Below are 72,089 nucleotides of genomic sequence, written 5' to 3'. Positions count from 1 at the left end.
GCTGTTGTCAGAAATTAAAAGTGAGAAGAAGAACATAATGTTAATTGTAAACAGTCAATAACTTTGCTAATTTAACAGTTTGCTACAAACATTTACTGAATTTAGAATTTTCCTAACCTAGCTTTTGTTTGTAAATGAACGTTACTGTTAGAAGATGAGTGAAATGGATAATGATTAATATTGTTCGTAACCTCCTTTATATTGTCGGGTCAGGTAAAATCTTGTACGTTACACGTTACGCAAGAGCGTGTTTATACATCACTTAGGTAAATTATGCAACTCGCTTCCGCTCGTTGCACAACCTTTACCTGCGTGATGTAAAAACGCTCTTACTACACTTGTAAAGTAAATAGCTATTAAAAACTGAATAGTATATTTCGTACCTAGGGCCAAAAATGAGGTTTTGCCGGCTCGAGATAGTTTTTAAGTTCGAGACGAAGTCGAGAGTAAATCGATCGAGAGCTGCAAAACCATTTCGGTCCGTGGTACGAACGCTATTTTTCACCACACTTTACCCTATTACCTCTATTCACCACTATAATAATGCACACTGATAGTCAACACAACTACAACTACAAGGTTATGTGAAGAAATAATTTGAGGAATCAGCAAAAATAAAAATAAATAGTTGCTAGGCAACGGTGACAATAACACAATTCTATTGCAATGCTATGGATTTTGATTGTGTATTTAAAATGCATTCATGTTTTAAGTAAGTAAGCGGACAGCTGATTTTGCGGCCCCGGCCTGTAAAAACCTGCTCGGTCCCCAAATTACGATGACAGCTGGCATGGCCAGCAAAACGTAACTTTCAGCCACCAATTAACGTATCTAATACCATAGACAAAAAGAATGAAATATACAGCCAAAAACATCATAGTGTGGTGAAAAATAACATTGCAAATACTTCTTTTGGACAGTTCAGTAACTCCTAATAACTGTGTGTTGTTTAAAATACAATTTAAAAATTAACAGCTGTTTCATTAAAAAGTATTATCCACATGACCAAAATGTAAACAAATCTGTGGAGGGATCTTTAAAGGCTTCTGGGGCAGAGCCCTAAGGGAAATACTTAGTTTTTCTTTTGATAACTCATCTACAGACCAAGACCTTTATTTGGACACCTCTACCAAGTTTCTACGCCCAGCCGTTCTCTCGAATTAGTGGACACAAAGTTTCCAATTAAATATTTAGATTCCTCCATGTTAATCTTATGGGAGAAAACCTAACTTTGATGGATAATCCTGCCCAAACTAATAAAGATTTCAAAAATTTAAAAACACTTTGCAAAACTACAGATTAGGACAATTTTTTTTACACTTTAATCATTAAAATCGGTCCAAAAATGAGGGAGGAGTTCTGTTTACAAAAATCGGCTTAGCGTATTAGATGAGTGAACGAAGTGAACGAATCTATGTATCGATAGCGGAGTCGGAGAAAAGTTGTCCGCTTGTCTGTGAGTGAGTGTGTTCGCACCTAAAACTCAAGAACCGTTGCACTTATAGCGTTCAAATTTTGCACAGTTAGTTATGACACCAGTGTAAAGACACCATTAAAATTCTAGACGATTCCGCTCAGTAGTAATTATAAAATACTTAAAAAACATTTTTAAATTTGTCCCATAAGAATAACATTAGGAGCTACCTTCTTCTTCTTTTTATTTGTTTACGTTTTGCGACCAACAATTTTGTTGTCTACTTAAGACAAAGAGAACGACTTTTACTCTAAGCTCTTTCATTCATGGAGTAAACAGTTTGGCGTCTATGAATATATATCATTATAATTTCACAGCTTTCAGAATAATGTTATTTAAGCTAATTAAATTTCACAACTTTCAGAATAATAAATTGAACTTAACAATATTAGTCGGCAGTTATATACCGTTTGTGTTTAGCATTACAATTCACCTTTAAATTAAAAGTATATAGGTATGTATGTATTTAGAACAAAGCAGCTTTTTACATTATTCAATTTAATGTTGGCATTGAATATTAAATACTCAAAGATGTTGGTATATTTTTATACTAAAATGCTATGCGAAGGGGGGGGGGAACAGGTCCCCGACGTAGAGAGTGGTAAAGGAAGCGGAAAGGTGAGCAGTGAAAAGAAAGGAGTACGGAAACCCTTTATGACTGTTAAATTAACGTATCTATAATACTTAAATGCTATGGAAAGATAGGGAAACAGGTCATAGTGATGGAAATAGTGAAGGAAGTAGTAAAGGCGAGCGCTGCGGAGTGTGGGGGGCCTTTATGACAGTTAGAATAATGTATCTGCAATTCTAAAAATGTTATGGGAAGGGAGAGAAACAGGTCCACGATGTAGGAAGCGGTGATGGAAGTAGTCAAGGCGAGCAGTCCGGAGTGTAGAAACCCTTTGTGACAGTTAGATTAATATACCTGCAATACTAATATGCTATGGGAAGGGAGGGAAACAGGTCCACGACGTAGGAAGTGGTAATGGAAGTAGTCGATGCGAGCATTCTGGAGTGTAGAAACCCTTTGTGACAGTTAGATTAGTATAACTGCAATTCTAAAAGCTATGGGAAGGGAGGGAAACAGGTCCACGACGTAGGAAGTGGTAATGGAAGTAGTAGAGACGAGCATTCTGGAGTGCAGAAATCCTTTGTGACAGTTAGATTAGTGTACAGTAACTGCAATTCTAAAATGCTATGGGAAGGGAGGGAAACAGGTCCACGACGTAGGAAGCGGTGAAGGATGTAGTCAAGGTGAACAGTCCGGAGTGTGGGAACCCTTTGTGAAAGTTAAATTAATCTATTTGAAATTCTAAAATGTTATAGGAAGGGAGGGAAACAGGTCTACGACATAGGAAGTTATGAAGGACGTAGTCGAGGCGAGAATTCCGGAGTGTAGAAACCCTTTGTGATAATTAGAGTAATGTACAGTATCTGCAATTATAAAAATGCTACGGGAAGGGAGGGATACAGGTCCACGACGTAGGAAGTGGTAATGGAAGTAGTCGAGGCGAGCATTCTGGAGTGTAGAAACCATTTGTTACAGTTAGATTAATGTAACTACAATTCTAAAATGCTATGGGAAGGGAGGGAAACAGGTCCACGACGTAGGAAGTGGTAATGGAAGTAGTAGAGACGAGCATTCTGGAGTGCAGAAATCCTTTGTGACAGTTAGATTAGTGTACAGTAACTGCAATTCTAAAATGCTATGGGAAGGGAGGGAAACAGGTCCACGACGTAGGAAGCGGTGAAGGATGTAGTCAAGGTGACCAGTCCGGAGTGTGGGAACCCTTTGTGAAAGTTAAATCAATCTATTTGAAATTCTAAAATGCTACAGTAAGGGAGGGAAATAGGTCCACGACGTAGGAAGCGGTGAAGGATGTAGTCAAGGTGAACAGTCCGGAGTGTGGGAACCCTTTGTGAAAGTTAAATTAATCTATTTGACATTCTAAAATGCTATAGGAAGGGAGGGAAACAGGTCTACGACGTAGGAAGTGATGAAGGACGTAGTCGAGGCGAGAATTCCGGAGTGTAGAAACCCTTTGTGATAATTAGAATAATGTACAGTATCTGCAATTATAAAAATGCTACGGGAAGGGAGGGAAACAGGTCCACGACGTAGGAAGTGGTGAAGGGAGTAGTCGAGGCGAGGAGTCCGGAGTGTGGGAACCCTTTGTGACAGTTAGATTAATGTATCTGCAATAATAAAATGCTATGAGAAGAGAGGGAAACAGGTCCACGACGTAGGAAGTTGTGAAGGAAGTAGTCAAGGTGAACAGTCCAGAGTGTGCGAACTCTTTGTGACAGTTAGATTAATGTATCTGCAATAATAAAATGCTATGAGAAGAGAGGGAAACAGGAAATACATTACGTATATTACCAATGACTTTGGTTAATTAATGGACGAGAAGTTAGGATGGTTGTTGACTGAGATTTGGTTTTTTTTTAAGAGGTTGGCAGCCTCTTTTAACCTTGCATTTGCCCGTCCACATAGACTAAGCGCCCGTGCGTGGATCGTTTACAGCAAAGTAAGGGGTGAGCCGGTACAGTACAAAGGTGAACTGCACTGATAAAATTAGTGGCAGTGACCAGGATCCGAACCCACGACATCGCGCTGCCTTGGGCCCGAAGTCCGTGACGCTACCGACTGAGCCACCGACTCACCATTATTTGCCCCGACTCATGGGTTGATTTGCCCATACAAATAACATTATTGTGTTCACCAGTGACACTGGTAGGTATGCTAGGTGTGGGTGGACACTTTTATTATTGCGCTCATGTTCACTCATCCCGTTACGTGCAGAATAAGCGTACTTCTAGTATATATAGACGAGAGCACGCCCCGTGGTCGAAAAATCGACCAAAAGTATGTTTTGTGCAATCTTCTCTATTTTCACCCCACATTGTAAATAAAACATGTGATTGGAATGTCTTCCATTTGTTTTGATTTTCTGTTTATATTTTGTTGTTATTTCGTCATCACCATAGCAACCCATAAGACCCATGTTAATTTTTTTAAATTTCAAGTTCATTTTTTGTGCTTATTTTTGAGCCTATTTTAATTTATAAAGGGATTCTGCACACCTACAGGAAAATAGCTTTCTAACGGTATGCGTAGATTTTCCCTACGATACACACGAGCTGAGAAAAAAGGTTTTAAAGAAACATGCTTGCCTATTAATATATAGATAGATGATGATGATGATGTTTTGTTCTGCATCATCTGATGTTTTGCAATATAACGATCAATTACGAAATCTTTGGAAAATCTGAATACTACAATAACTCTTAAAATGATTTCTTATCGAATTATCTTATATCTATTGTACGTGTTGGTACAATAGATATAATTGTACTGAGATATAATTACCAGGATTACTATATATTTAGCTAAGTAAATTCCCTCACCTCATCACATCAGTAAGCCTCTCTATGAGTGATTTTGATCTTTTTAAACCATGGATCTTTCATATAACGTAACACACTAAAGAAATTTACACAGTTAGTTCTTGAGGGTGTAAAACTCTCTAGCCTCTACTCCTCTGTAGAGGTAAAAGAAACTTACGAAAACCTTGACCAAACAAAATTTACTTCAAAGGGGGGGAATGTAACTAGGGTAGAGTACTCACTAGGTGGAGGACCTCTAGGATCATAGAATAAGTGAACACCAGTTCCAGTATAATAATTATGATTTAATAAAAATAACTAAATGTGCAGACATAAAATAAGTACATAAAATGAAGATAATTGTTATACAGTGATATTATAATAATTTAGAATAGAAAAATTATAAATAAAATTGAAATAATATAAATGACTATTTACACCCTATTTTGTTTTTATACTCTGTTTCTTATATAAGGATATTTAAAGAAAATTTCCCTTAACACTGAAATTGAATTTAAAATTTCTTTATACAAATGATAAGAAATAACATATTTCCCTTGACACTTAAATGTTATTAGTTATATGAATCGTAAACACTTAAAACATTCTAAGCTAAATTAAACCCAATATTTACATACAAGTTAGTTCATCCCTCTGATAATATATATTAACTAAACATTCATTTAAAATACGTGCTTACGTGGTTAACACCCTAATTTTCAATTATTTACTCATATTTGAAATTGTCTCTATTATTATATACACGTCTATATTAATAGTCTAACTAACAGGTTTATTTATTTGGATTCGTTTTGAATCCTGTTTTATTCAAACTTCAAAATTGCTCTTGTTTAGGTTGACCCCTTTTAGTTTAATTGAGGGTTGATGTTTATATGAATTTTAAAGTAACTCTACTTCTTCTGCCCTATTTTTATATATTTACTTTATCTTTCTTATAGTTGATTTATTTCATCCTACTAATCTATATATTAATTTGAAACTGTTTTTCTTTGTGACAGCTATTTTGAGAGAACGGCTGGGCTTAGAAACTTGGTAGAGGTGTCTAAAGAAATAGGTCCTGGTCTGTAGATGAGCCATCAAAAGAGAAACATGGAGAATTCCCTCGGGGCTCTGCCCCAGTGGCCTTTAAATTCCCATCCCATGTTATTCTTATGGAGGAAAGCGAGGTTTTTGTCACAGCTAATTTGAGAGAACGGCTGGGCGTAGAAACTTGGTAGGGGTGTCTAAAGACAGGTATTGGTCTGTAGGTGAGCCCTCAAAAGAGAAACGAGGTAAATTTTCTTGGGGCTCTGTCCCAGAGGCCTTTAAAGTTGCCTCTTCAGATTTGTTTACATTACGACCATATTCATAATTCTACACTACTTTTTAATGATACAGCTGTTAATATTTAAATTGTGATTTATTGAATTTTTCAAAATGAAGTACAGTATTTGCAATGGGTTTTTCTGATTTTAAAATCGATTTATTCTGCATCGTGTCATGTTTTGCAATATAATGTTGTGTAATAAGTAGAAAATCCTAACATCACAGTAACTCTTAAAATTATTTATTTTGGAGTTAACTTATATCTATTGTATGGGTTGGATTCTGCCTTTTTTACCACTTCTTGGAGATTGTACGTAGGTGATATTCTTTGGCATATTGCATCTGTAGACGAAACTTGGGTTGGGGTAATTATTACAATGGAAAAGAGCGAGAAATCTTGGACAATTTGATATAGGCTAAAAATAAAACTGAATTAACACTGTGGCTACATTTCTTGAGCAATCATTTAAATAACCGATTTGCATACAATGGAAACATAGAAAAAGTCATAGAACACAACCAAGTAAAAGAAATAGAAATAATGTTTTTTTTACACTAAAAACACTAAAAAACAAGATCAACTTTTTGAAAAAAGATAAGATATTTACAAAAGATTTTGATTATATCTAACTGTTGTGTAGATCGTGAGTATTTCCATAATCTTTGAGTCGCCTGTAATGCTTCGCAATTGCTCGAATTCGAGCAACAGGTACACTAGTCATTATTAATTTTCATCCTCAGTAAATCATAATTGTTAGCACTGCATACTAAAGATGTATCATCAGCAAAAGCATATATCTTCGATTTTAAATCCATTGATAACATGTCATTAATATAAATTGTAAATAAAATTGTGCCAAGCACTCCCCCTTGAGGGACGCCAAGCCTTTGAGAACATACATCTGAGTAAACGTTTTTTATTTTAACCATCTGTTTTCTTTCATTTAAAAAAGTCTCAAACCACTTAAAACTATTGCCCTGAATTCCATATAACTTTAGTTTATGTAATAATATGTCTTGATTAACTAAGTCAAATGCATTAGTAAAGTCAAGATAAACTCCTATTGTTGGTTTACGCTCATCAACATGATTAACTATCTCGCTTATATGTATTTCAACTGCTAGGTCAGTATTTTTACCTTTCATGAACCCAAATTGATTATTTGAAAATAAATTGTTATCTGAAAAATATTTAACTAATTGGCTTTTCACACAAGTTTCTGACAGCTTAGCAAAGGTATTTAAAAGTGAAATAGGTCGGTAATTATTAATTTGCAATGGATCAGCTGCCTTATATACTGGAACAATGAGTGCTATTTTTAGACTAGAAGGAAAGTAACCCAGCTTTATAGATAAATTAAAAATGTGACGTAATATTGGGACAAAAATCTTAACATTTTCTTTTATAGTATTTATGGAAATACCACCAAAGCCAACAGACTGTTTATTTGGTTTGCTTAAGATTAAACTTTCTTATTCTACCTCAGTAATTTCAGATAAACGTAACCTTGAGCTGCACGCTAGACCGATATCCGGCATGGCGGGGAATCCCGGCCCATACAATTCTCTAATCAGCTTATCCGGCATACCAGTAAAATAGTTATTAAATGAGTCAGCAACTATTTTTTCTTTACCCTCAACCTGTACAATTTTATCATCTATATTAATCGATGTTAGTTCATTTTTTTACTTTCTCATAATCGATTTGCATATATTCCAATAAGACTTTGAGTCACCCTTTACTGCTTCAATTTTAGATGAGTAATAATTAATTTTTTTCCCGTCTTTTCAAATTAGAACATTCTCTAGAGAGTTCTTTATATCTATTAAACAAATGTATGTCATAGTGTTTTTTCAATCGAGAGTGAAGTCTGTTTTTTTTAATTTATCTTTTTAATTAGTGTGTCCGATATCCATGGAGTTCGATGCCTATTTTTACTGTTAATAGGCCTTAAAAAACTTGATTGCTCAATACATTTATTATAAATATCGTAAAAAACTGTTAGAGATTTATCAACATCCTCACAATCAAACACTGGCATCCAGCTCACTTCAGCCAACCTTCTTTTTAAAATTGAATGATCTACAGCCTTGACAAACTCCTCTTTCAAAGCACTATCACAACTTGTTACGCAATTTACATTAGCTCCAGCATGATCAGTAAAGTCATAGTTTTCTAAATTACTAAAAAATTTAATTAGTCTTACTTCTGATGAATACATGGTCTAAACACTTTACCCAATTTTCTCTCCCCCAAGTTGGCTCATTTATAAACGACTCAAAACCAAATGAGTTCATTATACTTAAATAATCAATGACACTGTTATTTTGTTCTAAAATGCATAAATTTATATCTCCTAACATAATAGCTGTGTTTTTACAATTACTCAAAATACGTTGCAAATCATTGCGGAATAAAATAAAAATCATATTTATAGTTTCTATACAAAGCTATTAAGTCAATTACAAAAGGTTTATCATTTATGGTAAAAACTAATGTCAGTTTAATTAATTCAACTTCACGTGACTGAAAGCGTTTATAATTTTATTAAAAGTTAAATGATTAGAAATATAAATTACCACTCCACCAGTCTATGTGTATAAGTTGAGACACGTTTGTAGAAAACCCTAAAAAGGCAATCTTCTAAACAATTTTAAAATATTTACAGCTTTAATTATATAGAAATGTTCATAACACAGTAAGTAATTACATTAGTTGCATAAGCTTTTACGTGAGTCTTTTTAATTTATTGAAAATTAAGTCTGTAATAACTCTTAAAATAGCTCCTGTAATACCGGTACTTGATAATTGCTTGATTTCTAGCAACGAGTACACAAGTTAAAAATTCAACAATGCATTAACATAACAAGCTCTCTTTCACGCTGCAAGACTAGTAAACGGCAGAAGTAAGGCAGAACGGCAGAACTGCGGTATTGGTTTACCATACACGCCTGCAACGATGCGCTGCAAACCGCGCGACGAGTAGCTAAATGAACCGTAGAGTAAGTGAGCCTTCTAATATTTGTAGAGGGTTCACTTACTCTACAGATCATTGTGCCAATGAACTGTAGAGTAAGTGAGCCGTCTTCTATTTGTGTAATAGTTATCATGAAATAGGCTCGTATAGTATACGAGCCTAATCCTGAAATTTATTTAAATTCAGTATTTTGGCTCGTATACTATACGAGCTTATTCCTGAATTATTCAAGAATTCATACGCTTGGCTCATAGGCACTATGATCTGTAGAGTAAGTGAACCCTCTTCATTTATTTGATATTTTTGATTGGCTCGTATAGTATACGAGCCTGTAGTGCAAGTGAACCTTCAATATTATTTACGAAGCTCGTATAGACTATGATTTGTAGAGTAAGTGAGCCATGTGTTTTAAGAATTACATATTTGGAGGCTCATTGTGTCAATGATTCGTAGAGTAAGTGAACCCTAACCGACTATACGAGCTTTGTAAATAATATTGAAGGTTCACTTGCACTACAGGCTCGTATACTATACGAGCCTATCGAAAATAAAAAATAAATGAAGAGGGTTCACTTACTCTACAAATCATTGTGCCTATGAGCCTCGTGTATTATATTTAAAAATACAGTAGGTAGGTTCGCTTACTCTACAGATCATAGTGACTATGAGCCAAGCTTACGAAGTATTTGATAATTCAGGAATCGGCTCGTATAGTATACGAGCCAAAATAATGAATAATATAAATTATAGGAATAGGCTCGTATACTATACGAGCCTGCAGAAAAATATTAGATGGCTCACTTACTCTACAGTTCATTGGCACTATGATCCGTAGAGTAAGTGAACCCTCTTCAAAATATTAGATGGCTCACTTACTCTACGGCTCATTTAGCTACTCGTTGCGCGGTTTGCGTTCGTGAAACTCTAGGCGCTATGCCCGGCTTCGACTGCTGCGACTGCCTACATAAGTGTATTGCATCACCTCAATTATTTATTAAAACGAAATAAATATGTATGCACAAGTAAATTTATTACATTTTTGGACTGAATACTTTAAAAATGGAGGGAGCATGACTTTTATGTTTAATTAAATTAAACGTTATAGAATAAAACATATTTTAACTAATATCAGGTTATATAATACACACTTGTATGATCCAGATACAGAGCTACAGACAAAACCTGTGGTCCCATTTAGATTAAATTTGGTATCTGGCTTTATCCACGAGTCACTAGTTTTTTAAGCACGGGTTGAGAAATAATGGCAAACATTTATAAAAAACAATTCACCCGTTTAAAATATTTCTCAGTTACTGTGAGCTGCAAAATAAATTGTATACAAAAGCATTTGTGTACACAGAAAATATAGAGGACTAGATGTATACAGAAGATATATAAAAAATACAATACGCACACAACTATCAACGTTTACTTATGTAAAATTAATGAATTTGTTGTATTGAGTATTTTTTACATTATGACGAAGCCTTAACAAAAAATATTTTTTTATGTTACTCTAAGGAGTTCTAGTGTGTTTAAAATTATATTGTATTTATCTTTTGTGGAAAATTCTGTCCACGATTTATGATTGCTAACAATTTAATACAAACATTTAAGTATCTGTACGTGAAGACTAAAAACACGAAACAAACTTTAAAGTGATAGAAAAGATTTGCTCAGGAGCTTGGCGTTTGATACTTTTTGGGGATAAATATAGCCTCTACTTCAAAGGTCTACAAGTTGGTTTCATGCACATATGAAATCTATATAATTAATACGCGAACACGAAGTTTGTCGGTTGAATCCTCCGCCATTTCTTAACCAATTTTATCCATTGACGTCTCATTGGAAAGAGCGTGTTGCGTAGATTTGCTAACTGGCCTAACATTTTTTTTAAAGTCCCTTGGCCTCTGCCCTAGTGGTTTTTTAAGTTCCCATGTTATCCTTAAGAAGAACATAATATTGTTTACATCAGCTGTATAATTTAATTGTGTTATTTGTTTTTCAATTCAACGAAACGCATTGGTTACATTTACTGATTTTGTGGAAATTAAATATTTATCCATATAAAGCCCAAAGTACCCATGAACTTTTGAGAAAACTACAAGTCACACCCCTATAAACTATATATTTAAAATGTTCGTCATGACGAGAAAACTAGTGCAAAACTATCCATTATTTCATAAATTGCCCGTAAAGGTCGTAATTGCTTTCCAAGGTGAAATTTCCATATACCTAAATGATAATAATTTATAAATAAAAAACTTTGTAAACAAAACGTTTTTAAACGCCCTAAAAAGTAGAAAATAATTTACAAATAATTTATAAATATGTTGAGAGAGTATAAATACTTGTACGATTTAAAACGAAAAACGTTGGGTGCATGCAAAAGATAGTTTACAATTACCTTCACCTACTGAACTAATGTATTATTATCAATTAATTGCATGCACCCAACGTTTTTCGTTTTAAATCGTACAGGTATTTATACTCTCTCAACATATTTATAAATTATTTGTAAATTATTTTCTACTTTTAGGGCGTTTAAAAACGTTTTGTTTAAAAAGTTTTTTATTCATAAATTATTTCATACTTTTTAGTTTTAATGTGTGTGCATGTTAAATCTATTTCTACAGTATTATAATATGAGTTATCATGCAATATTCACAGATAATTGATATTATTACATGTTTACAGTTCGTTAATCCGAAAACTCACAATATATAATAATTTAACTATAGTTTGTTATGGAATTTCTCTGCAATGCATTCACTCGAAATATTTATTGTTTACTTTATAGAATACTAAATAAACAAAAATTGACATTATTTACAAACACCTTGATACATGCAATCAGATTGTTTATCTTTATTTTGAAATGTTTGTTTGTATAAAGAATCTCTTAAGAGCATAACCTGTAACTCTTAACCTCTGCTCTTCGAACTGTCAAATTTAAGTATTTACAGCTGACTTAAATTAGTTGATATATTTACATCCTTTCAAAATGTAAACATGAAAAATTTGGAAGCCCATGGGGCGTAGCCCAAGGGAAATATGAAAATTAAATGATATAATATTGCATTGTCATGCATTTGTGAGCTATGTTTCAAATTTCAAGTCTCTCGCTTATCGGGAACATCGTTTAAAATTGATATCAAAATTTGTAGGAAAGCGAGCTAATAAAAACAAGCCCATGGGGCATAGCCCGAAAGGAAATATGAAAATTAAATGATATAATACTGCAATGTCATCCATTTGTGAGCTATGTTTCAAATTTCAAGTCTCTAGCTCATCGGGAAGTATCAAAATTTGCAAGAAATCGATTTAATAAAAACAAGCCCATGTTGCGTAGCCCAAGGGAAATATGAAAATTAAATTGTATAATATTGCATTGTCTTCCATTTGTGAGATATGTTTCAAGTTTCAAGTCCCTAGCTCATCGGGAAGTTAGTATAAAATCGGTTGCAAAATTTGTAGCAGACAAGAAAGCGACCTAATAAAAACGTTTTAAAAACGTTTTAAAAAGAACTCAACTGTACTTATTTGTACATTAAATCAGGTGTGATTATTTGTTTGTACTAATGTATTCTGTTTTGTTCATTTCAGCTTAACTTAATCAATCAAATATTTATGAAGTCAAACTGGTTGAATCCCGTGGGTAACAGCTAGTTATTTTAATTTACATTCGTACATATTACGAGTACAATATAAAAAATCGAGAAAGCCTGGACAATTTGATTTATTTTACCAAATAGTAATAATTAATTGACAGGGTACCGTAATTCTTGAGCAATAATTGAAGAACCGATTCGTTAACCATGGAAACATAGGAAAGTCATAGAACGCCACCAAGTAGCAGAAATCGAGATTTTTAAAAAATACAATACGCACACAACTATCAACGTTTACTTATGTAAAATTAATGAATTTGTTGTATTGAGTATTTTTTACATTATGACGAAGCCTTAACAAAAAATATTTTTTTATGTTACTCTAAGGAGTTCTAGTGTGTTTAAAATTATATTGTATTTATCTTTTGTGGAAAATTCTGTCCACGATTTATGATTGCTAACAATTTAATACAAACATTTAAGTATCTGTACGTGAAGACTAAAAACACGAAACAAACTTTAAAGTGATAGAAAAGATTTGCTCAGGAGCTTGGCGTTTGATACTTTTTGGGGATAAATATAGCCTCTACTTCAAAGGTCTACAAGTTGGTTTCATGCACATATGAAATCTATATAATTAATACGCGAACACGAAGTTTGTCGGTTGAATCCTCCGCCATTTCTTAACCAATTTTATCCATTGACGTCTCATTGGAAAGAGCGTGTTGCGTAGATTTGCTAACTGGCCTAACATTTTTTTTAAAGTCCCTTGGCCTCTGCCCTAGTGGTTTTTTAAGTTCCCATGTTATCCTTAAGAAGAACATAATATTGTTTACATCAGCTGTATAATTTAATTGTGTTATTTGTTTTTCAATTCAACGAAACGCATTGGTTACATTTACTGATTTTGTGGAAATTAAATATTTATCCATATAAAGCCCAAAGTACCCATGAACTTTTGAGAAAACTACAAGTCACACCCCTATAAACTATATATTTAAAATGTTCGTCATGACGAGAAAACTAGTGCAAAACTATCCATTATTTCATAAATTGCCCGTAAAGGTCGTAATTGCTTTCCAAGGTGAAATTTCCATATACCTAAATGATAATAATTTATAAATAAAAAACTTTGTAAACAAAACGTTTTTAAACGCCCTAAAAAGTAGAAAATAATTTACAAATAATTTATAAATATGTTGAGAGAGTATAAATACTTGTACGATTTAAAACGAAAAACGTTGGGTGCATGCAAAAGATAGTTTACAATTACCTTCACCTACTGAACTAATGTATTATTATCAATTAATTGCATGCACCCAACGTTTTTCGTTTTAAATCGTACAGGTATTTATACTCTCTCAACATATTTATAAATTATTTGTAAATTATTTTCTACTTTTAGGGCGTTTAAAAACGTTTTGTTTAAAAAGTTTTTTATTCATAAATTATTTCATACTTTTTAGTTTTAATGTGTGTGCATGTTAAATCTATTTCTACAGTATTATAATATGAGTTATCATGCAATATTCACAGATAATTGATATTATTACATGTTTACAGTTCGTTAATCCGAAAACTCACAATATATAATAATTTAACTATAGTTTGTTATGGAATTTCTCTGCAATGCATTCACTCGAAATATTTATTGTTTACTTTATAGAATACTAAATAAACAAAAATTGACATTATTTACAAACACCTTGATACATGCAATCAGATTGTTTATCTTTATTTTGAAATGTTTGTTTGTATAAAGAATCTCTTAAGAGCATAACCTGTAACTCTTAACCTCTGCTCTTCGAACTGTCAAATTTAAGTATTTACAGCTGACTTAAATTAGTTGATATATTTACATCCTTTCAAAATGTAAACATGAAAAATTTGGAAGCCCATGGGGCGTAGCCCAAGGGAAATATGAAAATTAAATGATATAATATTGCATTGTCATGCATTTGTGAGCTATGTTTCAAATTTCAAGTCTCTCGCTTATCGGGAACATCGTTTAAAATTGATATCAAAATTTGTAGGAAAGCGAGCTAATAAAAACAAGCCCATGGGGCATAGCCCGAAAGGAAATATGAAAATTAAATGATATAATACTGCAATGTCATCCATTTGTGAGCTATGTTTCAAATTTCAAGTCTCTAGCTCATCGGGAAGTATCAAAATTTGCAAGAAATCGATTTAATAAAAACAAGCCCATGGGGCGTAGCCCAAGGGAAATATGAAAATTAAATTGTATAATATTGCATTGTCTTCCATTTGTGAGATATGTTTCAAGTTTCAAGTCCCTAGCTCATCGGGAAGTTAGTATAAAATCGGTTGCAAAATTTGTAGCAGACAAGAAAGCGACCTAATAAAAACGTTTTAAAAACGTTTTAAAAAGAACTCAACTGTACTTATTTGTACATTAAATCAGGTGTGATTATTTGTTTGTACTAATGTATTCTGTTTTGTTCATTTCAGCTTAACTTAATCAATCAAATATTTATGAAGTCAAACTGGTTGAATCCCGTGGGTAACAGCTAGTTATTTTAATTTACATTCGTACATATTACGAGTACAATATAAAAAATCGAGAAAGCCTGGACAATTTGATTTATTTTACCAAATAGTAATAATTAATTGACAGGGTACCGTAATTCTTGAGCAATAATTGAAGAACCGATTCGTTAACCATGGAAACATAGGAAAGTCATAGAACGCCACCAAGTAGCAGAAATCGAGATTTTTAAAAAATACTATCGTTATTATCTATACTATTATAAAGAAGAGGTGGTGTCTGTGTGTGTGTTTGTATGAGCTAATCTCAAAAACTACTGGTCGGATCGGGCTGAAATTTGGCATGATGATAGCTCACATTCCTGATTAACATATAGGCATATTTTTATCCCAAAAAATCCTTCGGGGCTCCGCCCCAGTGGCTCTGGAGTTGCCCATGTTAACCTTATGAGAAATGGAATTAATGAATCTTAACAGCTGTTTCAATTAAACAAGTTGGTTATGTTCTATGATGTTCAATAGCATTAAAAGTTACAAGGATTACCAACAGGGTGCAGCACTAGCACTATTATTTCTTTTACATTTATGACAACAGCAAAAGGTGAGTGAGCGTAGCGAACGAACTTCAACCTGGAGGCGAGTGAGCGTAGCGAACGAGCTAACCTGAAGGCAAGTGAGCGTAGCGAACGAGCTAACCTGAAGGAAAGTGAGCGCAGCGAACGAGCTCCAACCTAAAGGTGAGTGAGCGTAGCGAACGAACTTCAAAAAGAACCGAAATTTCTTAAACCATGTCCTCACTCATAACTGCTATAAGCATTTGATACTTATATGCCAACCCCGTACGAAGGACGGGTACTCTGCTAGTCCTATATAAAGAAGAACACCTACAATATGAAGATTCCCACAAACAATGAACAAGGATGTTATCGGAAGTGCTACTATTTTGTAGGAAACACGGACTTAACTTTATGATGATTTGCAAAGGAAACCCCTCTAAGGCGAAATTAAACTGGTACGGCAAGGACATTATATATGTTTTCATAAAAGTCAAGTGATTTTAAAAAAATATGACTACATCCAAGAAACCTTAATAAAACTTGCATTGTAGGATTCGCATTATTCACATTCAAGGGAAACAAAAACCCATCTGAACAACATTAGGCCTTACAATTCTGCATATTTTCAGGTAAATATAACTTACGTTATAACAGTAACTAGCCAAATTAATGCCAATTGAGGCAATTAAAATTGTGACAGAGAGGTTATGCAGAAAATCAGGCAGTTCTTAAGTACCTATTGTAAAAACAAAATTGTATCTCTATAAAAAATTACTGAAATTTGTAAACGTACTGGTGACCATGGGTAGTACCATGCTGACTACGTTATCATTGACGAAGATCAACATGGACTACCTAATCTGGCTATAAGTGGGAAAAACTTTTAGAATACACTAAAAACCAGATCAGCTTTTGAAAAATGGTAAAATATTTACAAGAAATGTTTAGGCTATTATATGGAAATGTTAGGTACGTCCCATCTATGAAATTAGTCTTTTAAACTCATCGGAAATTATGACTTTTATTCGTTTTTAAATAAGTTAATAATTGTTTTAGCGAATTTCCCTATAGGGAAGTAGCTATTACCGTAGGTCTCATGGTGAGACTTAGGCCCGGGACCGATTTACTTTTTCATTTTAATGTCCCCAGAGGCCAAAAACACCATTCGTTCAAAATTTTATATATATATATATATATATAAATATATATATATATGTCCGTGAACACGATAACTTGAGTAATTTTTATCCGATTTTGATGAAATTTGGTTTGAAGATGTAAGGCGGGATAAACTTTAATGAGTTCGCGATCCAGCATGATCGGACCATGGGAACAGGGTTTTATGGGGGGTTTTATGGGGTAAAAATTGGTTTTTCTCACTTTTTACCCTCAAAACACAAAATTGCCCAATTTTTCTCTAAACCTTCTTGAAGAGCTTAAAAAAAAACAATTCAGTATATCAAAGTGTTTTTGTTCGGTTATTGGTTACGGAGAAAACTAAAAAAATGGTAAATTTAAAATTCCCATATTATTCTTATGGAGAATATTGTAAAATGTTGTAGTTTGCTTGTTTATGGATATATTTTGATCAAACTTGGCAAATTTATTTATTTTATAGTAAGCTATCAATATTTTACTAAAAACACACTACTTTATTAGTTTCCTTGTAGCAGCAAACCTAGGTACTCGTTAAACCTAGTGTTATATAAATAGATCAATTGAAAATCAATTCGGCCAAATGGAAATTCGCTTAGACGGCAGGTTTGCTGCGGCGGGGGTATTTTAAATAACTACTTTACTTCTTTGCAATTGCTCGATTTAGAGCAACATGTACACTAGTCGTTAATTATACTAGCACATTTTTGACGTGAGATAATAGCACGTTTGAAAAACAATGATAATTACATCAATACACACAGTAGGAATTTATTCGATAAGAAAACTCCTTAAACGATCTATTTTTAGCCTTTAAATACTATGTTTAATCTATGATACTACCCTGTGTACGCCACTATCTGCCCTGTATTTTGCTAATTTTCTTTACGCTGACTCTACCCTTAATTCAACTGAACAAAGTAAAAATATGTATGTTATAACATTTTGGATCTATGGTATTGCGTTTTAAACCATAATAAAAGCTAAAATACAATTTAAGAGTGTGAGTCACGCGACCTGTAATTTTCTACCTTTTCTATCCCACCAACACATCTTACGCTAGTTCTAGCCCGTAACAGTAACTGTGTACAACTGTTGTACACAATATTTCAGGTAAGTCCTAGATCTTACTATGAAATAATGTACAGACACAACTCTAATAATTTTATTTATATAGAAGATGTCTCGTGTTCACATAAACTTTCAGTGAACTGATAATTTGTCACTTAGTAATGCTATCATACTTCATTTAAATATTGATATCAGTAAACAAAACTATGAACATCGGTTTTTATTGTAATTGTTTTGGCAGAGCTTTGCTACTGCTAAAAAATAAGTTTCCCTACTTCTATTTATTTCAAACTAATTAATAAAACAAATAATAAATAAACATGTCTTTATTTATCAAGCCGGTCTCTCAAATTAGTTGAGACAAAGTTTGACATTAAAAATTTCGAATCCTCCATGTTAAACTTGGTGTGTAATAATATCAAATGTTAATAAAAATATCTTATGGTACTCCTTATATATAATACGTGAAGGCGATTTCTACGAAACACTACTCCTCCGTTAATAATGCATGGATTTTTAAAAACGATGTGTCAAAATGAATCGACATCATTCAGTTAGTCTACATAATTTTAAGTACCCGGACTCCTTTTACCATCGGCACAGAAAACATACTGCTATCTGATTGGACCGTTAATACCCTCTAACATTGAACCAAAGTGCCCAACTTTATGTATACGACGTAAACACAGCTGTTACTTACAGAATGGGCCACAATCCGTGAAATGCGAACAACTGCAGATGCGTGATCTAAGTGAATCTATATATTAATATGCAAGCAGAAATCTATATATAAAGCCAAAAGTACCCATGAAATTTTGAGAAAACTACAAGTCACACTTCCATAAACCATATACTTAAAATGTTCGTCATGACGAGAAAAACCTTGCGCAAAACTATCCATTATTTCATAAATCGCCCTTTAAGGTCGTAATTGCTTTCCAAAGGGAACTTTCCTTATACATAATGTTAAAAAAAACCTCAGCTGTCCTTATTTGTATGTTATTCTTTCAATTTATTTTCTTATTAAAATCAGGTGTAATTATTTGTTTGTATTTCTGTATTCTGTTTTGTTTATTCAAGTTTAACTTAACCAATCAATAATTGTATTAATACTTATGAATTAAAACGGGGTGAAGCCCGTGGGTAACAGATAGTATGCTTTAAAACCTTTTTTCTCAGCTTATGTGCATCGCAGGGAAAATCTACGCATACTGTTAGAAAGATATGTGCAGAATGCCTTTATAAATTAAAATACATAGGCTCAAAAATAAGCACAAAATATGAATTTGAAAACTTCAAAAAATTAACATGGGTCTTATGTTAAAATTTACACCTAGGTGGCGTCCCCATCTCAAAAATTGATAATTAATTGATAATAATTTATGGGTTGCCATGATGGTAACGAAATAACAACGAAATATAAACAGAAAGTCCAAACAAATGTGAGAAATTCCAATCACATGTTTTATTTAAAGTGGGGAGTGAAAAATAGAGAAGTCTGTACCATGTCTGTACATAGTTCGATTTTTTAGCTAGAAGTGGGAAGGTGTGGTGGAATATCTTTGAAGACGAACCTCTTTAGTACAATCATGTGTTCATACGTGTCAAACTTTTAGGTTAAATCAAAACAAACAAACTGGCGTAAGTAGGGTGGTCTGCCACTTTAGACGCATAAATGAGCGAAGCATTATTTAAATTTCACGTCGAACTTTAAAATCGATATGGCCAAAGACGCCTTGACGTTGGACAATGATGACTTTTAAGTTTTCGGGCAGTGTAGGTAAGACAGATGCTATTTCATTAATATCTTGCTCAACATTAATGGATGTTACCTTTGTAGTGAAACTGGCCATCCTGACCATTTGCTTGTACTTTGTAAATGAGCATAGCGGGATGTACTCGTACAATCAACATTTGTTCTACAATCGTCAGGTCAGTTAATTCGTTCGGGACACTTGATACATCCATATTATTTAACGCCATGAATTTAGTTGCATTTGAACGACAACGCAAACAAATCGGTGATTGGTTTGAAGCTGTTAGTTGTTGGTGATGACAGTTACAGCAAGTGTAAAATTTTAGTGCATCTAATTCATGTTGGAATTGATTAGCTAACTGCATATCATTATCAGCTTCTTCCGCCACTGCTTCATCTGTTTCTTCTTGTTCACGACGCCACTCTCATACAATATTTGCATTATTGGTGTGACGACCAATATTACGACGTGGCCTTTGAGGCATGCTCAAAACAAATATAGCAACACTGTTACTTCCATTGATAAACTGTTACATTCCAACTTTAACCTAGGATGAAAGTAAACATTGAAATGTAAACAAAACAGTTACAAACAATTCACATATGTTTATCTTATTTAAATGAAACGAGATAAACCCATATGTCATAAACCCAATATAATTTTTCTTTCAACTTACATTAAAATAACAAGCGAAATTGCATGACCCGTAAAATAAAATCCAGAAGGAAATTTGCAAATATTTTTTCATAAACATTGTGCTCAGTATTCTTTAGCTGTTGGCCAAATTTCATATCAATTGGTCAAGCCATTACATTCTGATGCTCTTACAAAGAAGTTACAAAGTGAGGGAAAGTGAGCTTCGCTCAATAAATTCTTTTAATTGAAAATCTATATAAATAAAATTAATATAGTAATTTTAAAATAAATAATAAGTATTTTTGGTGTAGACTAAATGCATAAGAGTCGACGTATAAGTGCTTCGCTCAATAATATAAATGGAATATTTGCATTTTTGTGACGCTTAACAACACGCACACTGCGCCTCTGCGATGAAATCAAGCAGTAGTGAGTAGACACAGCAAAAAACCGCCAACCGGGCGCTCGAAGGCTTGTACAATAGGAAACAATGCCATTGTTTGCGCTTCCGTTGGTAACTCACATATTTAGAGCTCGATATACTAGGAGCAGCACACTACTACCTTGTAGCAGGGCTAGAGCCCTGCACTACTATTAGGCTTACTACTAGGCTCAAATATGCCCACGCTAAACTCGATATGGTTGCCTATCTCATTACATTACTTCATCTATGATTAGATTATACTAGGCGTAACCCGTCAAAATCGACCGTTACTTTCAAGGCTCAGGCTCAAGCTGAGCCTAATTGCGATAAATTGAGTTAAATTATACATATTTTGATCATTTAGCATTGTTTAAAGAGTAATAGTGTAAAAACAATAATGGTATTAATTGCGTTAGTTACCAAATATGGTTGATCATTCAATGAATAAAATATTTCCCAGTCCGTACGTCATCGGAGTTGTTATTAGTTTGTTAACTGGTATCTCTTCTTCTGGAGGAACCTTTAAAAAGTATTGAAATCGTATTGGTGGATCTTTTGCAGTTAAACACTTTACCTACTCTGGTTTAAAAAAAAATGCTAAATTTTATAACTTTTTAGTAGTGATTTCTATATGTCCGCTATTTTGCCAGTGTAAAGCAGATTAATCTATGATTTTATATAAGAAAAAATATCTGTTTGTTGAGAAGGCACGTTCTAACTTCAAAGGGATGTATATCCGTTTTTGATTTTCCCTTCGTCTTGTCGCGTCAGTTCATATCGTACTTCTGTGCCAATGAATAACCCTCTATCATAGTTTTGAGAAATTGGTTGTGGGGTACTGTTAAAGCTAAAACTCATTGATATGGGGGATGTCAGTTTGTTGTCTCAGCCTTATACATACATAAAGTTGTCAATTAATCTCTCTACGAAATGTTAGGGGCTTACTCGTTTATATGGTCATGTGGCTGCAACAAATGATGCAAACAAAATAGCAATGTGGCATTTCCAAAAAGCAAAATAAATACTGTAAATTGTCTGTTACGTAAATATTGATGTTTACATGCATTATTAATCAACGTAATTTATAAAGGCTGATGTGATATATTTTAAAAGGAATATGACCTTTAGGCGGGGACACACTTGTCATACACTCTTCCGATCCTACTACGATCCGATTTGCGGGATTCCAGAAGGATCGGTGCGGGATCGGAGGGGGTGAACACACATGTCATACACGATTCCGACCCATCTCAGATTTCCTCCACCGGTCGATCAACACTTGCCAGTCTGATTTGTAAACTACGTGCAACATGTTGTGGTGGTAAACATGTTCAAAAACTTTGGACTTCGGGATTCAGCCATGATGGTCGTTTGTCTAGATGAAGAGGAAGAAAGTCAGACATCTCTGAAGGGCAGTGGAAAACGAAGAAATTGGGTTCATTCTGTATGGAAAGAAATTTAGGTGGTCACAATTTATTCCCTTAATACAAACATATTGTTTACGATTTTTGAAATAGGAAGAAAACCAATTTAGTGTGTTATTTTTTGCACCTATTAATTCAAATTTTTGTAATAATTTGAATCTATTTACAGAATCAAATGCTTTTGCTAAGTCTAGGAAAGTTAAAATGATTTTATTTTTTCCATTGATTTTATCATTTACTAATTTGGTTAGGTCAAATAAAACATCGGAAGTATTTTTCCCTTTCCTAAATCCATATTGTGATTCAGATAAAATTTTATTTTATTTTATTTTATTTTATTTATTTGTATAGAGGTCTCAAATTGAAGGTATGCACGCACAGATTTCACATAAAGCATCGGCATACATTTATCTTAAACCATTATTCTTAAATGTTAAGAATAAAGGTGATTTTTAAGAAACAACCCATCCTGCATCCGACAAACGAATAGACTGCAGTGTCGGTCAAAATCGGAGTAGGATCGGAGTATGACGTGTACCAGTACCATTCCCCTCTCCGACAGTCGTACCGCAGTATGATCGGAGTCGGATCGGAAGGGTGTATGACAAGTGTGTCCCCGCCTTCAAGGGGCCAATGCCACGGTCCGTAATATAGGACACAACAAATAAATAATTTGTCAAGATAGGTACCATTTTAGGCAAGGATTCTGTGCTTGGATGTTATTAGACATGATAACTTCTTCACAGATGAATAATCTGTTTGGAGAAATATAAGCCGAATTATAAATGTCACAATGCCAGTTCGAGCATTTTGTAACTATTGTGGCAAGTTATAGTATGGTATTTTGTATGCTGCTGCTAAGTGCACTTTAAGAATATATTTTTTAGAGGTGAATTAAATGGGGTTTGTTGCTGAGTAGCTCTTGTAAACATGCACAACCCTTTTCGTTAGTCTAATAACATTCAAAGGCTCTCTAAGAGTTCAAGTTCTTATATTTGTATACATATCTATATTATGTTTTCATTAAGCTGAATTAAAACATCGAATTAACCTCTCTGAAAAGTCTGCAGTAAATTGCAGTTTTCCAGTTTAATGACTCTCTAAATGCACATATTTTTACACAAATATTGAAAAATGTTTTATCCAGTTGCTGTAAACTACTATAGATTAAACATACTCCCTAAGGGAGTGTGTATAATCTATGCTACTATTAAACAAATGTGGACACTGCTCATGGGCAACGTGCCCTTCTGCACTTGTATGATTTTGTATTGTATTACACAATCGAAGATTTTCCCAATGATTTAAATTACAGAATGCAATTCTTCATAGGAAAGGTGCAAAGAAAAATGTAAAATTCAAACAAATACATCCTTGGATGAATCATTATATTATTATATTTGTATGAAAACTAAAGTAAATACCCCCGCCGCAGCAAACCTGCCGACTAAGCGAATTTCCATTTGTCTGAATTGATTTTCAGTTAAATATATTTTAATAACATTAGGTTTAACGAGTACCTAGGTTTGCTGCTACAAGGAAACTAATAAAGTGTGTTTTTGAGTAAAATATTGATAGCTTAGTACAAAATTAATAAATTTGCCAAGTTTGATCAAAATATATCCATAAACAAGCAAACTACAACATTTGACAATATTCTCCATAAGAATAACATGGGAATTTTAAATTTACAATTTTTTAAATTTTCTCCGTTACTAATAATCGAACAAAAATTCTTTTATATACTAAATTATTTGTTTTTTTAAGCTCTTTAAAAAGGTCTAAAGAGAAATCGGGAAATTTTGTGTTTTGAGGGTCAAAAGTGAGAAAAACCAATTTTTACCCCATAAAACCCCCCGTAAAACCCCGTTCCCATGGTCCGATCGTGCTGGTTCGCGAACTCATTCAAGTTTATCCCTCTTTACACCTTTAAACCAAATTTCATCAAAATCGGACAAAAATTACTCAAGTTATCGCGTTCACGGACGTATATATATATATATATAAGTCTATATATATATACATATATAAAAATTTGAACGAATGGTGTTTTTGGCCTCTGGGGACATCAAAATGAAAAAGTAAATCGGTCCCGGGTCTAGGTCTTACCGTGCCACCTACGGTAATAGCTACTTCCCTATAGGGAAATTCGCTAAAAGTAAAATCTATGACACAGTTAGAAATAATCCTAATGATATTAAACTGAAACAATATTTTAAAACATTCAGAAATAAATTAGTTGTTGGAATCAGAAATTTAAAACAAGCATATTATGATGGTGTTTTAAAAAAATTTAATGGTGATTCCAAAAAATAATGGAGAACTGTAAATAGTGTTACTGGACAATCTCGCAATAAGACAGCAATGAAGAGTTTAAATATTAATGGTAACTAGTGTAAACGTTGCTCGAATTCGAGCAATTGCAAAGTATTACAGGAGTTATTTCAAAACGAATAACAGTCATATTTACTATGAGTTCAAAAGAGTCAACTCAAACATTACCGGTCGGTGTGTAACACAGACCATGTTTATCTTCGTTATTCATAAACCTAAAGCATTCCGGCCTGTTTTCTCCTTCTCAAAATGCCTCGCTGTACAGGCAACACAGGTCATTGATAGAGGGCCAATTGAGAACAAAAAGTCGTTTTGGGGTAGTGTTAGGGCGCATTTATAACTTAATAGTTGAGACTAGTGGAACCCCGTCGAAATCGACGGTTAATCTTGAGGTTTTATGTAAATTCAGCTAACTGCGTTGGATAGAGTGAAGTCATTAAAATCTTAGTTATATGAAGGGAGGATAAGCAATATAAGTATGACGATTGTGTTCCCTAAAAAACGTGATTGGTGAATTCGTTTAACACAATATTTCCTACCTTTCTTTTTATCGGCTTTAGGTTGCCCAAAAGGTTTTTTAGGAGTCTTATAATTGTTTGTTCATGAGTTTGTTTCATACCAAAGCCACTTTCACTATATGGGAGAATGAGTTCATATAATTAGTCTATCATGTTATGGAAAGAGTCAATATTTATTACTAACCACTAATTCCATCAGCTTTAGGAAAATCATTCAGATTGTATCCGGATTTATAAGTAAATCTTCATCTTTTTTTTATAAAAATATCTGATTCTCCAGAAAGCAGTAACATATTCTTACTTCGGTCTCAGCAATTTTAAATCCTTCTCTTGCCACATCGACCCATGTATTTAATCATCCTGTTCTTACTTGATAATTCATTAACTTATGGGGTAGTTTTGCCTTGGCCATATAGATCACATAAAGCTGTGCATGTATTTCGTGGATTGGAATGAACCATAATTGTAGGAAATTTTATAACAAATCTTGAACATTTGCGGAACCAAATCCATAACCTAGTCCAGCATTGGTAACAAATTATGCAAATGCGATGAGATGTGATGACACTGTTGTGTTTCCGAATGTTTTGTATGTAGTGAGGTTTTATATACGTTGTTCAACCTAGCTACATGTGTACATCAAAGTAAAAACTGTGTACACATTTTTTTAAATACCTGAATTGACATTAGTTCACCTACTTTACCAAAACCATAGACTCCGTAGTTAGTCTATTCCAAAACTTGAACACAGCTCTCATCCTCAACGTACTCATCTATGACACAATTTTCAACCCGATTATCAAAAACTGTTATACCAATAAATGAATCTCAGGTGTTCTTTCTTGAATGTAAAAATAAATGGTGATTGAAAGTAGGAAAAAAAAGGCAAGTGCCAACCTTACAATATGTATAAGCTAACCCGATAAGGAATAGTTATATGTTCCTTTGAAATTGATAAGTCACACTTATTTCATAATTTAAAATTTTCTAAGAGCAATAAAGCATAGATTTTTGAACAAAACATTTCAAATGTATCATAAATTCATAATTTAGTTGAAACTATAAAAGACTTGCCATGCAGTGGAGAATCCATTTAAAATCATAAATAATAATGTAAACATTTAATTTTGACAGTTTCAGTAGACCTTTGAATACAATTTTAATATTAACAGCTGGTTCATTAAAAGTAGTGTAAAATTATCCATATGGTCGAAATGTTAACAAAATTGCAGAGTGAACTTTAAAGGCCTCTGGGGCAGAGCCCCAAGGAAATTTACATCGTTTCTCTTTTGAGGGCTCACCTACAGACCAATACCTTTCTTTAGACACCCCTACCAAGTTTCTACGCCCAGCCGTTCTCTCATATTAGCTGTGACAAAAACCTCGTTTTCCTCCATAAGAATAACATGGGATGGGAATTTAAAGGCCACTGGGGCAGAGCCCCGAGGGAATTCTCCATGTTTCTCTTTTGATGGCTCATCTACAGACCAGGATCTTTCTTTAGACACCTCTACCGAGTTTCTACACCTAGTCGTTCTCTCAAAATAGCTGTTACAAAGAAAAACAGTTTCAAATTAATATAGAAGAGCTGGTGGCCCGTCCTACGTACGGGAATCGAGTTGCCAACTAAAACGGAATAATTCAGAACATCTAGTTTACACGCATAGACACAAATTCTGGCAGTTTTAATGGGGAAGATCACCTTATAAACAAATGGAACGTGACCACCTATTCATTCCATTCGAATATAGACTTAAAATATGGCAATATGAATTTTAAATCCGATAATTTTACCAATAATTGTGTCGATTTGAAAAATCTTGAAGTGAGATTGGCGACCGATTCACACTGGTTTTGAGTAGAGTAGCTACATGCCACCTCCTATTGCATACTGTACTACTGATGTACTTACCGTACCTTATCTTACCTCCGTGACCACTGAAACTTTTATGAGGATTCTCTTCTATCACCTGTCTCTTCAAAATTTAGATCCCAGTCTAAGGATACATTTCATAACTTGATATTTCCCGTCTATCGTGTGGTACTCCTTGGAATATACTTTTTAAAAGTTTATGCACAGCCTGTCCATCCAAGCTTTACTTACTTCTGGAAAGCATCCCTATATTTGGGTGTTAACACATTTCTCTTAGCTCTCTGTTCTTTTTTATTTCGACTTCCGGGCCATTATCTTGAAATGGTCTGTATATTTTCTCTGCACATTATTATCTAACCCAGCATTAAGGTTTTTCGGTTCTTTGGTCAGTGCCCAAGTTTCTGAATCATCAGTACTACGGGGATAGTTGGTATTGTATGAGTCGATGGTTTATGCTGCACCCTGCAGTTTATTTGACAGTTTTTTAGAGACCTACTACACCGATTGACGCTTTCATTACTAACCAAAATTTTAGTATGACGACATACTCACATTCAAACATACAGAAAAAGAAGTATCAACACGTTTAAACCACTTATATCTTAAACAATTAAGCGATAAACTGCTGAACAAATATTTCCCAAATATGAGTTGAAATTTGCAATGCATAAACTAAATACTTACACAGATTGCATTTACGACAAAACTTGAGTAAACGCAAGTGTTTGAGATGTTTAGTTCAAAATAACACATTTCCTGATAACGCAGATCCTTCACGGTAGGGGAAAACTACCTACATTTTAAAGTTTAACGAGCTGGTGGGCCCGTCCTACGTACGGGAATCGAGTTGTCAACTAAAATGGAATAATTCAGAACATCTAGTTTACACGCATAGACACAAATTCTGACAGTTTTAATGGGGAAGATCACCTTATAAACAATGTAACGTGACCACCTATTTATTCAATTTGAATATAGACCTTAAATATGGCGATATGCATTTTAAATCCGATAATTTTACCATAAAACAGCATTTGTGTCGATTTGAAAAATCTTGAAGTGAGATTGGCAACCGATTCACACTTGTTTTGAGTAGAGTAGCTACATGCCACCTTTAATTGCATACTGTACTACTTATGTACTTACCGTACCTCCGTGACCACTGAAACTTTTATGATAATTCTCTTCTATCACCTGCCTCTTCAATTTTAGATCCCAGTCTGAGGATGCATTTCATAACTTGATATTTCCCGTCTATCGTGTGGTAGCCTACTCCTTTGAATATACTTTTTATAAGTTTATGCACACCCTGTCCATCCAAGCTGTACCTACTTCTGGAAAGCATTCCTATATTTGGGTGTTAACACATTTCTCTTAGCTCTCTGTTCTTTTGTATTTCGACCTCCGGGTCGTTATCTTGAACTGGTCTGTATATTTTCTCTGCACTTTATTATCTAACCCAGCATTAAGGTTTTTTGGTTCTTTGGTCAGTGCCCAAGTTTCTTGAATAATCAATACTACGGGGATAGTGGGTATGGTATGAGTCGACTTTGGTTTCTGCTGCACCCTGCAGTTTATTTGACAGTTTTATAGAGACCTACTACACCGATTGACACTTTCATTACTAACCAAAATTTTAGTATGCCGACATACTCACAGAAGTAGGTACGTAAACCACTTATATCTTAAACAACTGCTGAAAAAATATTTCCCAAATATGAGTTGAAATTTTCAATGCATAAACTAAAAACTTACACAGATTGCATTTACGACAAAACTTGAGTAAATGCAAGTGTTTGAGATGTTTAGTTCAAAATAATACATTTCCTGATAACGCAGATCCTTCACGGTAGGGGAAAACTACCTAAATGTTTAAGGAAAATTGTATGTAGGCAAACGCCAACGAACAATATTTTTGTAAACAAACAACTCGTAACGTAAACATTTCAATGACAGTTATAAACCAGCTGTTAGTTAAACCAGCATTAAAAATACTTTAAATTGCTAGCGTCGGCTGCTAGACTTTTTAAAAATTAAAACTTAATTTCTAAAAAACTGAAACCCTAAACTAAAATTATGGCTTCGACATTCCCTAGTTCTCAAAATTGTCTTTCTTTCAACACAAAAATCATGAAAATCCGTCAAGTGGTTGATTCAGAATCGTGAAATAAAAAAACCCTGTTTCGTTTTAATATAATAGATTGTCCAGGGTCAGGTGCTGACTTCATGAGTTAAGCCTATTATGCGCCACTGTTCTGTAGCTACGGTCGTTATCACGATTACGCCTCCTGTCTATGTTTCGTTGTCGTCACGTCGTAGACATTTAAAAGAAAAAACAACAACTAAACACATTATATCTACACAAAACAACGATAAATGCACAAATTTGAGATACAACCATACTAACAAGATCCGTCTTGGGGGTTATGTTTACACAAACTCAAATACTGTAGTAAATAAATGTACTCAATGCGTTTCATTGAATTGAAAAATAAATAACAGCAATTAAATTATACAGCTGATCAAAATGTTAACAATTGTGTTCTCTATAAGGATAACATGGGAACTTTCAAAGCCAATGGGGCAGAGTCCAAGGGACTTTTTCAAAAATGTAAGGCCAGTTTGCAAATCTACGCGACACGCTCTTTCCAATGAGACGTCAATGGATAAATTCGGTTAAGAAATGGCGGAGGAGTTCAACCGACAAAGTTTCATGTAGCGTATTAATTATATAGATTTAGTAGATGGCGAGAAAATAATCTGTAATGAGTTTAATAATTATTTCTTATCAATTGTTCATAAATTAAATATAAATGCATCGAGACCAACTACTTTTGATCTATGTAATGAAAATAGATGTTTTAAGACAGACATATCATCTAAGTCAATATGTTTAGATTATGTAAATTCAGAAGATTTAATTGGTGTAGTTAAGTCTTTAAAAAACGGAACTTCTCCAGGATTAGGTGGTATTAAAGTTTAAGTTTGTTTTCTAAACGATTGAAAATATAGCTTTTATTCAATGAAAATATAGATTTTCTTTTAAAAATCCAAGCATAATATTTTAGTTTCTTATATATGGACAGAACTGTTGTTATTTAATTAAAAATTGAAAAAGTGTTATTATGTTGTGGCATTCTATTTAGAAATATTATTGGTACTGTGTTTTATGTTCATTAATATGTTAGTACTTTCGCTCTGACTCCTTATTACGAAGTCAATTTTAAATGATTGAACCTCTATACAGAGGTCCTATATTTCCAGGATGCTTGTATTATAATATAATGTTAATTATACTCTTTGTATTAGTTGTACATTTTTAACTGTTGTAAATTCAAAACTGTAATTATCTGTAGCATTTTTGGAAATAAAGTATATTCTATTCTTATGTTCCTAACCGGAGACTTTGGCTGGGGCCCCTAATTTAAAAATGCATAAAATATAATATATCGTAGAAATAATTTAATAATGCTAGAATACGTGTCGCACTGGTTGGCGTAAAAAACAATAACATATAGTTTGTTTTTAATTAGCTGTTTGTTTAAAATAACATTCATTTGAAAAAAGAACTGGTCACATGTTGAAGGAATTTAAAAAGTAAACACGCTAGTAAAGCTAGTAACGTAATTATCTATGTTAATAATCCATACCGTTATCAGTTCTAATATCTGTAATAATTACCTACCTGAATCAACCTACATCGTAATTTCCCATATTAATTTATTAAAAGTATAAGATATTTATAGTTGAAATAAAAGTGATATTTTGCCTACATCAGCGCCCCCAAACGCAACCACAACTAAACACACGCCAAACAATCTCTTTTTATTTCATAAAAAGATGGTTTGTCTAATTAATTGCAGTATCCTAGGTCAATGATGCCGCTGTGTTCAATCTATGTCATCCATCTGTTTATCTTTGGATAAAACCCGGCTGAGGTTGTGGTGGTAATTTAAAATCGTGATTACCGATTATTCTTGATCTCCTTTTCTATGACATCAATATTTCTGAGCCTAATTCAAACAAATTGCAAGCAGACTAACATTAATTATTTTAAACAAAAAGCTATCAAGATGAATTAATTAATACATCTAAATATTGTTATTTTCCAACTCATTCCTAAAAAAGTTGAGCAGTATGATTTGCATATCCTTTTCTTTTAAGACTCGTGTACAGAACCTCGATATGTATTACAATGTATAGCAATGGTTTTACTTATCTCTGTGGTCTAATTATATCTACTAATTTTACTTATTTCCTATAATCAATGACCAAATCAGAGTAAATAAAATAACCTAATAGTTCTATAGAATATTTTTATATTCACCCAGCAATCGAAGATTGCTTTAGGCCTATAAAATAATTAGAAAATCCTAGTATTTTACTATTTATATTGAATTAATCTGTCATCCTCTTACCGAAGAATTGAACGTATCAATGATCAGCATTACACATAGCATAAATAAGTCAACGCTTAGTATGTCTTTTTATTTTTATCCTAGTGCTGAATTTGTGTCAGAAACGCTGAATGTTTACAGCGGTTATGTTAAGCAAATTATATCATACCAAAAGCTAGTTTAGAATTTTAGGACTTTTCAAACTAAATATCAAGATGTCCTCACTGACCTACATCCAATTGAATCTGGGATTCCTCAAGGAAGTGTCCTCGGGCCGTATATTTTTATTCTTTACACAGCAGATCTCCCAGAAAATGAGTTGGTAGAAATTGATACATTTGCGGATGATACTGCAATTTTGTCTGTTCATCGTGATCCAGTTCAAGCTTCTCTAAATTTACAGCAAAATCTGAACATAATTACTGATTGGTTTAAAACATGGAGATTCAAAATTAATGAAACTAAATCTGTCCAAATTTCTTTTACTCTAAATCAAAATTCTTGTCCTCCTGTCACAATAAACAACACCCAACTTCCCGAAGTAACTGAGGTTAAATACTTAAGTATCCATTTACATAGGAAATTAACTTGGAAAACACACATTTGGAGAAAACGGCAACAACTAAATTTAAAATCTAATCTAAAAAATTGGCTCATCGGAAGAAAATCAAAACTTAGTCTAGAAAATAAATTATTGCTATATAAAACGATATTGAAACCAATATGGACATACGGAGTGCAACTATGGAGTTCGGCGAGTACTTCAAATATAGAAATTATCCAAAGATACCAATCGAAAATGCTGAGGAAGATAAATTAGGTAATAAACTAAAATTATGCCTTCGACATTCCCTAGTTCTCAAAATTATCTTTCTTTCAACACAAAAATCTTGAAAATCCGTCAAGTGGTTGATTTAGAGTCGTGAAATAAAAAACCCTGTCACGTTTTAATATTATAGATAGATGATGATGATGATTTTGTTCTGCATCATCTGATGTTTTGCAATAGAACGATCAATTACGAAATCTTTGGAAAATCTGAATACTACAATCTATTATATTAAAACGAAACAGGGTTTTTTTATTTCACGATTCTGAATCAACCACTTGACGGATTTTCATGATTTTTGTGTTGAAAGAAAGACAATTTTGAGAACTAGGGAATGTCGAAGCCATAATTTTAGTTTAGGGTTTCAGTTTTTTAGAAATTAAGTTTTAATTTTTAAAAAGTCTAGCAGCCGACGCTAGCAATTTAAAGTATTTTTAATGCTGGTTTAACTAACAGCTGGTTTATAACTGTCATTGAAATGTTTACGTTACGAGTTGTTTGTTTACAAAAATATTGTTCGTTGGCGTTTGCCTACATACAATTTTCCTTAAACATTTAGGTAGTTTTCCCCTACCGTGAAGGATCTGCGTTATCAGGAAATGTATTATTTTGAACTAAACATCTCAAACACTTGCATTTACTCAAGTTTTGTCGTAAATGCAATCTGTGTAAGTTTTTAGTTTATGCATTGAAAATTTCAACTCATATTTGGGAAATATTTTTTCAGCAGTTGTTTAAGATATAAGTGGTTTACGTACCTACTTCTGTGAGTATGTCGGCATACTAAAATTTTGGTTAGTAATGAAAGTGTCAATCGGTGTAGTAGGTCTCTATAAAACTGTCAAATAAACTGCAGGGTGCAGCAGAAACCAAAGTCGACTCATACCATACCCACTATCCCCGTAGTATTGATTATTCAAGAAACTTGGGCACTGACCAAAGAACCAAAAAACCTTAATGCTGGGTTAGATAATAAAGTGCAGAGAAAATATACAGACCAGTTCAAGATAACGACCCGGAGGTCGAAATACAAAAGAACAGAGAGCTAAGAGAAATGTGTTAACACCCAAATATAGGAATGCTTTCCAGAAGTAGGTACAGCTTGGATGGACAGGGTGTGCATAAACTTATAAAAAGTATATTCAAAGGAGTAGGCTACCACACGATAGACGGGAAATATCAAGTTATGAAATGCATCCTCAGACTGGGATCTAAAATTGAAGAGGCAGGTGATAGAAGAGAATTATCATAAAAGTTTCAGTGGTCACGGAGGTACGGTAAGTACATAAGTAGTACAGTATGCAATTAAAGGTGGCATGTAGCTACTCTACTCAAAACAAGTGTGAATCGGTTGCCAATCTCACTTCAAGATTTTTCAAATCGACACAAATGCTGTTTTATGGTAAAATTATCGGATTTAAAATGCATATCGCCATATTTAAGGTCTATATTCAAATTGAATAAATAGGTGGTCACGTTACATTGTTTATAAGGTGATCTTCCCCATTAAAACTGTCAGAATTTGTGTCTATGCGTGTAAACTAGATGTTCTGAATTATTCCATTTTAGTTGACAACTCGATTCCCGTACGTAGGACGGGCCCACCAGCTCGTAACTCTTAAAATGATTTCTTATCCAATTATCTTATATCTATTTACGTGTTGGTACAATAGATATAATTGTACTGAGATATAATTGCCAGGATTACTATATATTTAGCTAAGTATATTCCCTCATCTCATCTCATCAGTTAGCCTCTCTATGAGTGATTTTGATCTTTTTAAACCATGGATCTGTCATATAACCTAACGCACTAAAGAAATTTGCACAGTTAGTTCTTGAGGGCATTTAACAACTGCGCAATTAATAAGTACTGTAAACCATATTACTGTAAAGGCCAGTATTTATAAATTATATAGTTCTAAAGGAGATTTCTATTGGACCTCTTTGTTTAAGGATCGTTATGTAAATGCAGTTGTCATCGTAATTTACAATCATTGATCTGTCTAAGTGTTATTTTTTCAATAAATGTAAATATCTTGTTTGGTAAACAAAGGATGTTATTGAATCTGTAAGTTAAGACAAGAATGCGAAAACTACAGTTTTCCATTAGCCCAAGCCTAAATTATATTGTATGCAATGTAGCTTGTTATTTCGTTATTTTTGTCACGTAAAAACATTTAAATTCTGTATGATGTATAAATATAAAAAAATTTAACAACAAATCCATTTGAAAGTAAAGTTTAGACATTGGTACGGTCGATGTATGTATAGCCTTTTTTATATTTTGTACCTTTAAGGGAGCATTACAAGTCAGTTTTTTAATGAAATCTTGATGGTAAATTGTATATTAATCATGTAAGTATATAATATAAGTATATTATATTGTAGGCAATGTAGCTTGTTATATTTTTGTCATTTTTATCATGTAAAACATTGTACCTTCCATTGTACATAGTGCCGTATATTATTGTCTTCTTGGAAAATCAAAATATAACAATTTTAATAATAACTAGTGGCTTGAAGGGACATAAGTCCCTAAAAAAGCTCTAACGTAAAACAAACTATTGTAATACAGTATAAACAAACTTAAATAAATCTAATACATATATCAGATTTAAATCCCAGTACAACATATCTTTTGTGAAAAAAAATAGTTTGTTGTTTGTCTTTGTTTGCTTTTGTCGATGTTATTTTTAATAAATCATTAAATTACTCCAAAGGTTTACATTTTTGTGAATAAATATTAGTTTACTAAGGTAGCTTTGGTCTTTTGATAATAAAAAGGCTTTCCTGATTCAAATATTGAAAATTGTCTTCGTCATATATGAAATGGCAAATAAAGGTGTGTTGAGATAAGCTTAGTTCTTAGTTAAAACCGCTAAATTGGCACCCCGGCCCAGTTATTATTTCTAAGTGCATGCTCCTTTTGTAAACACTACAATAAATCTCAAATTAAAAATGTTAGTATACAAAAAATATTATATATTAAAAATTATAATTCAACAATGCATTAACATAATAAGCTCTCTTTCACGCTGCACGACAAGTAAACAGCAGAAGTAAGGCAGAACGGCAGAACTGCGGTATTGGTTTACCATACACGCCTGCAACGATGCGCTGCAAACCGCGCGACGAGTAGCTAAATGAACCGTAGTGTAAGTGAGCCTTCTAATATTTGTAGAGGGTTCACTTACTCTACAGATCATTGTGCCAATGAACTGTAGAGTAAGTGAGCCGTCTTCTATTTGTGTAATAGTTATGATGAAATAGGCTCGTATAGTATACGAGCCTACTCCTGTAATTTATTTAAATTCAGTATTTTGGCTCGTATACTATACGAGCTTATTCCTGAATTATTCAAGAATTCATACGCTTGGCTCATAGGCACTATGATCTGTAGAGTAAGTGAACCCTCTTCATTTATTTGATATTTTCGATCGGCTCGTATAGTATACGAGCCTGTAGTGCAAGTGAACCTTCAATATTATTTACGAAGCTCGTATAGACTATGATTTGTAGAGTAAGTGAGCCATGTGTTTTAAGAATTACATATTTGGAGGCTCATTGTGTCAATGATTCGTAGAGTAAGTGAACCCTAACCGTATAGTCTATGATCTGTAGAGTAAGTGAGCTGTCCCCAACAGAAATTATATTTATATTATTTCTTTTGTCTAAGATAGTAGGGATGATAGCATCGATATGCTGATAATATCGTTGCAATAAGAGAGGAACGCCAACAGTTCAATTCTGACTTAAGAGTTGAATGCCCACTAGTTATATTCTGACTTTTTTCCCAGAGAGGAACGCCCACAATTCAATTCTGACTTTAATCTCAGAATTCTAACTCCTTTCACAGAGAGGAATGCCCACTTGTTAAATTCTGTCTTTAATCTCAGAGGGGAACGCCCACTAGTTGAATTCTGACTTTAATCTCAGAGTGGAACGCCCACATGTTATATTCTGACTTTAAACTCAGAATTCTAAGTTTTTTCTCAGAGATTAAGAAAAATATTTTTTTATAGTTGGTGGCCCTTCAGCGCCGTCGTAGCACTCTGCAGCCGAATGCCGAATGTGCAGTTTCCTCTTCTTCCTCTCTCTTACTGAATCTAACCTTAAACTGAAAGTAACCTCAAACTTACGAAGACAAATCACAATTTAAATAATTCATTAGGCGTATTAAGGTTTGTAGAAGGATTAACATTTAATTTTCTCTGATAAAAAGCTTGGTTAACGACAGTTCATTGTCACCAGTTGTTCACTAATCGGACAACACATGTTGTGGCTTATGCTTATTTCTATAATTATTTTTAAGCCCTAGCACTGCTTGGAACTTGAGACATCTATACATATATTCCAATTCTTACTTGGTATATTTGAATAACTAGACGCTCAGTGGGTAGTCTAATGGGGTAGACTTCCGTATCTGTTGGCACAAACAACCGAATGAAAATATTGATTATTTGATTGTTGTTTAGTTAGTTAGGTTAGGTTAACCTTACCTAATAATTAAACGATATATCGATCAATATTTTCATTCGGTTGTTTGTGCCAACAAATACGGAAGTCTACCCGTCTAATGAATTGAGTTGACAAGTAGGCCTAGTATTAAAATAAGATTGTAATACCTATGCCTTATCTCAATATAGGCTAACTTATTGTGATACCTATCAGGGTGTCCACATTCTGGAAAGTCAGGGATAGTCATGGAAAGTCATGGAAAAAAATTATGGTCATTGAAAGTCATGGAAATAGGCAAAAAGTCATGGAAAGTCATGGAAATCCCCAATAATGGATGGATTTCAGGGGACCTTTCAATGCTCTAGTCCTAGTCGGCTGTAACCGCGACTATTGTAGCATTTTTCCGAATTTTTCACAAATGTACGACAATTTCAATTTATACAGTTGTCTTAGTTTATGGGTTTTGAGTTTGTATTAGTTCATTGTTGTACCTATTGTACCCCATTGTTATCTGTTAATACATATTTCAATATTTTCTGTGAAATAACTTGTCTAGGCAATATTATTTGTGTGTGTACGGTAAATTATAATTTTTGAGTTAAGTTCGTGAGTCATGGAAATCAATGGTTAATGGTCATGGATAGTCATGGAAAGTCAGGGAAATTGATGACAAAATTTCTGTGGACACCCTGCCTATGTTATCTAAGTGCAAAACATATATTGCAAGTTAGAAGAATATTACTTTAATATTTAGTTACTTTTCATACTAAAATGTCAAGTGAACACATAGTTTAAACAATGAAACTAACACTGAGTAAATATTATAAAGCCTGCTAGTAGTAACTAAATTAAATTTTTCAGAAACGAAATGGCTAAACGGTCCCAACCGTCATGGAGCGTTGGGGACACAGAACCTCCTCCTGTTCTTAAGCTGTACAATAGTTTAACCAGACAGAAAGAAGTGTTTGTACCTCAGAAAGGACGTAAAGTTATGTGGTACAGTTGTGGTCCCACAGTTTATGATGCATCTCACATGGGTCATGCAAGGTAAATTAGGTTCAACATCTATTTAAGTAAGTTGCCTAATAATTTCATAACATTTCTAGTTGTCAATTCTTTATATATTTTAAGATTTTCTCTTTTTTTAAGGGTAACTAAGTTACTATATTGTAGGCCTACGCTAGAATGTTATAACCCATGTGTTATATTATACTTTTATTTTAAATGGCGACCATACAAAGGTACATAGATATAAGTATGAATGGAGATGAATGTAAGATGAGTGGCACGATCTTGTAGTCTTGTTACTTACTAAGGCTGACATGTTCCTTAGACAGCTGTTAACTTAATTATTAATACAGCCAATGGCAACTAAGGGACCCACAGTTTATAGTGGAATCCGAACTGAAGTGTCGTCACCCTGACGTACCTTCGTTGACACGGTGCTATCCTTATACACTGTAACTAAGTCACTACGTCACCCTGACGTCTTACACTACGGGAATCGGGAAGTTAATAAGCACTACGGTTTAACACTGTAAAACTGCTAACGACCGAACGGGCCGGAGTTACTCAGGATGGAAGCTGGCTATAACTGAGGTGTAGAGGTGTCGGTTAACATGGACTCATGGGTTGGGGAAGTGGCGTGACCCGATCGTCCAATAGCATTCGTTTATTCAAATATTATTAACTGGTAGTGGGAAATACAAACGGTTACAGTTCAACGTACATATTTAAATATTGCCAACATAGCCTTGTAAATTATTAAATAGTAAAAACTGTTATATTACTTATATAAATATATTACATTCCTCCCCTTTAAATCTGACCATAAAATGTGACCAATAATTATTTTTCAATTTCAGTATCAGTAAACAGATAGAATATAAACGCTGACAAACAAATACATAAATAAAACAACCTAACAACACACAAACACAACAACCGTTATATGACAACAAAACAAACTAATTATAAATCTATTCTCTCGACTGGTTTCCTAGCTCTCATGGGATAACGTCTCTGTGGTGTAGTGGACGTACGGTGTTGTACAGGTGTACGGTGTACAGCTGGTGGTGAGTTGCGATCAGCTGTTTGTGGAACCATAGAGCGCCGCGGAGTGGTGGGAGAGAGGGACGAGCGCGTACTATGTCCCGGAAGCTCGCGCGTCATAGGACTGACGTCACGCTCAGCTGGTGTACTCTGAACAGCTGGGCGCGCGATGACTGTAGTTGCCGTGGGCCTGTTGTCTGCATCTGATGTCAACACTGGGCCACTGTCGATAGCTATCAGCTGATCAATGTGTCTTTTCCACGTAACACCCGAACTTAACTTAACTATATACATAGTTGGACTTATCTGTCTAACCACACATCCTTCAATCCACTTATCCTTAGATCTATAATCTCTAATCAATACATTTTGGTTTTCAAACAGATATCGAGTCTTACTACCCCTAGCATACATCTTTTGAGCTTGTTGTTGTCTATTTACAGTCTCAGACAAATTAGGTCTGAGTAGGTCTAATCGGGTTCTCAAAGGTCTGTTAAACATTAACATAGCAGGTGTCTCATTAGTGGTCATGTGCTTAGAATTGCGATAGTCAAAAAGGATTCTACTTAAGGCTACAGAAGTATTTACATTTTCCCTAAATGCACATTTTAACTTTGACTTAGCATACTTAACCGAGTTCTCGGCCTGTCCGTTACTTTGAGCATGGTACGGAGCCGATGTTGTGTGCTTGATACCGTTATGTTTCAAGAATGAGGCAAACTCCATTGAACTGAATGGAGGACCGTTGTCACTATGGATTGACTCTGGCAAACCAAACCGTGCAAACAAATCACGAAGGTGATTTATAGTGTGATTGGCTGAAGTCAAACTAGTTTCGAAAACTTCCAGCCACTTTGAATGTGCGTCAACTACTATCAGATACAACTTTCCCTTGAATGGGCCTAAGTGATCTACATGTAACCTAGCCCATGGTCTACTCGGGTAATGCCAATGATGCAATTCGGCTTTACTAGGATTTGGTCTTTCAAGAAGACAGGACGAACAGCTGTTAGCAAGGTTCTCTATGTCTTTGTCTAGACTTGGATACCAAAAATAAGAACGCGCAACAGACTTCATTTTAGTTATGCCCAGATGAGACGCATGAAGTTCATTCAAAACATAACTTCTCAAACTACTAGGAACAATTACCTTGTACCCCCACATCAAAACACCTTGCTCGACAGCTAGTTCCTCCCTCCTCTGATAAAATGGGAACAATTCAAATTCCTCTTTAGGGACAAAATTTGGCCACCCAAACATGACATAGCCTAACACTCTCCGTAATAACGGGTCTTTTTGTGTTTCTACTCTAATTTGATCACATGTCACTGGTACTGAGCTCTCTTTAACAAAGTGTAAATAAGTACCTAACCACAAAAATTCGGGTTCCTCGTCTACTGGGGACACTTTAAGCGGTAACCTAGACAACGCATCGGCGCTATTGTTGTCTGACCTAACATATTTTATGTCAAAATCATACCCTGACAGGAACAGGGCGTATCTCTGTAATCTACTGGCTGCGAACACAGGCAAGCCTTTCTTAGGTCCAAAAATACTAATAAGGGGTTTGTGGTCACTCTTAAGGGTAAAATGCTTCCCGTACAAATACTGGTGGAATTTCTTAACACCATAAACTACAGCTAATGCCTCCTTATCAATTTGTGAATAGTTTTGCTCTGCTTGGTTCAATGTACGTGATGCAAAACTTACTGGTTTTTCAGCACCGTCTTTGTCTATTATACTGAGAATACAACCTAGACCATAGTTACTTGCATCTACTGTTAGTATTACTGGTGCTTGGGGGTCATAGTGTGCTAGCACAGGAGCCGTACACAATAGCTCTTTAACTTTTTTAAACGATTTCATACACTCGTCATCAAAACAAAATTCTACATCTTTCTTCAAAAGGTCATACAAAGGTCTCAAAACACCCGCAATATTGGGGACAAACTTAGAGTAATAGTTGACTAGACCCACAAATGATTTTACTTCTGTCACATTTCTCGGTACAGGGGCATCGACAATCGCTTTTATCTTGGCTTGCGAGGTGTGAAGCCCATGTTTGTCTATAGTAAACCCCAAAAACTCCAATTTTGATGCAAAAAATTTACACTTATCTTGTTTCACTGTGAAACCTACAGCCTTGAGGCGTGAACAAACTTCCCTTAGTCTATTTAAATGTACTTCGTCATTAGGTCCTGATACAATTATATCGTCCAAAAAACATTTCACACCTTGCAACCCTTGCAAAGCTTGTTCGATGACTCTTTGAAAGATACCTACTGCTGATGCTATGCCATAAGGCAATCTTTTGTACGCAAACAACCCCTTGTGTGTACTGATTGTACACAGCTTTTGTGATGACTCATCTAATCTTAACTGCATATAGGCTTGACTTAGATCGATCTTACTGAAAAATTCCCCTTTTTGTAGTTCTGTAAACAAATCTTCGACCCTAGGAATGGGGTACCTATCAATTTCTAATTGTGCGTTAACATGCCTAAAGTCCCCACAAATCCTAATGCTACCATCCTTTTTAGGAACTGGCACAATAGGCGATCCGTACTCTGAACTGCAAACTGGGACTAAAATATCGGACTCCACCAAACGTTCTAGTTCTTTTTCTACCTTAGCCTTAAGGGTGTAGGGTAGTGATCTGGGTCGATGATATTTGGGAATGGCATTTTCTTTTACAACCAGCCTTACGGGCTTACAATTGCACTGCCCCAAACGATCTGAGAAAACTTCCGGAAACTCATTTACTAGTTCCTTAACTAAACTGTCATGTTTACTCTTTGATTCAGTTTTAGCAACAAATAATTCCTCAACATTTTTGAAAGAAATTTCTACTCCTAACTCCCTTATCCAGTCTCGTCCCATAAGGGGATGAGCTCCGTCCTTAATTACGTACAAGTCTAAGGTCCTGCTTTTATCTCTGAACTGAACATTTACCTCTAGCTTACCCACAGGGTAAATTGGCACATTAGTGTACGAGCTTAACCTTATGTCAGTAGGAAACAATTTCAAAGCACTCAAATTATCTTTGTAATAAGCCTCGCTTACTACAGTTACCGAAGCACCCGTGTCAACTTCAAAAGTTACTGATTTGTTCTCAAGAATAACCTCTGTTTTGAAAGGATCTACCTTAGTTATTTTACTGGACCCTTCACTAATTTCAAACAGATTACCTATACTCTCCTCAATATCATCATTTACGCTTACATCATCAGATACCTCATCTACATAGTTATGCTGCTTATTTCTATTATATCTAAAATCACTCTTATTACTACGGAACTGAAACTGTGACTTACTGTTTTGCTGAGATCGACACACTTTTGCTAAATGATTTTTCTTAACGTACTTGTGACATGTCGAACCTTTAAAACGGCAATTCCTGCCGATGTGACCGAAGTCACCACAACAAAAACACTGCCACTGCACTCTATCATTTGACGTTGACGCCGACGCCGCTGTTGACGATGTTGGCTGTTGCTGTTGTCTACTTCTTCCGGTGTTGTGATGCGCTGAACCTCGTGGGCGGGGTTGCTGACCTGATGGGCGTGGTGAAGCTGAAGCTGATGCCGCCGCCATGCGTTGGATCCTCCCGCCGTGACCATCGCTGCTTCCCGCCGAAAGTGACGCCGCGCTCTTCTCCGCCATCTCGAACTGTGACGTCATCTGCACTGCCTTCTCGAATGTTAAATTTGATTCCGATAAAAGTCTCTGCTTCATTGAATCACTTCTGATGCCGCTAACCAGGCGATCTCGTAGATAGTCATTTAAATTCGCGCCAAATTCGCAATGTGTCGATAAATGCTTTAATTGCGCGATATACTGGGAAACACTCTCGTTTTCTAACTGATTTCTCAAGCTGAATCTATATCGTTCCGCAATGAAAGATGGGGTCGGGTACAAATGGTCTTTAATTATGATGACAGAGGGGATGATCTTGTTAGAGTAAAGCACGCGTCATTTCGGCTCCGCGATATTCTCAATTATCTAAGTTAATTACGTAGATATCGCTAGTGACTTTTTCTCAACACTTTTACTTCAGAGTGCGCTAACTAACGCAATAGTGAGTACAGTTACTTATAGTGTTTTAAAGAGTTTTTAAAACATAACTAAACAAACATAACCTTCAAGTGTTCATGATCCGGTCACCTCAGAACCTGCGGTCAGGACATAAGGGCAAGTCAGTGCTGCTATCTGCCGTGGAGAAGCGGAACGTCCAACGCTCCTTATCAGCTCCGTCTCCAACCGCCAGCGCCAGCCCGTCCTCGTCTGTCACAACAATGCCTAAGCAGACTACCTCCAACAATGACAACATCGACCCGGCCTTGCTCGCCGCTGTTGAGGCAGTCGTGCAGAGGGCGGTGAAAACCGCTGTCGAGGCGGCGTTGGCTTCGTTTAACGAAGTTATCTGCAAGCTGCAGGACGACGTGACGAGTCTTCAGAAGAAGATAGAGGAAGTAAATAACAGACTTGTTGAAAGGACGGATGACCTCGAACAATATCAGGGGAGGGACAACATTCGTATTTTTGGTGTCAAGGAGACTAAAGATGAGAGCACTGACGAGATTGTGATAAAGCTATGTCGGGAAAAACTTGATGTGGAACTGCCAAAAGACGCAATCTCCCGTTCGCATCGAGTCGGCAAGCTGCAGACACCGGGAGACGACGGCAGGGAGCGGCATCGGCCCATCATCGTCCGATTCAGCACATACCGGGCCCGACGGACTGTATTTGATGTGAAGAAGCGGCTAAAGGGGACAGGCGTAACCATCAAGGAGGACCTGACGCACCTTCGCCAGCAACTGTATAAGCAGGCGGTGGCAAGGTTCGGCGTGGGAAACGTCTGGACCCAGGATGGCAGAGTGCTCTGGGTTGACAAGAGCGGGGAGAAGAAGGTGGCGACGAGTCTGACTGACCTACCAGCTTTGGCCCAAAACACTGCTTCAGTTAACAGTTAAGATTCTGTTTAATTTTTATCACTAGCTACTTTTCTATCATTTTTAATTTTATCATGTTATTATACATTTACATTTGATATATTTTTTTATTATTTTTATTTATTTTTATATTTACACTTTTAAAGAATAGCAATGAATATTACTATTAAACTGAAATAGATTTTGTTATTTTGTTTTAAATTAAATTATAAAATATATTTTATGATCTTAAAGTTTGAAAGTTAAGTTTATGTTCTCAATTTATTTATATTTATTATCTTAGTGTGTAATATGGTATTGCAAACAGTAAATTAATTAATTTATTAACATTATTTGTTTTTATATTCTTTGCATGGAAAAGTTCACGTTCAAATAATAAATAAAAAAAAATCAGTTTGTTTACAAATGTATAATGAATATGAGGTTTTATTGTTGAATTTAATGTCATTGAGTTTAGTTTCTTTGGATGTATTTTATTCTAAAAAAGGGGAAAAAATCTTTTATTTTTTGTTCTTTTGTGAATTGTTAGCGGAGCCAGACAAGCGTGTTGTTTTATTCTTAACAGTGATTTTGATTTACTTTAGTAATTTAAGTATGTATGTATGTATGTATGTGTGTGAGTGTGAATCAGTGATCGCAGCTTGTGCAGTGGTCTTGGGTGCGCCTGTCGTGACGTCGCGACCTGTGGACCCGGGATAGCGAGTCCACAGCCGCACAGTGCTCGCCGCAACGACCCGCTTATCTCTCCCCCCTCCCCCACCCATCACCCTACACTGTCCACCGCTGATTGTCTTTCTCGCTCCTTATCTCCCTATCCCAAACACCTGAAAGCGGCGCACATCAATGCCCAGTCTTTGCGTGCTCACATTGATGAGGTTAGAGAAATATTTTGTCCTGGTAATTTTGATTTAATTTGCATTTCTGAATCCTGGCTGAAGCCGAGTATTCATTCAAATGAGGTGTCCCTCCCTGGATATGTGCTGCAACGTAATGACAGGATTGGTAAACAGGGCGGTGGCGTTGCGGTGTATATCAGGGAGGATTTAAAGTTTAAAACAGTCTTTTCTTCACCATCGGAGTACTCGGCTGGGCCAGAATTCCTATTTATTGAGATCAGTTTGCCTGGAGCAGATGCGCTGTTACTAGGAGTGTGCTACCGCCCACCAAGATCGGGGCATCTGCTTGATTTTGAAAATGCTCTGCTTAACGAGATGTTCAAATACAGTCATGTTTTGATCATGGGTGATTTTAACACTGACTTACTATCGTTGACTCATAACTTTGAACACAGACAGCTGACTACCATGTTTGAATCGTGCAACTTAACTGTACTACCACTCGATCCCACACATCATGTTGCCAATTCTGACACCCTCTTAGATTTAATAGTTGTGTCCAATGACCACGATATCATTCATCATGGGCAGCTTCCAATCCCTGCAATATCTAAACATGACCTCATTTTCTGTGTGTACTCAATCAAATCTCCCAAGCCCAAAGCAAAGTTTATTAAATATCGGGATTTTAAAAATATGAATGTCGCTCAGTTCATGTTAGATGTTCAACAAACTCCGTGGCACTTCATTGAAAATTTAAATTCTGTCGATGAAATGGTTCATGAGCTAAATTCATCCATATTGAATCTCTTTGACAAGCATGCTTCCATCGTTTCAAAACGTGTGACAAAACGAAGACCTGTTCCGTGGATGACCCCTGAAATTAAAAGTCTGATGGCTCAACGTGATAGCTTATTTAGAAAGGCTAGACGCTCCAGCAATTTAGAACTAAAACAACAATATCGGAATCATCGTAATCGAGTTAAACAGCTTCTACGAAATTCAAAACTCAGATACATTTAGAAACTTTTTGAAAATCAAAAGCAACCATCAAATGTTTTATGGCGCAAGGTTAAAAGTCTTGGGCTAGGGAAACAATTTGATTCTCAACCGGTACACATTCCTCTAAATGAATTAAACGTTTACTTTTCTTCTTGCAGTCAAAATACCAACCAGCATCAAGTTGACAGTTACTTAAATGAACTAGTTAACTCTCCAACCCCACACCTGAGATATCCTGAGTTTAATTTTAAACCAGTTATTCAGTCCGATGTTTTGATGGCTATCCGCAGAATCCGAAGCAATGCTGTCGGTTCTGATGGTATCCCTATTCGTTTCATCAAAGACATCCTCTATGCCATCCTTCCAACTATCACGTTCATTTTTAATGCATCTTTAAGGCACCATTCTTTCCCTTCTTCTTGGAAGTCTGCCATTATCCGTCCCCTAAAAAAGATCTCAGCCCCAACCTTGGTTGGGGATTTCAGGCCGATAAGTATTTTGCCCGCTCTATCTAAAGGCCTAGAAAGAATCGTTCACTGTCAAATCACTGAATTCATCACAGAAAACAACATTTTATCTGACTATCAATCTGGTTTTAGGACAGCACACAGTACAGAGACAGCACTCCTTCGAGTGACTGAAGACATAAAACTTGCTATGGAGCGTCGACAAGGAACGATTCTAACTCTATTTGATTTTTCTAAAGCATTTGACTGTGTTAATCATGACCTGCTGGTTCAGAAATTACGGGCCATAGGGTTTTCCCAGAATTCTCTTAAATGGCTGAGATCTTATCTGTCAGATAGGCAGCAATGTGTGGAGATTGGTGACACGAGATCAGACTGGGTGACTGTTACATGCGGTGTGCCTCAAGGGTCAATCCTTGGGCCTCTGCTCTTCGTACTGTACGTCAATGACATAAACTCGACCTTGGTCAACTGTAAACACCACATGTACGCTGACGACTTACAAATCTATGACCATTTTACTGCAAACAACGAAAACGACTGTGTCAGAAGGATCAATGAAGATGTCAACCGAATTGTTACTTGGACTGAGAATCATGGACTGAGACTAAATCACAAAAAGACGAAACCGATTGTCATTAGCCATTCGCGACTTCGACCTTCAATTGACTTAGACTCCATAAACCCAATCACAGTTAATGGCAAAGCACTTCCATACTACGACAATGTCAAGAATCTTGGTATATCTTTCAACTCTTCACTTACTTGGGACATAGCAGTTACGGACACACGAAAAAAGGTTTTTGCCTCCATACATTCATTGAAAAGATTACAGAATTTTTTACCACAACACACTAAACTATATTTGATCAAATCACTTGTACTACCCCACTTCAGTTACTGCAACTCATTGATCAATGACTTGACTGCGACTCAGGCGGGTATGCTCCAGCGGTCACAGAATTATTGTTTGAGATTTGTCTATGGTCTGCGACGTATGGAGCATATCACGCCATACTACCTTGAGGCACACATCCTGAAATTAAATGATCAAAGATTCATTAAAATTTTGTCATTGGTTTTTTCAATTTTGAAAACAGGCTCCCCAAAATATTTCAAATCCGATTTTAAATTTGTGTCTCAGGGTAGTTCACGAATGTCTCGTTATTCTTCGATTACATTGCGTATACCTCATCATGTGACCACAGCTTATGGCAGGGCTTTTGTTGTTACCGCTTGTCGTCTGTGGAACGGCCTACCCCTACACATTAAGACCCTTGAAAAACGTTCCCAGTTTGTGGCGGCACTGAAAAAGCTCTATTTTGAGAAGATGGTCTCGGCTGGCGTGTCCTAGGGCTACTGTTACCTTGCGCGTTTGCTGATGTGTGTATGCGAGAGTGTGTGAATGTGTTTTTCTATTTGTTAAATTTTTATGTTTTTTTTAGATATGTAGGTACTTGAATTGTTAAATATTTTATGTTTAATTAGATTAAGTTATCCCTATGTTACATTATTTATGTTATATTTTTAATGTCAGGTTAAGTGTAAGAAAGGGCCATGTGGCCCTAACTTTGCCTGAAAAAATAAAGGATTTTTCATTTCATTTCATTTCATTTCATTTAATTAATTTTACTAATTCAGCGTACGATTTAGTAGACGGTTTGTCCGGTGTACACAAATCTCGCAAAAGCTTAAACGTCTTTACACCAACTACTGTGAGTAACGTACTAACCTTTTTCGTTTCACTGACCTCATTACAACTTAAAAATAGTTCGAAACGTTCAATATACGAGTCCCACGTTTCCTCGTGTTGGTCGAACTCCCCGACGCTTCCTATAATTCCCGCCATTTTATGTCCGAACTTAAATCCTTCACTAAATAGCTTCTCTATGTTCATTCCTTCCCCACACAAACTAACGAAAATCTTTTTATGGCGCTAAAACAAGCCATTTACACCACGCGTACAGTACCGGACGTAGACCGACGCTTCACTCCCGAACGTTAAAAACTGCTCCAATTGTCCTCGTCGCCACTGAAGTGTCGTCACCCTGACGTACCTTCGTTGACACGGTGCTATCCTTATACACTGTAACTAAGTCACTACGTCACCCTGACGTCTTACACTACGGGAATCGGGAAGTTAATAAGCACTACGGTTTAACACTGTAAAACTGCTAACGACCGAACGGGCCGGAGTTACTCAGGATGGAAGCTGGCTATAACTGAGGTGTAGAGGTGTCGGTTAACATGGACTCATGGGTTGGGGAAGTGGTGTGACCCGATCGTCCAATAGCATTCGTTTATTCAAATATTATTAACTGGTAGTGGGAAATACAAACGGTTACAGTTCAACGTACATATTTAAATATTGCCAACATAGCCTTGTAAATTATTAAATAGTAAAAACTGTTATATTACTTATATAAATATATTACACGAACCACATTTTTGCCTCGTAATTTACAAATTTTAAACCAACCTATAAGAGTAATTTATTTCCTACATAATAAATTGTTATTGCCTGTCACCACTGACTTGCTCTCCTGTGTGGTGACCTCAAAATGGTGGTCTAAGAATAAATTTATTATCATCTAATTCCTTTAAATGATATTTCCTAAAATTACTTATTTACCTGTCATATATCAAATAGTTAATATATAATATGTTAAATGTATAACTGAATCTTATTACTTTGCAGGTCATATATTTCATTTGACATCCTTCGTCGAGTTCTCTCTGACTATTTTGGCTACGATGTCACTTATGTAATGAACATCACAGATATCGATGACAAGATCATCAAAAGAGCTCGACAGCGCCACTTGTATTCACAGTACGCGGCAGAGCCTCGAGACATGTCACAAGCTCTGTCAGACACTAGGAGTGCCATGAGTCTGGTTGTAGAAAAAGCTACGGTAAATAGTCAACAAAATATTGCTTTCTTAAATAGTTTTTGTATGAGAGGATATCCATAGGCCTTTATTCATAGTAAATTATGCTGATCTTATTCTGTGGTAGGCTATCTCACTTGCTGCATAGAAATTCAGTTGAATTTTGGTACTTTGGTATTATCCGGAGGCCAAATTTGACGTGATTACAATTAGCGGCCTTTGAGTTCTGCCTCCCAGAAGGCAGCAATGTCGGCGAGGATCGAGTTGAATGCGTCGCTGCTTCTAGCTGCCACCCCAGATACAGGTCACAGGTGATGCGTCACGTGCTCCGGTCAACGACCTCACCCACCTTATACAGCTGTATAAGGGTGGCCTCCGGATAATACCAAAGTACCAATTTTTAGTAGGCCTATATCATGAAATATACATTTATGTGCCAGTATTTATTATTAATTGTTCAGGCCAAAGTTTTTATGTGTGTTTAAGTTTCAATATTTTATTAATAGAGTAAATTTTAGTCTGTTTCAGTATGTTATGTTCAATATATTAATTATTTTTTACTTCTTTTTTCTTGACTTTGAAGATAACAATTAGGTTGGATATCATTTAAGAGTACACATAACTTTTGTGTGCTAATTCTCAATTCTACTACGTACTTTTTGAGTTAAAAATGGGAATGTCTAGTCATATTAACGTTCATCCTTACTTTAAATTTTGGGTTGTAATGCTCATAGTTACAATAGTTAAGTATTTTGTAGAAAACCACAGATCCAGACCAGAAGGAGATGTTGCACAATCTGTCTCTGAGAGTAACTGAGGCCGTCGAGGGAATGGAGAAGGCAATCAAAAGCAACGATGAGAAACAGATCAAAGATGCTGAGAAGGTAGGATAGGCAACAAAAACTTGTAATAATTTATTAATAAGTAAATGTGGTAAATGTCTTTCAAATCTTGCCTAGAATAAATTTTACTTTCCTTTTTTTTACAATTTATGAGTTGTCCAATCCAAACAAGGTTTCATTAATTTTAGAAAGATAATATACTGAACTACTTTATTATGTTGACAATCCAAAATGTACATCACTATTCCCTGATTTTATGATGGACTTATACCGTAAAATTACTAAATGTGTGTGTTTTAGCAGGCACCTCTAACCTCCGTGTCCTAGTAATGTTGTTTTGTAAGCCCATAGATTTTGTTTCTAACATTGAATCTTCAACCATGATAGTGTGGTGAAATCTTCTCTCTGCTAGTCTAGCACCAATATTTTATTCGAGCCTACAAAACCATTGGATATAGGAACATTTGACAGGAGTGGGGGTGAGTTGCAAGCTAGTGGTTAGAGTCTCAGTTTCCAGTACGAGAGTGATGGATTAAATCGCAGGCATGTTCACAAAGAATTTGTGGGAGCTTAGACCTCTTTATCTGTGAAGCAATTTTTTTCATAACCTTATGCGTTGATCATCTCACAAACTGAAATTTAAGTTTGATGTTTTTCTCTAGTTTTAAGTTATAGTGATTAGTTTGTGGTTTATTTTAATTTTATTAAACCCGTAATGTATATGATAGGTTTTAATGGAGGCTAGTCGAGACCCTGTGTCCGATTGGCTGGACAAGCAGTTCGGACACACAATTACAGACAATGACATCTTTGTCAGTCTACCTCGCCATTGGGAGGCTGAATACCACAAGGACATGGATGCACTTAATGTGAGTCTTCCTTCCATTACATCGAATGTAGACCTACCTATCAGTCTAAATATTGTAGGCTATTTAGCATTATCTAGGATCATTGACTTTTGAATGCTGAAGTCGATTTCTCATGTATATAGACTAGCTGTAGCAATTTTGTTTTATTAATAAAGGATGTAGGTAGTTGAATGAGCCATTCACAGATTGTATGACTATATAAAGTTCTATTTTTACACTTAGCATGGTTAATGAGATTCTTGATGTAACGTAAAAGATATTAAATTTAGGTAGCTCAAATTAACCCTGCATCTAGCAAACGACTATCGACTAGTCGCTAAAACTAGTTCCTCCACTGGCAACGACTAGTCACTAGTTGTTTGAGCATCAATTTTCTTTAACTTTTAAGTTTCAACAGAAAACATCACTGTCTTAGATATTGCTTTTTACCATTTTACACAGGAGATTCTATCGTTTATTTTGATATATAGTTTGTTTAGTTTCCATGATGTAACAATATTTTTAAAGTTGAGAGTAAAAATGTGGAATGATGCAACTGTGTGTTTAGCGCGGTGTGACACAACATACTCCTTTCTTACCTTTTTTTAAACAAATATTAATATACTATAAATATAATATAATACACCTTTGACTTTTTTCTTGTAAAGAACCATTTTCTATACGTTTTGTATGTATCTCTGATTTTTTATTCAAAAAATCTTTTGTATTTTTTCCAAGCCTCTACTTTGGAAAAATGTTACAGGCCTATTTTCTTTTACTTTTTTTTGTTCTTACAAGTAAACAGTTCTACAACACTTTTTTGGGATCTGTCAATTGTTTTCATTTGTTCCTAGTAATGTACTGAAAAAGAAAATATACTTTTGTATAGTGGAACACAATTTATACAGCTCTAAAGTAACCCACATACATACAGTCAAAAATGGCCTGCCAGTACAGAGATTTGTAGCTGCCAGATGCAGGGTTAAGTTAGTAAATTAGGATTAAGTTAGTCCTTCCAGTTTGATTTTGTTACAAATTGGATGTTTTGTGTATTCTACAGAAATCAATTATTTACAACAGCACACACTGTCCGTGGCTCAATTCAACCACATTCACATTCATCCTAAAACTGGCGTTACAACTTTAACAAGAGAATGTAATGTCTAGGGTTATCAGTTAAAGGTAGGGTAATGCTTCATGGGTAAAGGTTTAGTGCAGAGCTGTCAAATATGCATCATATTGTTCTCAATCTGTGCAGGTAGCTTTTGAAAACCATTGAGTTTCACTTCAGTAGTTTAGGCCTATACAAAGACGTAATTTAACCAATTCTTACGTTTAAACAAACCTTAAACTTCAACAACAGCGCTTGGCTTGATTTCAAAGTTCATTAGTCACCCAAGTTAGAACCTAGGTCAAGCTACCTTAGTGAATTGGCAATAGTAGTATTTTAAAGTAGCTACCTGTTCAATATTTATTTTAGTAAATAAAAAGATTAAACTAAAAGCCCTTGTCGGAGCTATCTGAGGCAAATAGTGTAACTTAGATGAGTACATTAACACGTTCGCTACGAGAATCCCATTGGCGTGGCAATCGGAAATGTGCCGCAGCCTCGGCGCGCCAGTGAATCAGCGAACGCAATAGGCATTAAAATATTTAAGTCTTGACAGCAGCAAAACAGCTGTACCGGGGGGGGGGGGGGGGGAACGAAGTGGACTGAAGAACTGGATTGGTGGGTGAAGTGTGGGGGGTGATGATGTTAAATTGGCGGGAATTCGGGAATTGTAGTGGGAATGAACAGGGTAATGCTAATAGGTTTGAATAACTTAGCTGTGTCTGGACCAAACTTAGGTTAGGCGTGCTGAAACTACTACCAATATTTTTAGGAAGATTGCTGGGGACCAGAGAGACGGAGACTTTTTACCCAGATCAGAACACCTTCCTAGCCAGCTTTGATTTACACTAATTTAATTTACTACTTAAATATAGGCCTATCCTTCCAAACTCTAAGAACTGAACATGGTGAATCAGTTACAAATACTGCTGAGTGAAAGACATTGTCTGTAGATTAATTACTGAAGGTGAAATATTAATGAATTTAATTGAGAAATGGTATGGAACAATCTGGGGACATGTGATTAAAATTTATGTTTGAAAAGGCTCACTGCTAAAGACTAATTCCTACATTTCAATGTTGGGTGGGTAGAGCGTTAATGCAGTCGCGGTCACGAGTTGGTCATGCAGCCCGGCTTCGCGAAATGCTCACACTATAACAAATATAGCGTGCCGCTATGCGTCACACAGCAGTGGTAATGGTGCTGTGTTACCCCGAGTGGGCGTACTTCACTGAAAAACTCACAGATAGCGCCTGGATCCTTAGTCATTGTTTTTTTAATGTGGTTCGAAGAGAAAAAATCCCCGAAAACGGGGCAAAAAGCGTTGCCAGACGTGATTTTCCAGGTTATTTGCTGCTAAATACAGTAAATACAAAAGGTTGACCAGTCAACTTTACAATAACTCTCTGTTTAAGGTTATGAGACCCAATGTACTCACTCGAGTAAGTGAATATGTGCCAGAAATAGTTTCATATATTGAGAAGATAATAGAGAATGGACTGGCGTACGAGTCCAACGGTTCTGTCTACTTTGACGTGAAGACCTTTGATGCCAGATCCAACCACTTCTACGCCAAACTTGTCCCAGAGGCTTACGGAGACCAGGAATCTCTTCAGTCTGGGGAAGGTTAGTAATATTGTATAATTCATGGCAGTAACAGTAATCAACAATCAGCTATTTATTTTAAATGGTTGAAATTTCATAATTAATTATTTAAACATTAATGTTCAGTGTATCGGACGTCACAAGTAGCATGGAAAAAAACGGTCTAACATGTCCTGCAACCTAGCCTGGTAAAAATTGTATTAAGTCATATTGACCAGTGTTGGGAAGTAGCGCGCTACAAGTAGCGACGCTACAGTAGCGCGCTACTTTTTTTGTAGCGTTAGCTGTAGCTACGCTACTTTTAAGATTTTGTAGCTTTAGCTGTAGCTAGCTACATTTTTAAAGTAGTTGTAGCGGAATTTTAGCTACTTTTCTCGCTACATTAACATTGTTTGAGATAGTGATTTTTATCATAACCTCAACCTTACGTGAAACAACCTCTTTCAAACTGAGATTAAAAAAAAAAAATTGGCCTACTTTCTTGGCTTCATACAGCTGGTTGCAGCCGTTTCATTCCCTATTACAACGTTGTGTGGACATGGAGGCCATTAAATGAGTGTTATCCACATTTTTGGCTCTCATTTCCTTAATTTACTACTCTATGATTACTGTCAGATAAAATAAAATCACTAGATGCAGACGACGTTTAAACGTTACCGGTGACAAGAGAAGCTATTGAATGCTTGCAAGTGATTGACAGGGAAATTAGTAGTCAATTTAGTTTCTTTATTACATCGATAGTGTTTCAACTTGGGTTTTAATGGAAACCAAAAACCAACACTACCTTAAAATAATGAGAAAGCTGGTCTATCAACCTTTTTGCTTCAGCTGTTGATATTGGTTCATCATCACAAGCCCTTCCTTGGTTAGATTACGAAGATTGTTCAAAGGTTTACTAAATTAACAGAGAGGAAATTACTTGAGATTTAAGATATGCCTAGATATTACATGATAATTGTAACGAAAAAATCCCCATATAACATGAAACTTATATTGAAAAAATAGCATAGTTTGCTCCTGCTAACAGCTCTTGTATAGGACTATTCCTAGGCTATGCTATGGTTTAAGAAGAATGCCAAGTTCCAAGTTCAATTATTATGAATATATCTGTTTAGTCCTTGCAAGAACAAGCCTACTATAGCCAACTTGTTACATAGCCAAGTAGGCCTACATGTTATTTTCAAATTTGTTACTTTACAAGTTTCAACATGTTTAAATTAAAAGCCGATTTCAGTATGAGTTGCTGAATACTGTTTTCTGTACCAACTAGGTTGAAGCACAATTTGCCCTATGCATAATGACAATAAAGGACGATTTCTTGACATTGAAAAGTGTTATTCATAGAACAAGTAACTTATCACTATGTTTAAAAGTTATAGCAATGTCGTTTTTAACATTAAAAGAAAAGAAAGGCAATAAACTCCAATTTCAGTAGGCTAGGCTCTTTAACACAAAAAATATTTTTAAATAATCATTTTACAGTTTTATTGGTCTTAATTGTTGATATAAGACATCTATAAATGAATCTATATTTAAGAAATAAAATGAGCTTTTAAAATATAGTTTGGTTATGTGTCCTTTGAACTTAATGAAATTTACATAAGTTGCTTAAAAATAATGCAATAAGTTATTTAAAAATAAGTAGGTACTTAATATGATGGGACACCCAACTATTTGTTTCTGTTGTTGTAATGTTCGGTTTATAATGCCAACAAATTAAATACACTCTAGGAATAATTTGTTTTCCAAGTAATGTTAGTTAATGTGACATTTTTTGTTTAAATGTTTGTTCAATAAAAATGAAGTTGAAATTAATTTTACATTTACCTAATGTGCGTGGAATAAAAAGTAACGTCTTTGGAAAAGTAGCTAAAATTGTAGCTGTAGCTACATTTCATTGTAGCTGTAGTTGTAGCTAGCTACTTTTTCGGAACTGTAGCTGTAGCTGTAGCTAAGCTACTTTTTAGGAAATGTAGCAGTAGTTGTAGCTAGCTACATTTTAAAAGTAGCTTCCCCAACACTGATATTGACGACTAAACTGTATAGGCCTAAAGCCTTGCCAGGAGTTTGGATCTTCAGTTCTTGGTTTTCGTAACCCAGGCTGAGTTCACCTGTCTGTATGAGTGTCTGGATTAAGGCCCCCTGAAATAAATAGTTGACAGAGGAAATCCAAGGGACAAGTGGATAAGTTCAAATTAATTGTGAGTTTCACTTTTGATCAGGCAATTTCTTACTGATTTCTTTTTTTTTTTTGTGCCCACGAAAACTTGTTTTAATAAGGAACTTAATTTTTGTGTTTGTAAAAATATTGAATGAAAACAACAATATTTGATCAATCTAACCTAGAATCCTTGGTGATTGTAGGCCTATTTTTTTAGAGTGGTTAAACATGTATTACAGGGATTAGACAATGGAAAGTTTTTCTTGGCTTTTGATGAATATTGAAAGTGTCTACATCTCTCAGGCCCAATTCACACAGAACGGACGTTAGACGGAGATGTGGCACAGACGAGGCAAAGACATATGTCCCTTCCTCGCCTCTCCATGTAAACAAATTGGTCAATGCACACACAAGTGATGTGGCGCCGGCGGCTGCCCTCCTGCCACCGCCACGGTGCTTCGCCGTCCCGTGGCGTATCGGAAGTGGCATGTCCATAGCGCACCTGTTTTTCGAACTTCAAATATTGTACTTACCAACATTGTTTGTTGTTTTGTGTTTAAAGTAATTGTGAGTTGTTTCGTGTTCTTTTCACTATGCAAGACGTCATTGAATTCAATATCACATTTTGTGAGGAAGTTGAACAATTCCCTTGTTTGTACACGATCAACGACGTTTTAATTAAGTGACATAAATAACTAATTCAGATGATATAAATAACTAATTCAATTGACATAAATAACTAACAGAAATAAGCAAAAACCAAAGAAATAAGCAAGCGTCTAGTCTACATACAAGTTTTCTCGTTACTGTACCGTCTCTTTACCCCCCCCCCCTTCTGTTTGCATTGTACACGCCACGTCTCTGCCATGTCCATGCCTCGTCCATGTCACGTCTCCGCCTGACGTCCATTCTGTGTGAATTGGGCCTCAGAGATCCCTGATCCCTGGGGAAAGTCCCTGACATTTTAGTCGGGTCTCAGATGTCCCTGTAAACCAACAGAATTGAATAGGCCTAATTTATCTCCAATTTTTAACTTGTCTTTAATATTTTAATTGTGTACTCATAGAATTAAAAAGTTCTCTAAACCACAAGATATCTTTCAATATTCTGTATAAAGTTTTTTTTTTAGTTTGAAGCGTGACGAGTAAAGAGGTAGCTGGGAGTTGTGCTTAAACCTCTTAACTTTACACATTAACTATGCTTTTCAGAGTCAATGAAGCAACGTTTGTGAGAGTTATACAATCTCTTGCTGTGCTAAAAATCATACTTTGGTTCTGCTATATTAAAAAGATATAAATATTTTAGAAAACTTAATAAAAAGCTTGATTTGAGCCGAGTAATGAAATATTTGCTCAATAATACTCGGATCACTCACACACTCCTACAATATTTCATAAGGAACAGGTTTTTCAATGTATTACAACGCTACAAGTTGAAATTTGTCCACGTGTAGGAGACCTAGGGCCTGGAGATGCAGAGAAGCGATCACCCACAGACTTTGCTCTATGGAAGAAGTCCAAGCCGGGAGAGCCATGGTGGGAGTCGCCGTGGGGCCGAGGACGGCCAGGGTGGCACATAGAGTGTTCAGCCATGGCCTCGGCCATCTGCGGCCCGGTGCTCGACATCCATACTGGCGGAGTCGACCTCAAGTTTCCACATCATGATAACGAGCTCGCCCAGTCAGAGGTGTGTACTGTGTGGCTGGATGATGTACCGTACAATAGTTCTTTGTCTACAGTTGTCATACAAGGTGGCACAAAATTCACTAGAATTAGTTTGCAAAACAGCTGATTTTATAAACATTACTTTGATCTTTTTTGGAAATTTTGTTTAGAACAGTTGTCATCTGGGCTGAGGAAAAGTAGTGGCCAAAGTGAAACTTGGAGCCAAGAAATCATAATCTACTTGCAGACCATTTCCTGTAGAATAGGCCTACAAATCAACTCAAATAAACTGAGCCAGGATTTTGTTTTGATCAGTTGTCATTCAAAGTAAACAAAGCAAAATGTTGAGATATCAGCTGTTTAGAAAAACTAATTCTATTAATCAAAATCTAACTTTCTTTGTATTTCAACTGTAGACAATTAGTTCATCATTTTACTATTGACCGACAGAAGTCGACACCAATCCCTTCCACTTTAGTATCAAAAAGTCAATTGTTTATTTTAATAATAGAGAACAATACTTGTGTAATTAAGGACTCAACATGAACTATTTCAAGCTGTTAGATTCTCAATCAGTATCAGCACAGACCCAAAACAGATGTTAAGAATGAATAATTACGGTCTGGCCTGGCATCATTTGTACATTGATTGATATTGTCTGAGCTGCTACGGATTAATAAAACACTTTTCTTGCAGGTGTTTTAGAAACTTTATTTATTTATTTGTATTTTATTTAGCGAGTATAATCCTCAAACGACAAACCACAGTTTTCAAAAAGACGTACAATTAAAATAAATCATAGTAAATTAAGTTTTGTATAAATTTCTTTAGGAATGGAAATTTTTCTTCACATATGGTTAGTAAAATAGCACTTTCAGAAGGTGTGTTGAGAGAAATATTTTGTGAAATATGGTAAATTATACCTGTCAACAAGTAAATTGTAAAACGGACTAGCCACTTTAAAGCAGTGATTGCCTGAATATATTTAAAAAATAATATAAATCATTGTTTTCATTTTATCTACTACAGTAGACCCTCTCTTAACTACCACTCGTATTAAACGAATCTGCAAGGGCAAAACAGGAATTTAGTTTATCTGCGAGAGTTTTGTTCTTATTCTTAGGCCCTACTTAAGTAATAAGAAAATAGATTCCATTTTTATAACTGGAAAAATAAAATACTGTTTTGATTTAGGTCTAGATTTGTTATGAATTACACTGTGAACTTACACAAGGAAAAGCAAAAGCCCAAATAAAAAACGTCACTTTTTTATTAACTTTACACATACTTAAAAGGTTTGAATAATTTTATTTCATTTATACGTGCATGTATTGATAAATACATAAATATTAATCAGCCTGGTCAAAATTAAGCTTTGTGATTGTTTTACCTAACAAATTAAATCCTTTTTTTAAAGAATAAAATTTGCAGTACTGTATAGAAACTACTGTATAGAACTACTGTTAGAACTACTGTGTTACTGTATAGAATTGAGACATATTATTTTTGAGGTACAGTTAATGGGTCTGCAAGTGTTCAGTATTTCACATGTTAACATAGTTACCCGTTTTTAATGACCTTTTAGTTTATCCTACTTAGGTCCGGTACCATAAGTGTCGGTTAATCTAATGTGTCTCTAAAAAGACAGTTTACAAAAATGTTATCATTCAGTTAGCATTTCTTATAAAACTAACTGTATCCAAACCATCATCCAAGCTATTCAAACAGATTTACTGTAGTTGCTGGACTGAAGTGTTTAAAATGGTATCTCGCTGAAACATCCAACATTTGAATGTTACAATTTGGAACTGATGACATGTACTGTAAAACCCGTGGTAACTGTTGAATTACTTTTTCACCTAGGGTACCTGTACTCTAGCATGGTTGGGTTTGTGCAGGCATACTTTGACAACGAAAAGTGGGTGAGGTACTTCCTACACTCTGGACATCTGACCATCCAGGGCTGCAAGATGTCAAAGTCTCTCAAGAACTTTGTCACCATCGCTGACGCTCTCAAGAGGCATTCAGCTCGTCAGCTTAGGTAGCTTCTATTGTATGTGTGTATAAACTGTACTTGTATGTTTTGTATTGTTTTCTATGTCCATGGCATTTTAAAACGTTTTTTGTCAGGCAACAATCTGAAACCTGTTCTTGTTTCTATCTAATGTCACTTTGTCCCATTTTGTGAGGAAGCGTCATTAACGATCACTAATAAGTGATAACATTATAAAATGTTTAAATAACAGTTCAATGAAAAGGTACTACTATTTTTTAGTCTGCTGCTAAAAAAAAAACACACACACACACAAAAAATCTTGTAGGTTAAGTTTTAAAGGCCTATATTTGAAAGAAAAATTAAATTTAACCAATGTTATGGGGAAAAACTTTTTTAATATTGTTCAAAAAAGGAAAACCAGTTTTGGAAAATGTATTATTGGTGTAAAAACCTCTTCCCAAAACCTTTATATGTAACATTTTAGGGAAACAAGTTGTAACTTCTGGGGACCTTAAGTCAAAAGGTACAAAAGATACGTTGGTAGACCTAGGCTAGAATACTACAGTTATTTCCCCGTTGGTAAATTTACTAATAGTTGGTAACTGTCACCATACACTTAATATATATATATTTATTTTTTAAATTTAGTGTTCTATATGCTGTTAAAATAATGGAATGGATACTCTTCCAGGTTGGCATTCCTGCTTCATTCATGGAAAGACAGTTTGGACTACAGTGATAACACCATGGATCTAGCAATCAGCTATGAAAAAATGTTAAATGTAAGTAATAGATCATTTAGATCGTTTTCAAACAATCATTTAGACGAATATTTTAGCTACCAAATCAATCAGAATTTTTTTTAAATTCATTGATTAGCTTATTTAGTTTGTTTCATCATTAAGAGGTGATATTGGTTTCAGTACCCATTCAATAACTTTCCATGTTCAATACTTGGATAGTGCTTGATTACTAGAAATTATTATGCACCGTCGACAATACATTGTTATTGTGAACGATATTGCTAAAAAAGAAAAGTATCACTTAAATATAGATTCAAAAGATCTATTTGTAGCTTTGTAGTATTTATTTCTTAGGTCAGTGTAGCTTGTTATTTTTATTCTTAGCGCTACAGTCAGAGTATATAGTGTAGTGTACATGTAATTTAAAAATAACATCCCACGATCCCTTAACATGCCACACTCTGTTGTGAAATATATCCGAGACTAGAAAAGATCTTCTGCATGAGCAAAGGATACTCCAAAAATGAGGTGACTTTAAAATGATTATTGAAGGCTGAGGCTATTGTCACTGGGAAAACAAGTAAAAACAGTGTCTGTTAGAATAAGGCCATTTTTTTATGTTTGCTTGCCTTTAATCGATTGTCCCAAAACTTTCCCAACATGCTAAAAATTCTCAGAACACACCCAAACTGTCAAACATGTGCCTCTTATTCACTCATTCAGTGTAAAAAATCTCCTTAAAAACTATTTAAAATTATTAAAAACGCCAAATAGTTCAGAAATTATTTGTTTATCAAACCGCTAGTGATATTTTAGTGGTCAGTTGTATCTAAATTGTCAAAGATGTTGTAAGCAATGTTCAATTGTCTGTATCTCTGTACTATATTGTGTCCAGGAGTTTTTCCTGTCAGTGAAGGCTTTGACCCGTCACCTAGCGGGGGGCACTCAACTCAGCAGCTTCCGCAAGTGGGGGCCACCAGAACTGCAGCTGCAGGCAAAGTTTACACAAACCAAGGAGGCAGTTCACTTAGCACTTTGTGGTAAGTAACTTCTGTACTTGTAGAAGTTCCATTACAAATACAATATTTGTTGCAGTGGTTTAATTGCTGTCTACATTACTGACATGATGATACTGATGTATAACATGTTACAGATAATGTAGACACTCGCCCAGTGTTGGAGAGCATCAGAGACTGTATAGCAGCCTGCAATGTGTACATGAGGGGAGGACAACCTGTCTGTCTGTTGCTCAGAGACATTGCTGCCTACATTACTGACATGATGATGCTAGGATACTGATGTATAACATGTTACAGATAATGTAGACACTCGCCCAGTGTTGGAGAGCATCAGGGACTGTATAGCAGCCTGCAATGTGTACATGAGGGGAGGACAAGCTGACTGTCTGTTGCTCAGAGACATTGCTGCCTACATTACTGACATGATGATACTGATGTATAACATGTTACAGATAATGTAGACACTCGCCCAGTGTTGGAGAGCATCAGAGACTGTATAGCAGCCTGCAATGTGTACATGAGGGGAGGACAACCTGACTGTCTGTTGCTCAGAGACATTGCTGCCTACATTACTGACATGATGATACTGATGTATAACATGTTACAGATAATGTAGACACTCGTCCAGTGTTGGAGAGCATCAGGGACTGTATAGCAGCCTGCAATGTGTACATGAGGGGAGGACAACCTGACTGTCTGTTGCTCAGAGACATTGCTGCCTACATTACTGACATGATGATACTGATGTATAACATGTTACAGATAATGTAGACACTCGTCCAGTGTTGGAGAGCATCAGGGACTGTATAGCAGCCTGCAATGTGTACATGAGGGGAGGACAACCTGACTGTCTGTTGCTCAGAGACATTGCTGCCTACATTACTGACATGATGATACTGATGTATAACATGTTACAGATAATGTAGACACTCGCCCAGTGTTGGAGAGCATCAGAGACTGTATAGCAGCCTGCAATGTGTACATGAGGGGAGGACAACCTGACTGTCTGTTGCTCAGAGACATTGCTGCCTACATTACTGACATGATGATACTGATGTATAACATGTTACAGATAATGTAGACACTCGTCCAGTGTTGGAGAGCATCAGGGACTGTATAGCAGCCTGCAATGTGTACATGAGGGGAGGACAAGCTGACTGTCTGTTGCTCAGAGACATTGCTGCCTACATTACTGACATGATGATACTGATGTATAACATGTTACAGATAATGTAGACACTCGTCCAGTGTTGGAGAGCATCAGGGACTGTATAGCAGCCTGCAATGTGTACATGAGGGGAGGACAAGCTGACTGTCTGTTGCTCAGAGACATTGCTGTCTACATTACTGACATGATGATACTAGGACACTGGTGTATAACATGTTACAGATAATGTAGACACTCGCCCAGTGTTGGAGAGCATGAGAGACTGTATAGCAGCCTGCAATGTGTACATGAGGGGAGGACAACCTGACTGTCTGTTGCTCAGAGACATTGCTGCCTACATTACTGACATGATGATACTGATGTATAACATGTTACAGATAATGTAGACACTCGTCCAGTGTTGGAGAGCATCAGGGACTGTATAGCAGCCTGCAATGTGTACATGAGGGGAGGACAAGCTGACTGTCTGTTGCTCAGAGACATTGCTGCCTACATTACTGACATGATGATACTGATGTATAACATGTTACAGATAATGTAGACACTCGTCCAGTGTTGGAGAGCATCAGGGACTGTATAGCAGCCTGCAATGTGTACATGAGGGGAGGACAAGCTGACTGTCTGTTGCTCAGAGACATTGCTGTCTACATTACTGACATGATGATACTAGGACACTGGTGTATAACATGTTACAGATAATGTAGACACTCGTCCAGTGTTGGAGAGCATCAGGGACTGTTTAGCAGCCTGCAATGTGTACATGAGGGGAGGACAAGCTGACTGTCTGTTGCTCAGAGACATTGCTGCCTACATTACTGACATGATGATACTGGTGTATAACATGTTACAGATAATGTAGACACTCGCCCAGTGTTGGAGAGCATCAGAGACTGTATAGCAGCCTGCAATGTGTACATGATGGGAGGACAACCTGTCTGTCTGTTGCTCAGAGACATTGCTGCCTACATTACTGACATGATGATGCTAGGATACTGATGTATAGCATGTTACAGATAATGTAGACACTCGTCCAGTGTTGGAGAGCATCAGGGACTGTATAGCAGCCTGCAATGTGTACATGAGGGGAGGACAAGCTGACTGTCTGTTGCTCAGAGACATTGCTGCCTACATTACTGACATGATGATACTGATGTATAACATGTTACAGATAATGTAGACACTCGTCCAGTGTTGGAGAGCATCAGGGACTGTATAGCAGCCTGCAATGTGTACATGAGGGGAGGACAACCTGACTGTCTGTTGCTCAGAGACATTGCTGCCTACATTACTCATATGATGAGGATATTTGGAACTATTACTACCACTGATGATATTGGCTTCCCTGTTTCATCGTCTACTTCAGGCAATGTGAGTATTTTCCTATCAATACAGTGGGCTCCCTCTTATTCGAACTCCTCGGGAACGAGGCCAGTGCGTATAACGGGTTTTCCGGTTAAACCAACGTCCCCAAAAACTGGTTAAAACGGACCGTTTAAATGCATATTGGATCCATTATTTGACTTAAATTTAGGAGAGCATTGTATTTAGACTCGTGATCCCTGGTCTCAAATCTTTCCCTCGAGAACAGTTGTTTCAGTACCGCCCACTTCCTGCTGATCTAGTCCGGTTAAACCTGTGTGCTGATAAAAATTTTCCAGTTAAAGAGATGTCATTTTAGCCGAGTGTTGTCCGGTTAAAAGGTGTCCGAATAAGAGGGAGTCTACTGTATAACATTTATAAGGGATGTTTTGATTCTTCATGGAGGTTTATTCTTCTTTTATTTTTTTTATTTAAAGAGGTTGGCGGCCTCTTTTAACCTTGCATTTGCCCGTCCACATAGACTATAGATCTGTGCGTGGAACGTATCCAAAGCAAGGGGTGAGCCGGTACAGTACGAAGGTGAACTGTACTGATAAACTTTAGTGGCTGTGACAAGGATCCGAACCCACGACATCGCTGCCTTGGTCCTGAAGTCCGTGACGCTACCAACTGAGCCACCGACTCACCAACAACATTATCTTTCGTGCATTAGTAAAAGAATTGATCGTGTAGAGTTGATGCTGAACAAATCTGCGAAGGTTGTGCGATTGAAAAATATAATAGTTGTATAGAAATAGTATCCTAGTTAATTCGGGGAAAAATCACTCTAACTCTGACGATTGTATGCCTTGTATCTACTTCCTTGAACAAAGCGTATTTGATTTGATTTTATGCAAGATTTTCATACATTTTCATGGAGAGGCTATAAAATCAAAATATTGTAGATTCAAATTATGGTATAAATTACTCCCGGAACAGGCATAGTAAGTTTTATCTGATGTTTGTTTGTAGGTGGAGGAAATAGTGATGCCATATCTCACTATCATGGCAGAGTTCCGAGACAGTGTGCGAGGTTTGGCACGTCAGCTGAAAGCTACTGACATCCTGACTGAGTGTGACAGACTACGAGATGACACTCTTCCTCAGGTTGGAGTCAGGCTTGAGGATCTTGAAGGTATGTTGATTGTCTGTAAGTACAGGGTGGCGCAAAAAGGATGGTCGTATTAGAACTGCGTAGTATTAGTTGTTGGGGGAGGTTTGGGTCCACTACCGGCCGTCTGTAACTCGACCATGGTACCCAATTTGCAGCGATATGGTGCAGTGGACGGTCGAACACTGCATTTTAGCTGTGGAACAGTTTTTTTTCTTCTTCAGAAACAGTGAATCTTTTATTTCTTCATAACGGCTGTTTCGACAAAATTTTGGCGCAGCCCGAATGGGACTGGTTCCTGTTCGCAGATCAAATCACGTTGGGTGACTGCATCTCAGACAACAGGGTCCGTCGTGGTAAATCTACTGGACGACAGTTACTCCACAAAACAAGGAGACCGTATGAGCGTCAGTACTTCAAAGTCCGCTACGTTCTATTTATATATTTTTTTATTTTTTTATGGTTTTATCGACATAGCCTACTAGCAAATTTGTAACTTACAAGGTTATTTTTTGTAATTGGGAGTTTGAAAGTGTCCAGAAACGTAAGTCAGTAAAATTTATGCGTAAAATCATTTGTGTTATGTTAATTTTAAAACCGACCATCCTTTTTGCGCCACCCTGTATTATAGATTTAACAATAGATTCAGGGTTAACACGTTAAGCGTGTGGCACGGGCTATCTCTACCCGCGGTTCTGGGCACCACTGGGACGGGCGGGAAATGTCCTCCTCCCATGCCTTGGTTCAATGTGAACTCAGCCTCACATGGGGAGCGTTGCGTCCAATTGCCGCTTATGGGGCCAGTTTAATACTTCAATCTAGTATAATTCGTTTTCAGTTCCAACTATTTAATGGCAGTGGGGACTGTTCCAAATTTAGTTCAGTTTTAGGTTTTGTGTTGGTTTATTTCGCTACAGCACTACGGTATACATGTTAAAATGGTTCACAATACAAATAGCTATTGATTTTTTAATGCTGTACTGTAGTTGTAATTGTACGTTCAAAATTGATAACACACTCGTGATAATATTCCGAAGAGGCATCAATCATGAAGTTTTTTAGTAAAGCAGGATGAAATAAAACACAATACATTTAATTTATTCTTATCTCATAAGAAGTTCATTTATAGGTTTATTGATGGTTTGAATCTTAAAATATATTCAATAATATCGAACTGGGGTTTACAGTAACACAAAATTGTTTAAATCTATTTCAACTTTTTAATATTTACACACCCAAACTGCCTATGCTCGATTACAATAATTATGGACAGTGGTATAGTTCAAAATAAACTAATCATGTGATAATTTTGTTAACCATATTATCACACTAAGAAAATTAATATGTTTCTATATCGGTCACTAGGTCGACCTTCTGTGGTAAAATTGGTGGACAAAGAAACACTGATGAAAGAGAGAGAAGCTAAAAAGAAGGCTGAGGCAGAGAAACTCGCTGAGAAAGAGAAGAAGAAGAAAGAAATGGAAGCTGCTCAAGCGTTGAAAGAAGCTCAGAAGAAGATACCTCCACAAGAGATGTTCAAGTCAGAAACTGACAAGTACTCTAAATTTGATGACAAGGTAATATTTCTGGGTACAAATGTATCTCAGTTGTGTTTTATGAGAAACTTCATTTAGAAAAGCATGAAATAGTGTTATAAAAGTGATAAATGTAAATAATATGCACCCAATCAAAACTCATAAGCTTAAAATTAATTGATTAGTAGATTAGTGTGAGCCAGAAATAATTTTTGACACAAGTTTGGGTTTGTCGATTTGTGTTCAAAGTGTGCGATCAGCATAATTGTAGAGTTGAGTTTTAATTCTCGTCATATTATCGCAATCGTGGAAAGCTCCTCAATTTGGCCACAAATTTTACGGGAGGTTGTTGATTTATCTTCACAACTCCTCCGTAAACTTATATGGTGAAATGTTGAAATTATATTGGTGTGTTATATTGTGTAATCAAATTTTATGCTTATAGGGTATTCCAACTCATGATCACGAAGGTAAAGAGCTCAGTAAAGGTCAGGTCAAGAAGCTTCAAAAGCTGTGGCAGGCACAAGAGAAGAAGTATTTAGAGTACCAAACCTCCAACGGCCATGCTCCTGCGTCATGATGGGTGATATGGGGTCACTAAGTCCTGGTGATATTGAACACTATGTGCCGGTGATATGGGATCACTTATGTGCTAGTGATATGGGGTCATCTTAAAAGGGTATCAACTACTCACCTCTACTTAAAGGCCTTTCAGTATTGAATTGCGTGGATTTTACATCAGGGGTATAACTTGCATAGACTGACCTAAAGATTTTATATTTTTATTTTTACTAAATATTTATACTGTGCTAATATTTTGATATCAATGTGATTGTTGTTTTGAGTTTTCTTATTGATTGTGTTAAAAGGAAAATGATTTACTTATAAGGTTATTTAGTAATTTATTTGAATACTATACTTGCAATTCAATGTCTATTTAGTCCATTACATATTTTAAAATATAAATACAGTATGAAAAATATTTGTGTTTGGAAAGCGTTGAAATGTACTGCGCTGTACAGTACTCGTATTATTTTATCCCAATGCTCCTACAGGTTTAGTTCTTCTTCCAAAGAATAAACTATAAAAAATATTGTTAGTCTATGTTTATTAGCATAAACAATTTATTTTCTCATTGTTAGCAAAAATTGTGTTACTTATATGTCTGACATTTTGGGATGATATTTTAGTAACATCTTTACTGTTTTCAGGTTAAATTAAATTTATTTTAGCATATGTCTTGTTTAAAAAGAAGGGTTGAATTAAAATCAATGTTTGGTTTTTAACTGTATAATGTAAAATTTTCTAGATAAAGGTATCAGATTGATTACATTTATTGGGTAAAATTGCTTGTAATTTATTTGTGAAGAGCTATTTATTGCCTTTTTGCTCTGGTTTACATTTGTACATAAAAATTAAAATATGATTTAATTTTTAATGATCAAGTACCATTATTTTTCCTTGGTAGTTTTTCACATAAAAACTCTGTTAAAATAATTTTAAGTGGCCGCCTACTTTTTTTTACATTGTTTTCATGGACTAAAAATGGAAAAGTTATAGAAAATATAGTAGATATTTATAATTTAGGTTTTTCAAATCACCATTAGGTATTCTTATAATTTGTTTAAACATTTTACCTTAAATTAGTTTTAATAATATGACTCCAAAACAATATTTTATACTCTATGAGTGTTAATAGTGTATTTTGTACCCAGGGCGGAAAATTAGATTTTGCTGGCTCAAGATAGTTTTTAAATTTGAGTTGAAGCCGAGACAGTTTTTAACGATCGAGTGCTGCAAAACCATTTCAGTCCGTGGTACAAACGCTATTTTTCATCACACTATACCCTATTACCACTATTTACCACAATAATAATAATGCACTTTAACAATCAACACAACTACAACTTTAAGGTTATGTGAAGAAATAATTTAAGGAATCAACAATCATCCTTATATAATATGTGAAGGCGATTTCTACAAAACACTATTCCTCCATTAATAATGGACCGATTTTTACAAACGACGTGTCAAAATAAAGTATTTATTGTGTAGACGCCCCCTTTCAACAATTCCTGTAATAAAAATCCTCGGGCTTTGTCCCACAGGCCATCAAAGTTGGAGTTTCTCCCATAAGGTTAACTTGGGGGAATCTAAATATTTAACTGGAAACTTTGTCCCCACTAATTTGATAGAACGGCTGGGCGTAGAAACTTGGTAGATGTGTCCAAAGAAAGGTCTTGGTCTGTAGATGAGTTATCAAAAGAAAAACTAAGCAAAATCCCTTAGGACTCTGCCCCAGAAGCCTTTAAAGATCCCTCCACAGAGTTGTTTACATTTTGGCCTTGTGAATACTTTTTATAATGAAACAGCTGTTCATTCTTAAATTGTATTTCAAACAACACATATTTATTGGGAGTTACTGAATTCTGCTAAATAAGTATTTGCAATGTTATTTTCTGATTTTAAAATTGATTTTCTTCCTTATCATGTCATGTTTTGCAATATAACGTTCCATTACGAAATCAGTATAAAATCCCTTCATCACAGCAATTCTTGAATTATTTCTTATTGAACTATCTTATATCTGCTGTACCAGTTGGTGTCTGCCTTTTTCACCACTTTTGCCTATATTTTATCATATTATTCTACACATATCAAATATTTATGTAGAAATATCTGCTCTTATCGTGTCTAACAAAATCCAATCATAGGAACCTTGCCTAAAATGGTACCCATCTTGACAAATTATTTGCACCTGCCTATATTACGGACTTTGGCACACTGGGTTGGTAACATTATTGAAATTAACACGACATTTTGGCTGTAAAATATGGTACAAAGAGAAAATACTATTTAAGCAGCTACTGTCATGACAGAAAGGTCATATTTCTTTTAAACTAGATCACATCATCCTTTATAAGATACGTTGATTAAATATGCAAGTAACCGTCAATATTTACGTAACAGCCAATTTACATTATTTTTTGCTTTTTAGAAATGCCACATTGCTATGTCATTTGCATTATTTGTTGCCAATGAAGCCGCACGACCATATGAATGAGGAGGCCCCTAACAGTTCAAGAATAAAAGCCAACTTCACTTCAAGTATTCCACTACACCTAACATTCCGTAGAGAGATTATATTGACAACTTTATGTTATTGATAAGGCTGATACAACTAACTGACACCCCCCATGTCAAGGAATTCCAGCTTTAACAGTAACCCCACAATCAATTTCTCAAAACTATGCTAGAGGGTTCATTCATTGGCACAGAAGTATGATATGAACTGACGCGAAGTGACGAAGGAAAAATAAAACTTACACTGTAACGGATATACCTCCCTTTGAGGTTAGAATATGTTTTCCCAAAAAATATATTTTTTTTTTTCAAATAAAATAATATTACACTGATGAAATCACGAAGTGTTTAACTACAACAGATCCACCAATACGATTTTAATACTATTTAAAGGTTTTTCCAAAGGAAGAGCTACCATATAACATACTAATAATAACTCCGATGACGTACGGTATGGGGAATATTTTATTCATTGAATGATCAACCAAATTTGACAACTAACGCAATTAATATCATTATTGTTTTTACACTTATAACTCTTTAAATAATGCTAATTAAATGCTCAAAATATGTATATTTCACCCTATTTATCGCAGTTAGATGAATTAGCGTAAGCCTTGAGAGTAACCGTCGATTTTGACGGGTTTCAACTAGTAAGATTAAATAGTTGCTAGGCATCGGTGACAGTAAAACAAGTCTACTGCAATGCTATGACTGATTGTGTATTTATGCATTAATGTTTAAAGAAAATAAGCAAACAACTGATTTTCGGCCCTAGGGATGTAAAAAAAAACCTACTCGGCCCCCAAATGATGATGACAGCTGGCATGGACAGAAATACGTAGCTTTCTTCTTCAACAATCTTCCTAAAACACAAAATATTAACCCAAAAATACCTTGGTGAGTCGGTATTCGTCAAACTACATGTTTCGTGCCAACGGCCACATCATCAGGTTCATCCTCTTCTACGATTCTTCATACATTTAAAATTGAAAACACAAAACAAACGTTGACATGACACATTTAACAAAAAACTTTATATTAATTAGAACGTCAACGTGTTTTGTGTTTTCAATTTCAAATGTATGACTAATCATAGAAGAGGAAGTTTTCATCTGATTTCAAAGAACAAACTTTGTTATTAAGTACTAAGTTATTTAAACGTTTATCTCAGGACATATATTTTGAATTGAATGAATAGATTTAATTCAAAATTATAATTTCAGCCTGAATCTGTCTGTTGTATTAAAAAGCGGAGTTTGAAATATAATTAGTAAGTACCCAAGTTCTGCAGTTCTTGAGAAAGAGTTTGAATAACAATTGTTTGTAATAAAAATATATGTTTTCCCAAGTGGTTGGTATAGCGCTAAGAGGGAAACAACACAAAAGGTTTGATGCCTCAAGAGGATCCTGAATAAAAGTGTCGAAACTTGAGTTGTTGAATAAGAATTAGGCCTTAGTTTTGAAGGATCTCCTGCTCTGGTTAATAAGGTAATCCATTCATTGAGAACTCAACAAGCCATCCTGAATACAGTTTTAGTTTGCCATTAATTTATTACTGTGATTTTATGGTTAAGTTTTTTTTTTCACGAAATTTCTACAACTACCTTAAGATGGCAATATGTATCAAATTACAGGGGTTCTCAACCCCTCATACAAAATGTTGTTTGAATCCAATTTAATTCTTTGTTAGGTCATAACAAAGAATCAAATTGGATTCAAACAATGTTTTGCATGTGGGGTTAGTTAGAAAAACAGTTCATAATTAAAAAAGTACAATTTGTATCGAGTCACGGAGTTTTCTAATCTATTAAAAAGCATTTTTTTGCCAAAAATAAATAAAAATCTGACACACACTTTCTCCCATTCGCTTGTCAACAAACTTTATCATGAGTAGGTGATGGGAGTAACTAAGATATTTATAGGGCAAATCACAAAAGTTGCAAAAGCTTTTAAACCACAATTGTTACTGCTATGGGGGATAGCATTTATTCTATTAAGCATTATAAGGACCATAACAGACAAATTTTAATCGGAGCTGGCTTTTTTCAAAATTTTTTTTTTCTGTGTTTTCCATGGGTTTTTACAGGAAACAATAAGTTTTGAACCACAATTTGTACAGCAATGGGGGGGGGGGTTCAGGGGTTGCACTATTTTGTTGGGAATTATTATTATTTAGAAATCTTTATTGTTTTTTCTATACAATGTCCAAACACAAGGATTGTAAGGAACATAACAGAACAATTTTCCGGGATTTTTTTAAATCAGATTTTCCATTAGTTTATGAGGAAAATAACATAAATTTCAATAACTTTTGAACCGTAATTTGTACAGCAATGGAAATTGTACCATTGTGTTCAGAATTTAAAGAGCTACAACATAAGCAGGCAATCTTTGAGAAAATTGATTTTTTTGTTATTTTATGGGTTTTTATGGAAAAATCACCATTTAAAAAAAAATTAAATTAAAAACATCCAGAGATATATAAAATTTTATTAAAATCGGACTACAGAGCAGGTGTGGTGTTGCTATGTACACAGCCAAACATACCAGTGACCCCACTTGAGTTTAGCCCATTTTGGGGCAGTCCGGGAATCCATTTGCATTATCAATGAGAAAAATCTCCCTCTGGCAAAACTGCCAATCACCAACTCAAGTGGGAAGCTGGAGTAAGATGTGTTGTTTCCAGAAATGGCTATTCCCATGGCCTATGTGCAGGTCACTGGTCACAGTGAATGTCCAACACTCTACTATGTGTCCAACTGTGAGGGGGGAGGGGGGTATCTCGCAATCAGGGACCAATGATTGACAGCCAACTGTTACTTGTATTGTCAATGAATCAGAGTTCATTGGAATCGGAGTGAATTTTCATTTTGCATAAGGGGAGTTACCTTGGTGGACAATATTTTATTGTCCACTTTC

The 72,089-nt window shown here is 35.4% G+C and overlaps 1 protein-coding gene across 1 annotated transcript; it reads left to right on the top strand.

The window, feature by feature from the left end:
- Positions 1-36,353: 36,353 nt before the first annotated feature.
- LOC128986150 (cysteine--tRNA ligase, cytoplasmic) lies at positions 36,354-67,352 on the top strand. Its single transcript, XM_054406320.1, has 14 exons — positions 36,354-36,443; positions 37,582-37,767; positions 48,728-48,944; positions 49,679-49,804; positions 50,491-50,631; positions 53,138-53,348; positions 56,942-57,174; positions 59,051-59,193; positions 59,840-59,930; positions 60,787-60,931; positions 63,247-63,446; positions 64,410-64,572; positions 65,914-66,125; positions 66,529-67,352. The coding sequence occupies exons 2-14, from the start codon at positions 37,589-37,591 to the stop codon at positions 66,661-66,663; spliced, it is 2,196 nt and encodes a 731-aa protein (XP_054262295.1). The 5' UTR covers positions 36,354-36,443; positions 37,582-37,588; the 3' UTR covers positions 66,664-67,352.
- Positions 67,353-72,089: the final 4,737 nt, after the last annotated feature.

Source organism: Macrosteles quadrilineatus, unplaced genomic scaffold (genome assembly GCF_028750875.1).
Source record: "Macrosteles quadrilineatus isolate MER2022 unplaced genomic scaffold, UCM_ALF_1.0 Scaffold_2__2_contigs__length_208266976, whole genome shotgun sequence".
NCBI classification, from domain to species: domain Eukaryota; kingdom Metazoa; phylum Arthropoda; class Insecta; order Hemiptera; family Cicadellidae; genus Macrosteles; species Macrosteles quadrilineatus.
The sequence above is the reverse complement of the archived record's forward strand: the minus strand, read 5'-3'. Positions and strand labels throughout refer to the sequence as shown.

Coding starts and splice junctions, on each gene's coding strand:
- LOC128986150 (XM_054406320.1), top strand. CDS start 37,589: ATGGCTAAACGGTCCCAACCGTCATGGAGCGTTGGGGACACAGAACCT. Junction 48,945..49,678: donor TGGTTGTAGAAAAAGCTACG/GTAAATAGTCAA, acceptor AGTATTTTGTAG/AAAACCACAGATCCAGACCA. Junction 50,632..53,137: donor AGGACATGGATGCACTTAAT/GTGAGTCTTCCT, acceptor TCTCTGTTTAAG/GTTATGAGACCCAATGTACT.